At 44.3% G+C, this 71,014-nt stretch overlaps 3 protein-coding genes across 6 annotated transcripts in view; 1 reads left to right on the top strand and 2 right to left on the bottom strand.

The window, feature by feature from the left end:
* ARMC5 (armadillo repeat containing 5) overlaps positions 1 to 8,339 on the bottom strand; it is a 12,660-nt gene extending 4,321 nt beyond the window's left edge. Inside the window, exon 1 of one of the 2 annotated variants that reach the window (XM_072836611.1) lies at positions 1,185 to 8,339. In XM_072836611.1, coding sequence (XP_072692712.1) covers positions 1,185 to 1,665 — 481 coding nt within the window. In that variant the 5' untranslated portion in view covers positions 1,666 to 8,339. Of the gene's footprint in view, positions 1 to 404; positions 1,140 to 1,184 lie in introns of those variants that run through there. The other variant, XM_072836612.1, reaches the window with a different exon arrangement.
* Positions 8,340 to 17,455: 9,116 nt separating this feature from the next.
* On the bottom strand, positions 17,456 to 46,700 carry LOC140638754 (integrin alpha-D-like). Of its 3 annotated transcripts, XM_072836609.1 has the most exons (30): positions 46,567 to 46,700; positions 45,361 to 45,466; positions 42,967 to 43,070; positions 42,751 to 42,821; positions 42,501 to 42,615; positions 41,195 to 41,325; positions 40,404 to 40,549; positions 37,887 to 38,040; positions 37,640 to 37,790; positions 37,370 to 37,443; positions 36,001 to 36,130; positions 35,751 to 35,893; positions 35,423 to 35,563; positions 35,120 to 35,329; positions 33,032 to 33,162; positions 32,759 to 32,916; positions 32,059 to 32,213; positions 31,667 to 31,798; positions 30,790 to 30,863; positions 30,420 to 30,561; positions 25,637 to 25,750; positions 25,446 to 25,525; positions 25,271 to 25,354; positions 23,634 to 23,712; positions 23,366 to 23,473; positions 23,183 to 23,260; positions 22,856 to 22,969; positions 22,612 to 22,713; positions 22,234 to 22,344; positions 21,484 to 21,759 (listed from the first exon to the last, which is right to left on the bottom strand). In XM_072836609.1, exons 1-30 carry the CDS (start codon positions 46,610 to 46,612, stop codon positions 21,646 to 21,648), a joined length of 3,498 nt encoding a protein of 1,165 aa, XP_072692710.1. In that variant the 5' UTR covers positions 46,613 to 46,700; the 3' UTR covers positions 21,484 to 21,645. The 3 variants fall into 3 exon arrangements, with proteins under 3 accessions (XP_072692709.1, XP_072692710.1, XP_072692708.1); XM_072836608.1 differs by lacking the exon at positions 21,484 to 21,759 and adding an exon at positions 17,456 to 18,312 and having other exon boundaries at positions 37,640 to 38,040; XM_072836607.1 differs by having other exon boundaries at positions 37,640 to 38,040.
* Positions 19,634 to 20,438, top strand: COX6A2 (cytochrome c oxidase subunit 6A2). The gene is made up of 3 exons (XM_072836610.1): positions 19,634 to 19,902; positions 20,057 to 20,193; positions 20,311 to 20,438. Exons 1-3 carry the CDS (start codon positions 19,830 to 19,832, stop codon positions 20,392 to 20,394), a joined length of 294 nt encoding a protein of 97 aa, XP_072692711.1. The 5' UTR covers positions 19,634 to 19,829; the 3' UTR covers positions 20,395 to 20,438.
* Positions 46,701 to 71,014: the final 24,314 nt, after the last annotated feature.

The raw sequence follows: 71,014 nt of genomic DNA, 5'->3' as shown, positions 1-71,014 counted from the left end.
GAATGGATTATAGGGAAAAAGAATAAGGCGGCGGGGGTGGGGGGGTTGGGGGGGTTGGGGGGGTGTTGGCCAGCAAGGAGGCTGGCCCAATTGTTAAGGTGAGAAAGGACAGTGGCTTAAACCAAGTCAGGTACCAGCACAGACCAACACGCGGGCACCCGTTCCTGGGCACATGACGAAACAAGTAATAAACGGCGACGGATTCAGGAGATATTTAAAATATAGAACAGTAACTGAATGATGAGGGTCATATGCTAATAACAAAACCTGTTATTTATTAAGGACTTATTAACGTGCCTCGTGTCAAACATGTTACGGTCCAGGCGCACCTTATTAACAGGTTTAAAATATGCTAAAGTCTCCTTTTATCCAAAATAAGACTTTGTCAAAACTGGCATACTTACTTTCCTAACTGGCGGGCCGTGTGTAAACTGTGTTCCCAACTTTGCCACTAAGAGGCGCCAAGAAAAAAAAAAAGCTTGTTTTCTTTTGTTAGGATTTGTTATTGCGCTAGTTTTTGACAACCCAGAGTACCCAGTCTATGCTTAGAATATCTGCGTTCGGGACGCCTGGGTGGCTCAGTGGTTGAGCGTCTGCCTTCGACTCGGGGCGTGATCCTGGAGTCCCGGGATCGAGTCCCACATCGGGCTCCCTGCGTGGAGCCTGCTTCTCCCTCTGCCTGTGTCTCTGCCTCTCTCTCATGAATAAATAAAATCTTAAAAAAAAAAAAGAAGAAGAATATCTGCGTTCTATAGTTGCATCTCATTTTCTCCCTACTTCAATTTTGCGAGGTCGCTATTATTATTATTATTATTATTCCATCTTACAATGAGGGATCCTAGCTTTGGAGGGTCTGGCTCGGTGCAGAGAACGACCACACCTTCTGACCCAAGTTCATCAGAGGGTATAGGGGCCACTCCGAGGTGGAAGAGTACGAATCACCCAGAAGTCCTCAGCCAACCCTGTGGCCTCCACCAGCCCAGATTCGAGGGAACAGCCAGTGCGCAGGGAACGGCTGTGGTTGGCTGCTCTGGTCAGGCCCGGGGGTAACCTCCAAGCGAGGCTCGAGAGGCAGAGGCGCGGCGCCGCCAGAACACCAGCACAAAGAACCCCGGGCCCCGCCCACGCCCGGAGAGGAGACTGGAGCGCTGAACCCGTCTAGGAAAAGAGGGCGGAGCACTTACCCAAAGGGAGAATGCCTCCGAGTCTGCGCACTTCAGCCCGGCACGCCCCTTCCGTACAGCAGTTGGCTAGGATGCTCAGCGCCAAGTCCAGGGTCTTGCGCAGGCGCGCTGGCGGCGAGGGCGACGACGAGGAGGACGCAGCGGAGGGGGCAGGGCCCGGCGAGGGGGCGGGGCCAGCAGAAGCCGCTGACTCGACGGACGAGGGGGCGGAGCCGGGGCCAGCCTGGGACGGGGCGGGGCCCGCTGCAGCCGCTCGCCGTAGCAGCGCGAGAAGGGGGCGGAGCCCGCCGCGCGCCCGGAAGCGCTCGATTCCCCCTGCTGCCTTGACGTGGCGCGTGCGGAGGGCTAAGAGCGCACGGCCCAAGGGTGTCTCGTTGGTAGCTGTGTCCTTTCCCCCACCTAGACCCTCCCCGGCCGCCGCCGTGAGCTGCGCGAGGCAGAACGAGAGCGAGTCCGTGAGGGTCGGTTTCGCAGCCGCCATCTTGGCTCAGGCCTAAGGCTCCGCCCCCCTCCTCGCCGCTCCTCCAAGGGAACGGAACTGGAAGAGAGGGGCGGGGCCGGGCACCTCCCCTCTGACGCTTTTTAAGCGGCGCCGCCGCAGTGATTTTGCAAGTTGGAAGTTGTAGTTCTCGGTCCCGGTGCTCTGCACAGTCGCAGGACGCACGTAGACAGTAGTGGTTACCTAATCCCTGTGCGCACCCCAGCGGCGCGTTCGGTGCATGCTGGGATATGTAGTCTGCGCCTTGCTTAGCACGCCGGGCTTAGGACCGAGGGGAAGCTCTCAGGGGGCTCGCCGTGGGCTGGTCCCTTTGGAGAACCCAGACATCCGACCTCGGAGTCTCAGTACCGTGCTGCTCCAGGTGCCGCGGCCACTCCGCCCCCACCCCCTCCACCCCGCGTGTCCACGACAGCGATCACCTTTTCCTTCCAGCTCGCTTCGCCGCCCCACAGCGATGGCCCGGGCGCCGAATTCCGCGCTGACGGATTCAGGATCGTGAGCCAGGCCCCAAAGTGTCAAATTCCTGACAGCGGCCGCAGATGCGGAGCTCTTGCTCAGTCAGGTGAAGGAGAGGGTTAAACCTACCGAGACCGTTCGCTGCCACTTCCTAGAGCGGCACGGGCTGGTGGACATTTCCGTTTCCGGTGCTGGCTCTGGGTCCGGAGTGTCTCCCGTCCTGGCTCCGCTTGTGAGCTGAGCGGCTGCTGTTTAGGAGACGGTGGTGGTGGTGGTGGTGGTGGTTTTCACTGCAATGCAGTCAACGTGGCCAGAAGTGGCAAAGGAGAACTCGGACGGCGCGGAGCGGCAGGGGAAGCGGACATCCCGGGGAGCCCCGAGGTCCGCCCATCCCAGCGGGCCCTCCCTGGCGGCGACAGCCGGCCTCCTGGGGAATGCTGCTGGGTCTGAAATACCGATGTAGGTCAGGCTGTGGCCCAGGGAAGAGGCCTCTGGCAGGACCGTCTTGCAGTCCCCAAAGCCTTCGAGTGCCGGGAGTGTGGACTGACGGCATCCTGCCGCCCTGACCTCCTTCACCACCAAATCAGCCGCGCAGGTGACAATCAATCCCTATTGTTCTGGGTGTGGCAAGAGCTTCCAGCGAGGCTCACAACTAGTTAAGCGCCACCATGTACACACGGATGAGAAACCATACCCCTGCCCTGGCCTGAGTGTGGCGGCTGCTTCAGCCTCAGTTCCAACTTGTGCAACACCCTGGTTTCCCACTCAAGCCTCCAGTTTCACAAGCTCCCAGAGTGCAGGGAGGCCTCGGGCCGCGGCTCCAACCTGATTAAGCACCAGCGGAAGCCCTATAGCTGCTGAGTGTGGTAAGACTTTCAGTGTTCGCTCCATTCTAATCCAGCACCAGCAGGCACACAGGGGCGAGAAGCCCTACCGCTGGAGGGACTGTGTGGCAAGAGCTTCAGCCTTAGCTCCAGTCTGTTGCAGAACCAGCGCTCACACAGGGATGTGAAGCCCTTACTGCTGTGCCCAATCTGGTGACAGCTCTGGGTGCAGCTTTTATCTGTTCAAGCACCAGCATTCACACACTGGGGAGAAGCCCTATAATTACTGTAAATGTGTCAAGAACTTCAACAGCTCGTACAGCCTGGCACCAGCATATGCATAGCGAAGAACAACCCCAAACACGGCCATGGCTTTAGTGAGCATACCCAATTCATTGAGCACCAGTGTATTCACTTGGGCGGACAACCCTATGCCCATTCAGAATGTGACAAAACCTTCTACCACAGCTCCAAGCTCCTTAAACACCAATGCATGCCCACAGGCGAGATACCCTGTAAGTGTCCCAGTTGCAGCAAGAGTTTTGTAGGCAGTTGAGATCTGCTGCAGCACCAACATACTCACACAGGCCAGAAGCCTTAACATTTGCCCTGAGTGTGGCAAGAGCTTCAGGCAGAGTGCTCATCTACCAGGTGGCCCACAGTGGTAAGAAGCCCTGTGTCTCCCTCCAGTGTGCGGCAAGGTATTTGCCAGCAGCTCCAACCTAGGCCAGCACCAACAGATGTTCCAGGGTGGCAGCCCCTGCCAATATCCCTAGCTTCAGTTTCAGCCCAAACTTCAGTTCTGACTTTGGTCCAGTCCTCAAGAAGCCTGAGCATCTCTAAGCAAATCTCTTTTCTGCTCCTCTAGGGCTGTTGATTGGTGGACTGAAATCAGGGAAACCCAGGCTGGAAGAATTAGGACAGTAGAGCCTTCAAAGAGCCTTCCCCAAAAAGAAGGCTTAAGTATGTTTTTTGAGGACCCAGAGACAGAATGTCAGCTGGAGGGAGAGTTTTTAGATGGTAGGAGCTACCTGGCCCAGCTGATTCCAGATGTAGGGACACCTTTGGCAGCTGCCGATCAGATCCCTTCATGGGCCTAAGGAATGATGGGATTAATCATTTCAAGAGCAACAATTCCCTCACCCCAGAGGCATGGGACCAGATATCAGGCACCCCTGTGAAAGAGAACCATCTACAGGGGTGTAAGCTAGGGCTGGTAGGGCCCACAACCAAAGGACCAGGAGACCTGTCTGATAAGTTCATGCTTTGTGACATTTCTAGGCAGGGGCAAAAGGCCCAGGGTTTGTCATGTGCCCCTTCCCTTGCAGGTTCCTCAGAATACTTTGTCAGATTCCTCAACAGGAAAAGTGGTGAAGATTCACTTGTGTATCTCATAAAGTTCACATTGAGGACTTAAGGCTCTTTTGCCAGAACATTGGAAAGAGCTGCCTAAATAAATGTACTTCTATTGGTAAAACTTATAGAAGCCAGAGGGAAGCTTCCCAAAGCACTATATAATCTGTGCCCAGAGCAGAGTCCAAGCTATGAGAGGTTTCTCTTTCCTTTCTGTAGCTGTCTGTGTTCCTGGGAGAGGCACAGTCTTTTTGAGGTTGGAGGAGGTTTAATGCCCACCCCTGTGGGGCCGTCCCTCCACTATTAGCCCCATGCCTATAGCACCCTATCCCCAAATTTTGCCTTCTTTTATCAGACTTGCATCTAGAATTAGGCAGAATAGGAGTAAAGGAAAGGAATGTGAAGCAACCCCTCTCTCAGCCTCTAGGAGAATGTCCAGGTCTATCTCTTCCTAGTTATGTGACCTTAGACAGGTCTGCCTCTTCTGATCTTCAGTTTCTCCAATTGTAATACAGGAATAATGATGGCTACCTCACAACATTGTGTTGAGGATTCCATGGGATCATGTACATGATACACCTGAGTCAAAGGGATGACTCTAAACCTCAGTTCTATCTCCTTCAAGTCTAGAGCCTTTTCACTGGTGGTATCAGTCAAGAAGCATCATGCCAGCTTGTGTTCTAGCTCCTCCATAGAGGACTCACTTATTTCACTAGCATAATACCCTCTTGTTCCATCCATGTTTTGGCAAATGGCAAGATTTCATTCTTTTTGATGGCTAAGTAATGTCTCTCTGTGTGTGTACGTACCACATCTTTTTTATCCATTCATCTATCCATGAACATTTGAGTTCTATCCATATTTTGGCTATTGTAGATAGTGCTGCTATAAACATTAGGGTGCATGTGCCCCTTGGCATCACTATGTTTATATCCTTTGGATAAATACCCAGTAGTGCAACTGCTGGGTCATAGGGTAGTTCTATTTTCAATTTTTTGAGGAACCTCCATACTGTTCTCTAAAGTGGCGAACCAGTTTGCATTCCCACCCACAATGTAAGAGAGCTCCCCTTTCTCTGTATTCTCACCAATATCTGTTGCAGAGACATAGGCAGAGGGAGAAGCAAGCTCCCTGTGGGGAGCCTGATGCAGAACTCGATCCCAGGACCCCAGGATCATGACCTGAGCCAAATACAGACGCTCAACCACTGAGCCACCCAGGTGCCCCTGGTTTTCTTTTTCAACATTACTTTGGCTATTCAGGGTCTTACCTGGTTCTATACAAATTTTAGAATTGTTTGTTCTAGCTCCATGAAAAATGCTGGTGCTAATTTGATAGGGATTGAATTGAATGTGTAGATTGCTCTGGGAAGTATAGACATTTTAACAGTATTTGTTCTTTCAATCTATGAGCATGGAACATTTTTCTTTGTGTCTTCCACAATTTCTTTCCACAATTCTTTCATAAGTGTTCTATAGTTTCCAATGTACAGAACTTTTATCTCTTTGGTTATTCCTAGGTATCTTATGGTTTTTGGTCCATTTTTGTAACCTAATCTTGGAAGTGACATCCCATCATTTCTGCCACATTCTACTTGCTAAAAGGTAGTCACTAAATCCAGTCTACATTGAAGGGGAGAGAACTATATAAAGGCATGACTACTAGGAGGTGGGAATCATTGAGGCCACCCTGAAAGTTGTCTCCCATACTCCTAGTTGAACTGTCATTGACCACACTCATGCCTTGTAAAATGTTTCTGTCTGTCACATGTAAACCCCTCTCGCAATCTCATCCTAATTTCAGGGTGGGGCAACCTAGGATGGTGGTAGCATTTTTCTGGGAAACCCCAAATGAATTGTGAGGAAGGCCTTGGCAAGGGTGAGGACATGGAGGTGTAGAAGAAGTCAGAAAGAGATGAGGGCAGAGCACAGAGAACTGCTTCCAGCACCTGCCTTCTCACATCTATTGGCACTGCTTCTCTGAACCAGCTGGTGCTCACATTTTCCAAGTAGTTGGGCACAAGTCCTAGATTCTCACATAAAAGCACATATGAAAATTATCCGCAACCTGGAGATTTTGAGCTTTGTCAGCACCCTGGGAAGATTATCTGGGGGCAGGGAGAGTAAGAATATAACTATTTCTTCTCCTACAGATAATTTTTCTATTGCTTCAATATTTCCCCCGCAAAAATAAAAACAAAACAATCCTGAAGCTTGGAATTGGATCACTTGGCCCTTTCACTTCGTTATCTACTCCCAGTTCAAAATGCTTGCATCTCTTAGTGGCCAGCATCCTCTTGGATCTGAATTAGATCAAAACATTCAATCTTTGTAAAGTCAGAAGCTCTTTGGACACCAAGAAGTTTCCTGAAGATTTCTCTTCCAGCCTATCCATGCCAGCTTCTTTGTGCCATTTTTTTTTCTTTATGCCATTCTTTACTCACTCCCCCAATCACTTCCTCTCTCTGGGCTTCAGTTTCATCCTCTGCAAAATGAGCAGATAGAATGAAATTGTCTTCAAGTCCTGCAATGAGTTAATGATTCTACTATGTGTAGGGTGCATGCTGTGAGCAAGGGTTCATACTTGGCTTTCCTACACTTTGGGTGTCATTTGATACCCAGAACCTATTCTTACCTCCTAATGAGCCTGTCTGGACTAAAAATTACATTTCTTAGATTTCTTTGCACATTAGGTTCTTCCACTTAGATGTCCATGCATGAGATTTAGAAGGTAGAAGTGAAACAGGAGCCACTTTCTTATTGCAATTGGCCATTTTCTGATGACTAGTAAGGTAGAGAAGACATGGAGGTCTTCTGTAGTAGTATTAAGTATCCAAACTCCAGGCTTTTGGTTGTTAAAAGGCAGGTTAAAGGCAATGAAGCAGCCTCCTAATTCCTGATTTGCAACTATGTGACCTTGGTTACAGATGTGTAGTTTTTCAACTTAGTAGTTCCAAGTGCAACCTCCTGATTGCTCATTTTCCTGGTTGTAACAGAAGCTCCTCTAGTGAGTCAATTTGGTAGTGTTAACAGAACCAGCCTTCTCAGTCCAGCCTAGCCAACAAGTTTGTAATCAACTAGTTCATAGCTCAAAATACCTATGGTAGAATTGCCCTAATACTGTCACGTATAAGATATGCTAACTTATTTAAATTTCAGTGGACTTGGGCAGCCCGGTGGCTCAGCGGTTTAGCGCCGCCTTCAGCCCAGGGTGTGATCCTGGAGACCTGGGATCGAGTCCCACGTCGGGCTCCCGGCATGGAGCCTGTCTCTCCCTCTGCCTGTGTCTCTGCCTCTCTCTCTCTCTCTCTCATAAGTAAATAAAATCGTTAAAAAAAAATTCAGTGGACTCACCTGTACAATGGGAAAGATAATGCCTACTGTGAATAGTGAGATAATGTATATAAAGTATCCAGCACATGTAGGGTCTCAGTGATGATATCTCTCACCATTATTATAATTCTAGGGAATATCAAGAGTTAAAAGATGAAATACAAACTGACCCTTCCCTCTAGAGGTGAAAACTCACTAGAGAGGTAAGAATTTGGCATGAAATAATAAAGGCAATGAATGATGAGGGACAAAAGAGTAGGACAGAATGTCAGGGCTTTAGAGGAATTCAAAAGAAGGAACTACCTCAACTGCCTCCCAATGGCCACCCTATTGATCTTTTCCCATGTGTTAGACATTCCTTAAAACCTCCTCACACAATGGGTACAATTGTCCTCCTTTCACAGGTTAAGAAACTAAGACTCAGACAGAAAGGGAAGGTGACTCACTCAGGGTCACCTGCCTAGAAAATGTTAAAGCTGGGATTTCAACCAGGATCATTTGCCTCCAGAAGTGGATTGAATGGTGACACCCCCATCCCCAAAATATGTCCATGTTTTAATTCCTGGAACTTGTGAATGTTGCCTTATTTGAAAAAAGGGTCTTTGCATATATAATTAAATTAATAATATTAAGATGAAATCATCCTGGATTACCCAGTGGGTCCTATATTTAATGGTAATTACACTTAAAAAATAAAGAAGAGATGACAGAGGAGAAGGACATGTGACGACAGAGGCAGAAATGGGAATGATGTGGCCACAAACTGACGAAGCCAATGAATAGCACAGCTACCAGAACACAGAAAAGCTAAGGAAGGATCCTCACCCACAGGCTCCAGAGGGAGTACAGCCCTGCCAATACCTTGATTTCAGATTTCAAACCTTCAGAACTACAAGAGAATAAATTTCTCTTGTTTTAAACCACCCACCATATAGTAATACCCAATAGATAGTGATATATGCAGCCCTAGGAAACTAATATACCTTTCAAAGCCGAGTTTCCTGCTAAGCTAAGACCTCCTTGGTTCTCGCATCTTCCCTGTTTTCTTTTTAAGATTTTATTTATTTATTCATGAGAGACATAGAGAGAGGCAGAGACACTGGTAGAGGGAGAAGCAGGATCCATGCAGGGAGCCCAACGTAGGACTCGATCCTGGGACCCCAGGGTCACACCCTGAGCTGAAGGCAGACACTCAACCGCTGAGCCACCCAGGTGTCCCTCCTGCCTTCCCTGTTACGCCCCTCAGCTGTACCTTCAATCACCTCCCTGGAGGATGAAGAGACAGAATAAGGAGTGGGATAGAAGCACTGCCTTCCAGCAAATCTGACATCTTTTCTTTTCTGAAAAGGGAGAGATTGTGTAGGCAGTGGTGAGAGACCGTTATTGTCAACATTTCACAAAGCCAAACAGAAGTCCTACTTCTCCTTCTACATACCCAATAAGTGTGGTTTGGCCTGAAGTAACCACCGTCACCCCACTGACTTAACTCTTACTAAAAGCAAAGAAACTTAGCCAGGCTACTCCCTCAACTGGCCAAAGGTTCTCCTCCCTGGAGAAGCAGGCATCACAGAATCACAGGATTTCAGAGACATAAGGAGCCTCGAGTTTTGGGAAGTTTCACACATTGGTGACTACTATTACTATGGCTACTGTATTGGTAATCAAGATGCTGGCCAGTTTGGTTCCTGATGAAATCTCTCTTCCTGGCTAGAGAGAGAGAGAGAGAGAAGGGAAGAGAAGAGAGAAGAGAAGAGAAGAGGAAGAAGAAGAAGAAGAGGGAGGAGGAGGAAAAAAGGGGAGGAGGAGGAAGAGGGAGGGGGAAAAGGCAGAGGTGAGGAGGATGGGAGAGATAGAGAAGGGAAAAGAGGAAAGGGGGAGGAAAGGAAGAGGGAAATGTGGAGAAAGGGAGAGAGAGAGAGAAAGAGAGAGGGAGGGAGAGATGAAGAGAAAGCGAGCTCTGGTGTCTCTCTTTGTGTAAGGACACCAGACCTGTCAGATTAAAGTCCCACCCTATGACATTATTTAGCCTTTATCACTCCCTTGCCATCCCCATCTCCAAATATAGTCACATTAGGAATTAAAATTTTGACATATAAGTTTTTTGGGGAAATATCCATAAGACCTCCTATCATTCCAGCCTTAGGCAACCACTAATATATTTCCTATCTCTATAGATGACCTATTCTGAACATTTCATATAAATGGACTCATATAATGTGTGGGCCTTTATGACTGGCTTCTTTCACTTACCATAATGGTTTCAAGATCCATCCAAGTCATAGGCTGTATCAGTACTTTGTTACTTTTTATTGGGATTTTTTTAAGATTTTATTTATTTATTCATGATAGACAGTCAGAGAGAGGCAGAGACACAGGCAGAGGGAGAAGCAGGCTCCATGCAGGGAGCCCGATGCGGGACTTGATCCCGGGACTCCAGGATCGTGCCCTGGGCCAAAGGCAGGTGCCAAACCACTGAGCCACCAAGGGATCCCGGTTATTGGGAATTTTTATTCCAGTTTATGGATATACCACATTTTCTGTATCCATTCATCAGTTGCTGGCCATTTGGGTTGTTTCCACTTTGGGACTATTATAAATAATGCTTCTATGAACACCCATGGACAAGACTTGAGGGAATATTCTTTTATTTTTCTTGGATGTATATTTAGGAGTGGCATTACTGGATCATTTCACTCTATGTTCAACCATTTGAAGACTTGCCAAACTGTTTTCTAACGCAGATGTGTCATTTTACATTCCTACCAGCATTGCATGGGGGTTACAATCTTTCCATATCCTTGCAATATTTGTTAATTATTTGTCTTTTAAATTATGGTTATCCTAATGGGTATAAAGTGATACCCCATTGTGTTTTTTTTTAAAAGATTTTATTTATTTTTTTAAAGCTTTTATTCATTTATTCATGAGAGACACAGAGAGAGAGCGAGAGGCAGAGACACAGGCAGAGGGAGAAGCAGGCCCCATGCAGGGAGCCCGATGCGGGACTCGATCCCGGAACTCCAGGATCAGGCCCTAGGCCGAAGGCAGGCACTAAACTGCTGAGCCACCCAGGGATCCCCTAAGATTTTATTTATTTATTCATGAGAGACAGAGAGAGAGAGAGAAAGGCAGAGACACAGGCAGAGGGAGAAGCAGGCTCCATGCAGGGAGTCCGACATGGGACTCCATCCTGGGACTGCAGGATCACACCCTGGGCCGAAGGCAGGCGCTAAACTGCTGAGCCACCTAGGGATCCCCCCATTGTGGTTTTGATTTGCATTTCCCTCATGGCTACTGATGTTGAGCATCATGTGCTTATTGGCCAATTGTATATCATCTTTGAAGAACTATCTATTTAGGTCATTTCTAAATTGAGTTATTTGTATTTTTATTATTGAGCTGCCATAGTTATTTATGTATTCTAGGTACAAGTTCTTTATCAGATATTTGGCTGAAACATATCTCCCATTCGGTGGGTTGTGTTTCACTTTTTCAAAAATGCCCCTTGAAACACAAAAGGTGTTCATTTTGATGGCATGCAGTTTATACTTTTTCTTTTGCTGATTACGATTTGGTGTCATATATATAAGAAAACATTGCCTAATCCAAAGTTATGAAGACTCTAAGAGTTTTAAGAGAGAGTTTTCTCTCTTTTTCTCTCTTTATTGTTTTAGTTTACATCTATGTCTCTGATCATTTTGAGTTAATTTTCGTATATGGTTGTGAGGTAGGGCTTCAAATTCATTCTCTTACATGTAGAGATCAAGTATTTGTGTAATGTACTATATAGTCCAACTTGGGGGGGCGCTGTAAATGGTGTATTAAATTAAGAATATGCAGTTTATGACCCCCTGGATGAAGAAGCAAAAGGCACCCACAAGGGGTCAGTAGGTAGCTCCCTCAGTATCCAAGGCCCTACTTTGGGAAATTGAAAACTCCTGGTGTCATTTTGTTTTTTTTGTTTTTTTTGTTTTTTTTTGTTTTTTTTTTTTCTTTAAGGATCCTGGTGTCATTTTGATTGAAGGCATAGCTTCAGGGAAGAAAGAAAATAAAGTCACAAGATTTATCACTTACAAATCCCAGACATGGAAGAGCAATGAGCTTGAGGAAGGGCAGCCCTCTGTCCCAGGTCATGACCACAGGAGAAAGAGAGCAGGGTAGTACCTACCTAAGCAACCACCAAAGGTGGTTTGGGCAGAAGTCACTAATTTTCAAGGGCTCAATTCCAAGTGGTTATCTTAAAAGATACCCTGGGAAAAACAAAATGGGAACTTGAGGCAGGAAGCTCAGCTCTTAATATAAATGTCCAGACTCTGTGAACAGGGTTATTATACAGTAAAATGCCTACACAGCAACTCAAAATAGCTGTTTTCTGATTATACACTTCTGACTTGCCAAGCAGCAGTCAAAGCTGACTCTGGAATCCACAGAGAGTCTTCAAAGAACATGAGTGCTGGTAGTTAGAAATCAGGTGTGTACAGAAGTTGGTAAGAGTAAGAGCTTTCAAGAAGGGGACCAACAGCCTTGGCTAACTCCATGCAGAGCATATATATATATGCATCCATATATATATGGATTTCTAAAAAACATACTGTGATTTTGCCTGATTTTGAGTCTTTGGGGTTTTTTTATGAGTCTTTTTGAAATAGAACTGGACTCTATTATTCTGTCTCATTTCTTCTGTGCTACAACGTTTGCAAAGTAGTTACACATGGTTGTAATCATCCATTTTTGTTGTTCTATAGTATTTCACTGTTTGAAATGCCATTAATTTATATATCCTTTTAATTGCTGATGAACATTGATTGTTTTTAATTCTTGGCTATTAGGAACAATGCTTCTAGGACCACTTTGTAGCCATATACAGGTATGTGAGTTTCTAGTGAACTTTCTTTTGTGAGAATTACTGTGAGAACTACTGCTTTTCAGCACTACCAGGACTCTTCTTAATCATGCAGTTGGACTTTCCCTAATTCTACAAAGGGCAACTGCAGGGAAAGGAGGAGCATGAATGGCCCAAGGTCACTCAGGCAGCTGGTGGCAGAACTCAGACCATTATCAGGGTCCTTTGCAGATGTAGCCCATGTCTGTGCCCCCCAAAACTGAGGGAATTTGGCAGGTGGCACCAGGATACGATGAGTAAGGCACTGACTTATGGTATAAAATGTAAGGAAGCATGATACTTGGAAACCAAGATGAATACTTCCCTTTTTTTTTTTTTTAAATCAGGAAACTACAGCCTGTGGAGCCACCTGTTTTTGTAACTAAAGTTTTTTTTTGGAACCAGGGCCATGGTCAGGAAGAGCTAAGTGAGGCAAGGCTGTGAAAGTATAAGGATTGAATTTCATCTTCATTTAAAATTTTGGTATTTTCTTCACGGTGGTGGATTTTTTTGTATTCATTTTGATTTTTTTTTTTTGAGATATTGCACTCAAAATGTTATTTATTTTGATTACCAAATTCTTGGGCACCCCCTTAAATCCTGTGCCAGAAGCCAGAACCTCACTCTCCTCACCCTACTCCCAGCTCAGCCACCCAACGCCCCTCTTCTTTTTTAAAAATTTTAATCCTATATATATATATATATTTTTTTTTATTGGAGTTCAATTTCCCAACATATAGCATAACAACCAGTGCTCATACCACCAAGTGCCCCCTTCATTGCCCATCACCCAGTCACCCCAACCCTCCCGCCCACCTCCCCTTCCACCACCCCTTGTTCATTTCCCAGAGTTAGGGGTCTCCGACTTCTCTATCCTAAACTTTCTCAGGCGCTTTCCAGCCCAGCCGTCACCACTGCTTTCTGTCCCTAGGGGGCGCTGTCGTCCCGGCTCCTGCAGGTCGTCCCCTCTTCATCCCCAGGTGAGGCGCCAGGCCCGGGGACCCGGGGACCCGGGGTGCGCGGTGGGCGCGTGCGCGCGTCGCCGGGCCCCGGGCAGGTGCGCGCAGGTGCGATCCCAGGCGCCGCAGCCCAGCCTCGCGCGGCTAGTGGGGTGCTGAAGCCTCTCGCTGGGGGATGGTCCCCGTACCCCCAACCCCGGCTCTTTGTGGTGTTCTCACTGCCCAGACCGTTCCGCCCGGTTCTTGGGAACGCCAGGGGACGCGTCGGGCAGTTATTTTAGGAAGTGAGAAGCGCGCAGGGCGGGCCGGATCGCAGCGCCCCTGGCCAAAGCTGGGTAAGGATGCCCGGGACCCCCGGCATCCCCGCCTCCATGGTTGGGGCGGTCGCGGGGGCTCCGGCGAGAGGGGCGCGGGGGCAGGGACACTGCTCTCACTGTGGCCGAGGCCCCTTCGGGGCGACTGCATTTCCTGGCAGGCTTCTCCGAGGGCGCTCCCGCCGAGCCGCGGCGTTTTCTCGGGGTCTGGGGTCGGGAGAGTGGGGGTGACCGGCCCCGCTTGGCTGCACCCACAGGTGTCATGCAGGAGACGCGCGGGGCGGGACCTCCCTAGGTAATAGCTACTGGAGGGTGGGAGCCCGAGCCTGCTGCTCTTACCTGGAGCAGAGGGCAGTTCTGGGCATTCGCCTCCGCCGAGCCCCCTGGATAGGTCGCTCCACGAACCTCCGCAAGCACGTGTGTGTCACCGGGGCTGGCAGGGCGGGAGCACGAGCATCTCCATTGCCCTTTTTAGCCTTGTGTCCTCCACTCTCTTCCTGGAATCTGCTCACCCCATTAGCTAACTCATTTCCCAACCGCTCACTAACACCTGCGGCACCACAGCCCCTCCTGGCCTTGGAATCCAGAGCTCCTACTACTCCCATGGCCTCCCCTCAGTTCTGCCTTTAACCAGCCCCCCCCACCACCTACCCCAAAACACTCACCCAGGCTGTCTGATCTACCTTTCTCTGTAAAGTTCTTACACCGCTGTCGCTAAAAGTCTGTATAGCTCCAGCCTAGAGACGCTCACTTAGCCTTAGCCAGTTTGGTAAAGTTAAATTATATTATCACTTGGCATCCAGTCCACTATTGAGAGCTCCACACATCTAAGTTCAGGGCCTTGACCTTAGTTTATTAATACCCTAGACCCATTACTGAAAAGCAAGGGCTATAGTGAAAGAGAGGTAACCTGTAAAGGTCACTGAGGATAAAATGAGATATCCCTTTAGTTCAGAGGTCCTCAGTTTTGGCTGTATACTCTATGATTACACCTGAGTGCAGCCCGGCACAAGAATTTTTAGAAATTGGATAATTTTAATGTACAGCCAGCATAGAGAGCCACTGCTTCAACCCTGAGGGCAGGTAGGTGGGGCCTGGGGTGGCCAGAAGCACTGGACCAGGCACCTCCAGCTGGGAAAAGCATCAACTCTTTATCCTAGTGTGCTACACAAATTGTTAACATTTTCCATGCGTCCCCTGTGAAAACAGGAAGCACTGCCCTATATTAAGAAACATGCCTGACAGCTTTGTGTAAGGTAATTGGAAATAAGGCAAAGCAAGCCCAAAAGGCCAAATAGGAAACAATGCAGTAATCTCTGGATGAGGTAAAGAAAGCCTGGGCTAGATTAGTGACAGGGAATATAGGAGGAGACAGTTGTGACAGTCACAGAAACAGTGACAGACTATGGTGGTTACCTAGATGGAAGTTTTTGGCAGGCTGTGGCACTTTTAAGTCATAAGGGCTGATTGCACTAACATATATTAGCTGACTCCCAAAAGAGAATCGCCAGAACTATTGTAGTCTTTCTAGAACCCTCGAGACCATGAGTAGGCTGGGGTCATTGTGGCTGGCTCAGTGTCAGGCACTAGCAAATTGAACTGCAACCATTCATAGAGTTAGAAGAGCTCCTGCTTTATGGTGGCTGGAGGCCCTTTCTGGTATCGGGCAGTAGCTGCACTCCTGGGGATGATTCCTCACAAGAGATTTAACAGGGAAAAAATAAGCTCTGTGCATGGCATGAAAATGCTTATTATAGCATTATCTATAAAATGATATATTTAATAATAAAGGAAATGAATAAAACAAAAGAATTTTTTTAAATTTTTATTTATGATAGTCACACACAGAGAGAGAGAGAGAGAGGCAGAGACATAGGCAGAGGGAGAAGCAGGCTCCATGCGCCGGGAGCCCGACGTGGGATTCGATCCTGGGTCTCCAGGATCGCGCCCTGGGCCAAAGGCAGGCAACAGACCGCTGCGCCACCCAGGGATCCCAAAACAAAAGAATTTAATTTAAATAGCTAGCATTCAGGGGCACCTGGGTGGCTCAGTCCGTTAAGCCTCTGGCTCTTGATTTCAGCTCAAGTCTTGATCTCAGTAACCTGGGATCCAGGCCCAGGTCAGGCCCTGTGCTCAGTGGGGAGTCTGCTTGAGGATTTATCTCCCTCTCTCTCTGCCCCTCCTCTATTCAAGTGCACACACACTCTCAAATAAATACATGTCTAAAAATAAATAGTGTAAGAATATCATAATGAAGATATGAATAAACCAGAAAACATTCATAAGTGAAAAAAGAATCTTCTTTTTAGAAAGAGAATTAGATTCATCTTTTGCTTGGAGTAACTTCCCCTTGCTCAGTAGCTAAACAGTGATTATATAGAGTATTTAAATATGTAGGCATGTCGGCAAAGCCTGAAGAAACTTGCAAATGTGAACGGATTTTTCTTAGAGAAGGTCAGATTATGGAGAAAAGGGAATTTCTTTCTCAAAATTGTCCCAGTGAAAGGCATGGTAGCATGGAAATTTGGAGAAAGCTCTCAAGCCAGATTATTTGGGTCCTGGTTCTGCCACTTAGTAAATGGATGGCCTTTGGCAAGATTAAGACTTTTCAGTGGCTCGGTTTCTTCATCTATAAGATGGGGTAATAGTCCTTTTGTTAGAGAGTTGTTGGGAGATTTAATCTATATGTGGGAACTTTTTTAAAAAAGATTTATTTATTTATTCATTCATTCATTCATGAGAGACACAGAGAGAGAGAGAGAGAGGTAGAGACACAGGCAAAGGGAGAATCAGGCTCCATGCTGGGAGCCCGACATGAGACTCGATCCCGGATCCTGGGATCATGCCCTGAGCCAAAGGCACACTCAACTGCTGAGCCACTCAGGCGTCCGTATGTGGAAACTTTTAGAATAGCACCTGGCATATAGTAAGTATTCTATAAGTGCTAGCTATTTAAAGTTATTTATAATAAAATCTTTAACGAATTGGCAATCAGACTCCTGTCCACGCTCTACACCTCAGAAAAACCTTAGCATATTTGGACTGACAGCTTTATTGAAGTTACGGATAATAAAATGCACCCATTTTAAGTGTAGTCTGATCTTTCATTAATGTATACACTAATGTAACCATCACAATCAAGATACAGAAAGTTCTATCACCCCTTCCAGTCAGCCTCTCCCTACCCCACTTAGTTCCAGATAACTGTTGGTCTGTTTTCTGCTCCTATAAATTAGTTTTGCCTGTTGTAGAATTTCATATAAATGGGATCACACAGGGACGCTTGGGTGGCTCAGCGATTGAGTGCCTGCCTTCGGCACAGAGCATGATCCTGGAGTCCCGGGATCGAGTCTCGAATCAGCATCCTTGCGTGAAACTTGCTTCTCTCTCTGCCTGTGTCTCTGCCTCTCTCTGTGTATGTCTCTCATGAATAAATAAATAAAATCTTTAAAAAAATGGAATCATACAATATGTACTCTTATGTCTGGCTTCTCTGGTCTGACATAATTCGAGATTCATCTATTTTGCTGAGAAGAATTCCATTATATGGGTACCCCACAATTTGTTTATTCCTTCATCTGTCGACAGGGATTTGGATGGTTTCCATTTTTTACCTTTATAAATAAAGCTGCTGTGCAGATTTGTAATAAAGCCTCTGTGTGGACATGCTTTCATTTTTCTTGGGTAAATACCTCAGAGTAGAATTGCTGGCTCATACAGTAAGTATGCATTTAATTTACTGTTAACAAACTGTCGAACTGTTTCCCAAAGTGGCTGGACCACTCACATTTCACCAGCAATGTAGGAGGGTTCCAATTATTCCACATCCTTGGCAACACTTGGTATTGTCAGTCCGTTATTTTAGGCATTCTCATGGGTATGTAAGGATACTCATCACGGTTTTGAATTTGTATTTCCCTGGTGATTGATGGATTGATGGATAGCACATCAATGGGGTTTACTTAACAACTGGTAAGTTTGTTCTCCTCCTTGCCTAAAGCAAAGAAAAACCTAAACCTCTAGAAACTAGAAGCTTTGGAAGCAGCCCAATAAATAAATTGCATGAGAGAGACCTTATGAAACAATGATTGAAGGATACAAAGATTGAAGGAGGTGCTCTACACTGCCTCTACGCAGATCAGCTAGGAAAGCGTAGACTACCTAAATACAAGACTGAGTACTGGGCAGGTGCGCCACATGGGGGCAACAGTAGCAGAGGATAGTAGCATCTCTCAGGGCATTCACCAAGTACCAACAAGAAAAATTCTTCATGGAAACTTCCAAGCTGAGACAGGGATGGGAATCCCCAGGCAATTGTTTGGCAATAACCAGCAAAACTCTGAGTGGAGGGAGGAGAGCCTAGAATGTTTTCAAGTAAAAACATCCTTGGTCATTTGCTTTCTCCAAAAGCCATAATCATAAGCTGAGGGGACTGTATGTGGAGGATGATGCCAAGTAACTTGAACTGGAATAAGACCCATCTTCTCAGCAGCAAGTCCAAACTCCCAACTGGGAAAAAGCAATCATAGGAAGAATTCCATTATAGCTCAATGAGGGCTCAAGAATTTAGAAGCACCAATAACATTTGACTGTTCAATAAAGTTACTTAAAATAAAGCCTCAGAAAGTTAAGTAGAAGCTAGTGTTCAGTTTCAAACAGGAGGAATAGATATGGAGCCCCTTCCTGAAAATGCACCTTTCTCATTTTTCTTTTATTTATTCAGATTAAGTACAAAAATTTATTTTTCTTTTATGTATTAAATTCATATTAGGTACATCAGTCCTGATCAAAGCTGGAGACATCCTGTTGGATTATAGTTCTGCAAAGGCATGTATATAGGGCTAACTAATGTAACATGGTAACTAATGTCAATAAAAACATATTTTTAGAACAACTACTTCATGCCAGGTTCTTGCTAGTGCTGAGAACAGAACAGTAAACCGGGCAGAAATTAACCCCGCCCTATCCTGTAGCTTTCTAGTGACCTGCTTTGATACAGGGCTTATGCAGGCCTGCGTAGGCTTTCTTCTTTTTCCTTTAAGTACTCAGATTTTTTCAGATTGGAATAACATATTTAGCAGTAGACACTTGCCAAGTCTGTGGCTACCCAGTATCTCTGATATCGGTACTCTTCTTGTATTTGGGGATTTTTCCTGCCTCCTTAAGACAGAAGGCCAGGTTTTCTTGAAGCTAGAGCATAGGCTATGACCTAGCTATTGTCAACTGGGACCCACTGGTTCTCTGATTCAGAAGACATCAACTCAAGAATGCAAACTTCATGAAGAATCCACTTTCCAGAGGATGTTAGAGTAGAAGAATCTGGCTTTCCAGAACACCATGGGTGAGGTTTTGGGCATTCAGAGTCCAGCACTGCAAATTGTGGTGCTATCTCACTGGAGCTAGCTCACAGAACAGCTTGTTTCTGGCTGTACAGATTGTTGGCCTCTCTGGCTACACCAGGGACACTGTGAGCTACCTAAGGGTTTCAATTGCTTATCTTTTTAAAACCAGTTAGAGTGAGTTCTGTTCTTTGCAAAGAACGATGACTAATTCATATTCTGAGCTACTGTTTCATGCCAGACATTAAACTGGCATGTCCCTATGTTACTTTACTTAAATTTCATAAACTTCATTTAAGGTACAAATTATTACACATTTTACCAATGAAAAAACTGAGATTCAAAGGGATACTTAATTTATTCTACAAATATTTATTAAAGACCTGTATGCCAGCCACTGGGAATAGAGTATTGAAGGAAATATCCCTGCAACTATAAAAAGAATGACATATTGTTTTTTAAGTGTCCTGTACCAAAATAACAGGTACCAAATGGCAGCTGTCTGGAGAGAAGGAGGACCTCATGCCAGTAAGGCCTCGTTTTAAATATAGAAACCCCCTAAAAATAGCCACCCATGTTACAGACTCAACAGGTGATTGGCCCAAAAAGAGGGGAGGGGAATTTAGGCCTTGGTGAAGGAGAGTGAAAGGACAGCACACTGTTTTCCAGCTTCTCTCACCCACTACAATGGCTCTGCCTCTGAGGTCCTTGAGTCGGGGCTTGGCAAGTTCAGCAAAGGGAGACCACGGAGGGGCAGGAGGTGAGTGGCATACCTGTACCCCTCTCCCGCCTCTGTGGCCTTCCAAAGTCCTGAGGACACCCTCACTGACCAACCCTCCCACTCTGATCTTCAGAGGCCCTGGCTTCCCCACTTCTCTCTCATCTCTGCTTCCCCCTTTCTCCCCCTTCTGCAGCCAGCACCTGGCGCCTCCTGACCTTCGTCCTGGCACTCCCGAGTGTGGCCCTCTGCACCCTCAACTCCTGGCTGCACGCAGGCCACCACGAACGCCCCAAGTTTATCCCCTACCACCACCTCCGTATCCGCACCAAGGTACGCTGGCCTGAGGCCTCTACCTGCAGGATGGGAGCAAGGGTCAGGTAGGCAAAGGGTGCCAGAGGGTCCCCAGGCCTGGACTGCACTGACAATCTGCTCTCCCTCTTTTCACAGCCCTACTCCTGGGGAGATGGCAACCGCACTCTATTCCACAATCCCCGTGTCAACCCTCTGCCCACTGGCTACGAACAGCCCTGAGGTCCAGGCAGATGCTCCCAGGCAATAAAGGTGTGGAAACTGTGTGTCTGCTGGCTCCCTGGGGACCGCAGGTTGGGAATGGGGTTGGGGGGCATCTGAGGAGCTCTCCTGGGCACAGGTGCACAGTACAGCCTGTGCTCCACTTGCTCTTCCCAAGGTCCTGATTTGGGAGGTGCTCCAGGGAGCATCCTTGAGGACTACATAGGAGATTCCCTCCCCACTCCTTTTCTCTCACCTATTAGTAATTAGGGCTCTAGATTGTAAAGGTCTTTCACATAACCCTGAATCCTCACAGTAACTCTGGGAGCAATATAATTTTGGATCCCCTTCTCTAGAGGAGGAATTGAGATTCTCAAAGATTAAATGGCTTAAATGAGGCCCCTCCTTAGAGAGCCCCTGGAAACTCAGAGCTACAGACCCTGAAATACCACTTTTTGCCTGACATGCACTGACAGTATCTGTGAATTCTGGCTTTCTGGAGACAACCTTGATTTCTAATAGAGGGCCTACAGCCCTATGTGTGAGGCTTCATGACCTAATTGTGGATTTAGAATATTTCAGCCATCCTCTATGACCACTCTTAATGGGTCTTCTGTTGATTTGGGATATCAGATGCTCCTTTTTGGAAGCCTGACTCTCCCAGTCTTTGGGGACCTCATTCAATGGGGATATTGGTTCAAACAAGTTCAGGGCATTTCACACCCCTGTTCATTTGCCATTACCAAGGAGCCTAAAGCCTGTGCTGAAACCCATGAGCAACACACACATACACTTCTTCCTTTGGCTTCTCTCCTGATACTACTCATAGCACCATCAAGAAAAGATGATCTTTTCATCTGATCAGGCCTCAGTCTCCTAAAAAAGTGAAAGGATGTTTTCTAGGCCCACAAGCAAGTTCTCCTAACTCTTCCTAGAACAGGACTCAGGTACCTGAATTAAAGCCCTTTCATACAAGAATAATGTGTTATAAACATTCTCATTTAATGTGGCAATTCTTTGTGTGTGTGTGTGTGTGTGTGTGAAAATTCATGCTTGCATCATGTTTCCTCCTGTAAAAAATGAGTCATTACTGAAGAACTGACAAATATGTTGAAATATAAAAACCTTTCAATGCCTTGAGAAGTTGGCTTAGCACCTAGTAAGTTGTTCAGACCAGTCCAGATCTATACAGAAATTATTCCCATGGAAGTAGATTTGTAGGCAAAGGCAAGACCAGTCCATGGGGGTAGGGACAAATAGAAAAGTAAATTATTAGGACAAGGGCAAATTGGGGGCATCACAGTTAACATCCTCCCCACTGCATGTGGCAGTGTCTTCCGGTTTGTTATCCAGCATTTCTTTGTACTGACGTTTGAAGAAGCCAAGCTGTGAAGGGAAGTAAATCAGAAGAGCTGGGTAAGAGGGCAGGGAAGAAAGTTGGGAGTAGGAAGAAGCTGAGAGAGAATAAGAGAAGGGAAATAAGCTGACTTGTATTTATGTTCCAGAACACTTCATTGAAAAACAGCAATCGTGTATTATCTACTGTATGCAAGCACAACAGTTATGCATAAAAGTTATAGTAGAAAACCGAAAATAAATACTAGGCCTACACATACATCCTGGCTTCATATATGTCTCACTTCAGCTACTCTGAAGCATTATTATCATTTCCAAATGAGGAAACAATCTCAGAGAAGTTGAGCAACTTTCTTGATATTAAAGAATAAGTAGGACAGAGTCAAAATATGCGAACTGGTCTGCTTGAATCCATTGTCTGATTTCTCCCCACTATACCATCCGGTCTCTGGAAGGGTTTGGGTTAGAGCCTGGTGGTATTGAGAGTGGGCTGAAAACACTTACTTTGTACAGAATTGCTGTGATGAGGGCCAACAGCAGCAGTCCTCCCACAGAGCTTCCGGCAATAATGGGGATGGGGTTGTAGACCTCATACTTCTCCAGCACCGTCTCCATCTGGAGTGGAGGTGACCTCATCAGAAAGTATCAGAATTCTTGCTGTCCCAGACTCTTCCTAGGTTCCTCAACCTTAAACTCCATCCCCTCCTTCCCTTTCTTCAAGGTGTGAGATACGATAATACCCATGGGCTTGGGAACAACTCTCCTGCTGATGGACGTTCATCCTTCCTCCATCTGGGCTTCTGAACCTCCCACACAGCACCACAGATTTAGCATTAGGAACCCTCTTATCAGCCTGGCTGCTGCCTACCACATAGTCACTACCTGAGCTCTCAAGAATGCCTCTTGTCCTGGAAGCTGAGAATACACAGATCTGTTGAACGTGATTTCAGCCACACTCACGACCAATACCTTCTTCTGCAATGTCTGCAATACACACAGACATAGCTGCAGAAGTAGATCTGGGAAAGGGCTCAGAGATCAAATAAACTCTTGGCTTAAGGATGGGCACAGATGTATCTGTACCACTCAAATCCAAGAGAGGGACTCTGCTGTTGGGCCTACACACCTGGCTGACCCAGCCAAAGTTGAGGTTGCCCTTCAGGGTGAACTCAAGTTCCTCCTGGATGCCAAAGGAGGGGAGGTCACAGTGGATCTTCAGGCAGTCAGCAATGGAGCAGTTCTGGGGACAGGAGGGGAAGGAAGTTGAGGCAAGAAACACAGGAGAAAATGAAGTCTGTCAGGTTTGGGGTGAGGAAGAGATGAACAATTATAAAACATAGATAGATGATAGATAGATAGATAGATAGATAGATAGATAGATAGATAGATAGATCTCCATCCTAGCAAGTGCATTGCCCTGTATCCCCCAATGGAAATCCAGGGTCTTTCTCACCAATACAAGACTCCCTGGGATCTGGGTCAGGAAGTCAGGATCCTGAGGAGGTTCCCTCTCCGACACACAAGTGAGACTCTAGTGAGAGAGAAATGACCACAGAATGATCAAACACTTCACTGATGAGAGGGTGTGAGGCACTGTAGGGTCAGACTCTGGAGAGTTAGGTAGGCAAGCAGGCACCTGTGAGTGGTCCAGCAAAGCCACATGCCACACAGCCACACCATTCAACAGGATAGGAACCCAGACATTAATGCTGATGGCCACATCTCGCTGACTCAGATTATTCACCTGCAGACAATGGAAAGGGAACATTATCCTGGTCCCTGGAGCAGCCCCAATCCTACTTCTCTCCTGAACCTAACCCTTGGCTCCTCTTCCTTTCTCCCACCAGCTCCCCACATTAGCAGCACCATGGGAGGGAAGATATGCGTGCTCCCTGGCCTCTCACACGATACCGATGCTCAGCTTCTTTCTTGCTCTTCTCATCAGAAGTTGAAAAGTTGAAGTACTTGGTAGAGTCTTCCTGCCTAGAGAGAGAGAGGGCTTATTGGTGAGCAGTAGCCCTGTAGCCACCCTTACCTGTGCCCCAGTCTGCTGCCAAGGGCTCTGCTGGGCCCCGCAAAAGATGACGACCAGTGAAATAATTATGATCCCCACAGGCTCCTCTCCTGTGGCATTTGCCCCAGTCACCCAGAACTGCTAGCTTGTCCTTTGATACTTTGGGCTCTTTCATATCCTCATCACTCTGTTCAAGTTCTTTCCTTGCTTGGAACATCCTTACCACTCCCCTTCTGGAAATTTTTACCTAAAGGCCCAACTTAAACATTACCTCTCATAACATTTAAACACTTTCCCATGGGAAAAAAGGTGTTCACATGGCTTTCTCCTCTACTAGGTATATGGTTGGCCTCAGGTAATGCTTGCAGAGGCTGCTACCAGAACAAATATGCCTAGGGCAGCTTGAGGGAATCATGGTTGGATCACTCAGGAAAAAATGCAGTGATGGTCCCTCTGTGATGCAATGAAGAAAATAGATGTGGCTAGTCTGAGGAAGTTAACTAAATGAGGAAGGGTGGTGCCTGAACACAAACCCCTGGTAGACATAAATGTTCCAGGCTGCAGTGGCTTTTCCTCAATCCATGCATCCATCCATTCATCCATCTATCCAACCATTAATGTATCCATCCCCAGTTTCCTTCAGTATACATTTACCCTATGCCTGGCTGCGTGCTTGGCTCTGCAGATTCAACAGTTAACAAGCCATAGTCCCTGCCTTCCCAGAGTTAACATCTAAGGTCTCAGTGGAATCAAGCAAACCAGGAGGGTTACTACACATATCACCAGCATCTAGTGTACAAAAGCAAGGCCAGCCATACAGAAACTCTACAGGCTCCCACAGTTTCCAACAGATGTGACTGTCAGTGACATCACACTGTCATCAGCAGAAACAACAGTAGCAAATTCTTTCCTATGACAATATTATGAGCTTCTGACCAACTCTCTAAACCTTTGGAGGTTAGCCAAGTATGTGAGGCTCCTTGCCCTGCTTGCAAGCTGGCCTGCCCCTGCTCCTCCACCCACCTTCAGACCTGAGAACAACAGCCTTGCACTTGACTTTCCTGGGGCCTGCCACAACCTTGGACTCTTAGAGACTTTCTCAGCAGTTTGTCACATCTCTGGTCTCCCCTTAGTTTTGTGAAAACCGTACCTTTTCTTTGCTCTGTGTGGTGACAAACCACATTCCCCACTTCAGAGCTCTCATAAAACCCTTGATCTTAATCTAGTTAGTTTTGTGTGAGCATGCTCATGTTTCGCACAAGAACAGAATTGGCCTAATAATAGAGTAAACCTGCACCTTGGAGAAGAGAGGGAGGAGAGCACGGGGAAACAAAGTGTATGTGTCCTAATTCATCAGAGGAGAAGCAAGAAACATATGGTATATGTTATTGTGCCATAAATATATGGCTGGTCACAAGTATTCTCATGAGAGGAATTAGAGGGCTTAGTCTAGATACCTAACCCTTAAAGAGCAGCCTGAGCTGCAAGAGGAGGTACTAGGCGTAGAGAAAGGTTAAAGGTCCACACCTGCTGATCACCATGTAGACAGCATATTTCACTGGGAGCTCCAGCTGAGAGGTGGTCTTGCTGGTTGAAGGCTTATTATTCTCACTGGAGACAGAGAGAGGGGAGCTCATTGGGAAGGAATCCAGGAGAGAAATCTCTGCCTGAGGCATGAGATGAGGGATACACATGGACTCACCTGCTTGCATTAGCCCTCAGGAGCAACTTGTTGCCCAGAGTGGCCTTGTAGGAAACATCAAATGTGACTATGAAGATGCCCTGAGGGAAGGAGAAGGAAAGAATGGAGATCAGGCAGGTCATGGGGGAGTAAGGGAGGAAGTGGGTCAGGACAAGGGAGGAGAGTGAGGAGGATTTGGGGGAAGCACTCACCTTAGTGCCCTCATGGAAGATGGGATGGTTGATGCTACAGCTGCTGCTCCTCAGGCCCTCATTCCCAGTGGGCACAGCCTCACATGCCAAGCGCAGTGGGCGCTGATGGGGTTGCTTCCCGAGGAGGAAAACGAATGAAAACCCATTACCGACATGCATATATGGGCTGATGTATAACAGTGGTGGCATTGTAGAGCAGTGGGAGAAAGGACAGACGTTTCAATAAATGGTGCTAGGAAAAGTGGCCCGTGCAAATAAGGTCAAGCAAACAGAAAAACAAAAACAAAACATTAGATTTCCACCTCGCTCCATACTTTATTTTTGTAAAGCTTTTTTTTAAAAAAAATATTTATTTATTTATGATAGTCACAGAGAGAGAGAGAGAGAGAGAGAGAGGCAGAGACACAGGCAGAGGGAGAAGCAGGCTCCATGCACCGGGAACCTGACGTGGGACTCGATCCTGGGTCTCCAGGATCGCGCCCCGGGCGAAAGGCAGGTGCTAAACCGCTGCGCCACCAGGGATCCCCTTGCTCCATACTTTAAATTAAATTCCAACTGGATTAAAGATTTCATGTGAAAAGGAAACTTACTGAGTTTTTAAGGTAATAAAGGGGGATGTCTTCATAAACTTGGAATAGGGGAGTATTTTTTAGACAAGATCAGAACATAAAAAAACTAAACCTAAAGGAAAAGTTTTGGTGAAAATCCAGCACAATCAAATTAACACATTTGGTTTATTAAAAGACACTATGAAGAGACTGAAAAGATAAGCTATAGGGCGGGAAAATATATCTGAACACATATAACTGGGAAAGTACTGGTAACCAGAATATTAAAGAACTCTTGCAATTAAGAAAAGTATGTGGGTGGCAGGATAGAGTAATTGAGAGATGGGCATTAAGGAGGGCACTTGATGGAATGAGTACTGGTGTTATAGGCAACCAGTGAATCACTAAATTCTACTCCTGAATCTAATAATACAGTTTATGTTAACTAACTCGATTTTAAATAAAAAATCAAAGCAAGTAAAACTATGGACAACTCAATAGAAGGATAAGGAAAAGATTGCACAGGTACTTCCTAGTAGAGGAAATCAATATGACCAGGAAACAGATGAAAAGGTGCTCAACTTCATTAGGGAAATGCAAATTAAGGAGCCCCTGGTTGGCTCAGTCAATTAAGGGTCTGCCTTCAGCTCAGGTCATGATCCAAGGGTTCCGGGATCAAGCCCCTGGTGGAGCTCTCTGCTCAGTGTGTATGTGTGGGCGTGGGCGCATGAGAGAGAGAGAGAGAGAGAGAGAGCAAGTGTGCATGCTTTTCTCTCACCCTCCTCACTATGCCTCCCCCCTTCAGAATCCCTCTAGCTATCTCTCTCTGTCAAATAAATAAATAAAATCTAAAAAGAAAGAAAGAAATGCAAATTAAACTGTAAGGAAATATCACCAGATGAGCAAATATTTAAAAGTCTGACAATGGGGATGCCTGCGTGGCTCAGAGGTGTGCCTCTGAATTCACTCAGGGTGTGATCCTGGGGTCTTGGGATAGAGTCCTGCATCCTGCCCCTTAAGAGGAGCCTGCTCCTCCCTCTGCCAGTGTCTCTGCCTCTCTCTCTCTCTCTCTCAGAAATTAGTGGAATATTTACCAAAAAAATCTTAAAAAGTAAAACAATAAAAATAAATAAAAGTGTGGCAATGCCAAGCAGTACAGAAGATGGAAACCCACGGGAACTCTAATACACTGCTGATGGAAGCACAATAGGTACAAATGTTTTGTCTCTACTGATTATATTTGAAGATATACAGACCCAAGATCAAGCAATTCCATACATGGCAAATACCTCCCAAATATTATCTATAGGTGCACCGAGATACATGCTCAAGAAGAGTAATGGCCAAAGTCAGGGAACAACTCAAATGATCAAAAATTGTAGAATGGATACAGATGTCTACTCATACCATTCTTGCTTAACATAGTACTGAAGGTCCTAGCCTGGGCAATCGAACAACAAAAAAGAAATAAAAGGCATCGAAGTCATAAGAAAGAAGTCAAACTTCCACTCTTTGAAGAGGACATGATACTCTAGGAAACCTGAATGACTCCTACAAAAAATGCCTGGAACTGATACACGAATTCAGTAAAGTCACAGAATATAAATTCAATATACAGAAATCTGTTGCATTTCTATACAGCAATCATGAAGCAGCAGAAAGAGAAACTGAGAAATTGAACCCATTTACAATTCCACAAAATTCCATAAGATACCTAGGAATACACATAACCAAAGAGGTAAGAGATCTGTACTCTGCAAAAAATACAACACTTATGAAAAAAATTGAAGAGGACACAAAGAAATAAAAAACCATTCCATGCTCATGCACTGGATTAACAGTGTTGTTAAAATGTCATTACCACCCAAAGTAGTCTATACATTCAATGCAATCCCTATCCAAATACCACCAGCTTTCTTCACAGAGCTGCAAGAAACAATCCTAAAATGTGTATGGAACCAGCAAAGACCCTGGATAGCCAAAGCAATCTTGAGACAGACATGCAAAGCTGGAGGCATCACATTTGGGACCTCAAGCTATATTACAAAGCTGTAGCCATCAAGACAGCATGGTACTGGCACAAAAATGGATACGTGGATCAGTGAAATGGAATACAAAGCTCAGAAATGGACCCACAAGTCTACGGTCAACTGATCTTCAACAGAGCAGAAAAGAATAACCAATGGAACAAAGATAGTCTCTTCAACAAATGGTGAGGGGAAACTGGACAGTCACATGCAGAAGAATGAAACCGAACCACTTTCATACACCATACACAAAAATACATTCAAAATGGAATAAAGACCTAAATGTGAGACAGGAAACCATCAAAACCCTGGAGGAGAACACAAGCAGCAATCCCTATGACCTTGGCCGTGGCAACTTCTTACTAGACACGTCTCTGGGGGCAAGGAGACAACAGCAAAAATGAACTTTTGGGACTGCATCAAGATGAAGAGTTTCTTTTTTTTTAATTTTTTTTTATTTATTTATGATAGTCACAGAGAGAGAAAGAGAGAGAGGCAGAGACATAGGCAGAGGGAGAAGCAGGCTCCATGCACCGGGAGCCCGACGTGGGATTCGATCCTGGGTCTCCAGGATCGCGCCCTGGGCCAAAGGCAGGTGCCAAACCGCTGCGCCACCCAGGGATCCCAAGATGAAGAGTTTCCACACACTGAAGGAAACAATCAACAAGATAAAAAGATACCCAACAAAATGGGAGAGGATATCTCCCAATGCCATATCTGATAGGGAGTTAGTAACCAGGGTCTATGAAGGACTTATCCAACTCAACAACCAAAAAATTAATAATCCAGTTAAGAAATGGGCAGAAGACATGAACAGACATTTTCCCAAAGGAGACATGAAGATGGCTAACAGACACGTGAAACGATGTTCATCATCACTCCTCCTCAAGGAAATACAAATGAAAACTACATTGAGGGATCACCTCACACCTGTCAGAATGGCTAGAATTAACAACACAAGAAGCAGCACATGCTGACAATGATGCACAGATAGGGGAATCCTCTTATATGGTTGGTGGGAATGCAAACTGGTGCAGCCACTCCTGAGAACACTATGGAGATTCCTTGAAACGTTAAAAAAAGAACAACCCTATGATCCAGCAATTGCACTACTAGGTATTTACATAAAGGGCCAAAAATACCGATTCAAAGAGATATATGCACCCCGATGTTTATAGCAGCATTGAATTCAAAAGCCTAACTATGGAAAGAGCCCCAATGTCCATTGAGTAATCAATGGATAAAGAAGATGTGCTATGAATATACAATGGAATATTACTCTGCCTTCAAAAAGAATGAGATCTTGGCATTTGCAACAACATGGATGGAACTAGAGGGTATTATGCTAAGCGAATATACAGTAATCAGAGAAAGATGAACACCACGTAATTTCATTCCTATATGGAAATAAGGTACAAAACAGGTGAACACAAGGGAAGGGAGAGAAAAGAGAGGGAGGCAAACCATAGAAGTTTCAACTATAGAGAACAAACGAAGGTTGCCCCAGGGGAGGTAGGATGACAATGGACCAAATGAGTGGTGGATATTAAGGAGAGTCTTGTAATGAGCACTGGGTGTTTTATGAAGTGATTAATCACATCCTGAAAGCAATATTACACTATATCTTAACTCACTAGTATTTAAATAAAACCTTTTTAAAAATTCTGGAATGGGTAAATAAATTGTGGTATTGTCATAAAAAGGGATTCTACATACAACAGAAATATTCTATAGCCACAAGCAACAACATGGATGAATTTCACAAACTTGTTGAAGAAAGGAATAAATATACAAAAGAACAGATGTTTCCATAAATTTCAAATATTCACAAAACTCCACCGTTTTTCTAAGGATGTACTCATGCGTGGTAAAACCATAAAATATACAAGGAAATGATTACAACAAACTCAGGATAATGATTACCTTGGGGAGAGAGTGAGGTTATTTGAGGAAAGGCACAGGAGGATTTCTGGGGGGTGATAGCAGTGCATTATTTCTTGACCTGGATACTATTTGCTTAATATTATTCATTAAACTATACATCTGCTATACACACCTCTCTCTCTCTATCTTCTACTCCAGAATTGTGTGTGTGTGTGTATATGTGTGTGTGTGTTTGTATTTCATCGTAGAAGAATTCAAAGGAACCCACTATAACTCAGGGGAAGGAAGAGGTCCCAGCCACTAGAGCCCAAGGCAGCTATTTACCTGGGTTCCTAACACTCTTCGATAGGACAGCCCCGCTGGGTAGTAGAAGTGGATCACAGTCCTGTAGGAATCCTCACCCTCATTCCACAGAGTCACTGTCACATTGAGCTCCAAGGAGCTCCCTACCATCAGGGTCTGCAGGCTGGAGGAGGAAGGACAAAAGTGAAAAAGAGACTCCACTGGAAATGGATTGGACCTGGATCAGTGGTTGGGGCAGGACTGTGGGAACTCCTGAAATGATAACATACCAACCAAAATGTAAGTTCTCTGTTAGAAGGAGAAGCAAAGGGAACTAGAAGCACTTCTCATCCCAAGTTGATGGGAGACCCAAAAGCTGCAGGGTCTAGAAGTGAGAGGACATAGAGCTCACCTTGAGGAGCTGAGATTGACACTCAGGTCCCCTTCACAGAAGTGATCTTGTCCACAGTTCTTTTCAAAGGGGAGCTGCAGCAAAACAGTAGAGCCTCTTCCCATCCGTGTCTTTTTCTTTCTCCATTCCCGCTCATCCTGAGTGCTCATTATTGAATATTACTGAGCACCAACCCCACACACAACACTGTGCTAGACACTGACCAGAAGTGGAGCATTAGGGTGCAGTTAGAATAGAAAAGAATAAGCTCCTTGGCTTCAAGGAACATAAAGTTGCGGAGTTAAGTCCAACTCACACTGGAACAGTTATTCAACAAACATTATTAAGCGTCAATGAGGGACAGGTTCTGGGTTGGGTTGGGGGTTGGGAAAAGTGCAAACTACAGATGAATTAGACACAGTTCTTGTACTCACAGAACCCACAGTTTCAGGAGAGCCACAAAAGTAGATGCCAGGCATGTAATAATTAGTATCACCATGATGTAATAGGAAGCCAGAGAAGAAGTGACAGATGCTGAATGTGATTTTCAAAAGAGAGGGAGATAAGACTGGGGCTTTGAGGACTACAGAGGAACTTTGAGCGGAGTGAAGGAAATGTTTTCCAAGTTGAAGACACAACATGGACAAAGGCACAAAGGTGGGAATGAGAAAAGCTGGGAAGGATTTGGAGAATGAGAATCAGAGAGTTTTTGTGGAGGTAAAGTGGTGACCAGCTGGGATGTGTGTAAGGGTCCAAGCTCGGCAGGGCTTTGGTGACTGGGTGGAGGCATCACGGACTTGAAGTGGTTGATGGGAAGCTGAGAACCACAACAGGTCCTTAAGCACACTGAGACACAGTGAAGTCAGTACATCCCTGGGGACTTCACTGGAAGACTCACAGAGGCAGTGAAGAGGTCCTGTGAGCCCACAGCCAGCACAGGGCGAAGGTTCTGAGCTGAGGGGATGGGCTCCCCAACCAAGGAGAAGTTGAGGCGTAGGATGATGGGACTCACCACGTCCTCCACACAGTCCTGAGGGAAAATGAGCTTTCAAGAACCTCAAGATCCTTCCTACTTTCCACCACTGGCCCTTCTCCTCATCTGCATCCATTTCCTGCTGTCTGGACGGCATTCTGTCCAAGCTGTGGGGCCAGGCTCTTTGGCCGCAACTTTCCTCTCTCCAGCCCCCAGTCTCGTCCCCCTTCTCACCTCACACACCAGGGAGCAGAGATGCCAGAAGCTCACCTTGGGCTCCTTCTCCCCCTCCCTTTCCCAGATCCCAAAGCCCTTACTGGTAAAAGCAGCTTAATGGTTTCACAGTAATCTCCCGTCCCCAGGGTTTTTCTTCGAGTCAAAGTCCAGTTCTTGGTCTCATCAAAAATGGCACGAGAAATCAGACGGCCTGGGTCTAATGCCAGATCATACCTGACAGAGCTTTGCACATCACCTGAAGCACAACAGGGGAACAGAAGATGAAAAGCCCAAGAGAACCTCGGATGTTCTGTTTTTGTTTATCATGTAACAATTATTTGCTGAGCACTTCCTATGGGCCAGAGCTGTGTTGGGTGCTCGGATAGATGTGGAAAGGAAGATAGAGAAATATGGTCCTGAAGGTGTTAAACAGGCAAGTGAGGACGCTAGATCTCTGCTTTAGGATCAATCCCTCTAGTTTCTCTGTGGAGAAAGGGTGGGAGGGTGCAAGAACAGACATGGAAACAGCTCAAAGTACAGGTAGGATAGAGAAGTGGTGGCCTCAAGGCAGCAAGTGGCTAGGGCTGGTGGAGAGAAGTGGGCAGACTCCAGATGTATCCTACAGATAGAGCGACTGGACTGGGTATGGGGAGCGGGGGAGAGAAGGGACCCAGGTTCCCAATGCCAGCAGCTGCATGGATGTAGAGGTGGCATCTGCATTCCTAGGCCCACTCTCTCCTGAGGATAGGGGTGGGGTTCTCTCAGGGAGTAAGGGGCTGTGTCCCATGGGAAGAGACTCACCTAGCTGGTCCAGTGAGCTTTTCTGGATAGTGAAACAGACTGTGGCATTCCCAGCTTCCAGGGCGGAGGGCACCTCTTCCCAGCACTGGTGCACAGCCTTTGCCACCTCCGAGGGCGAGAATCTCATGGTCACTCCCACATTCAACACCGGCTGACTCCTGAGGGTGCATGCAGGGGCTGAGGCCCCAACTCTGAACTCAGTAGCAGAAGGGAGGGGGCAGCTTGCTGAATTGGACACACAGTGGGCAAGGGTGGGATGTGGGGAGTTGTCACCTGAGCAGCAGCACCTGTCCCTGGGCCCCCACAGCCAGGTCCACCAGTCCATCGTGGGTGAGGTCCTGACCCCCACTCAGCGACTGCCCAAAGTACTGGAGTGTAGGGGAGAGCTGGGAGCCTGCAATCCGCTGGCCAGAGAGGGAAAGGAGAAATGGAAGTCAAGGGGAGGTCATTTGCCAGGTTTGACAAGAAAGATTTTGAAGGAGACTGCAGCCATGGCAGATCTGACCAGAAATATTGAAAAGGACAGATGAGAGGGTAGGAATGAAATTCGACAAAGGAGGAAAGACTATCCACTGGAAGAAAGACAGTCTTTTCAATAAATGGTGCTGGGAAAATTGGACATCCACATGCAGAAGAATGAAACTAGACCACTCTCTTACACCAGACACAAAGATAAACTCAAAATGGATGAAAGATCTAAACGTGAGACAAAAATCCATCAAAATCCTAGAGAAGAACACAGGCAACACCCTTTTTGAACTTGGCCACAGCAACTTCTTGCAAGATATGTCCATGAAGGCAAGGGAAACAAAAGCAAAAATGAACTATTTGGACTTCAATGCAAAGGATACAGTCAACAAAACTAAAAGACAACCTACAGAATGGGAGAAGATATTTGCAAATGACGTATCAGATAAAGGGCTAGTTTCCAAGATCTATAAAGAACTTACTCAACTCAACACCAAAGAAACAAACAATCCAATCATGAAATGGGCAAAAGACACAAAGAGAAATGTCAGAGAAGAAGATATAGACATGGCCAACAAGCACATGAGAAAATGCTCTGCATCACTTGCCATCAGGGAAATACAAATCAAAACCACAATGAGATCCCACCTCACACCAGTGAGAAGGGGGAACATTAACAAGGCCAGGAAACCACAAATGTTGGAGAGGATGTGGAGAAAAGGGAACCCTCTTACACCTCTTGGTGGGAATGTGAACTGGTGCAGCCACTCTGGAAAACTGTGTGGAGGTTCCTCAAAGAGTAAAAATAGACCTGCCCAATGACCCAGCAATTGCATTGCTGGGGATTTACCCCAAAGATACAGATGCAATGAAACGCCGGGACACCTGCACCCCGATGTTTCTAGCAGCAATGGCCACAATAGCCAAACTGTGGAAGGAGCCTTGGTGTCCATCGAAAGATGAATGGATAAAGAAGATGTGGTCTATGTATACAATGGAATATTACTCAGCCATTAGATACGACAAATACCCACCATTTGTTTCGACGTGGATGGAACTGGAGGGTATTATGCTGAGTGAAATAAGTCAATCAGAGAAGGACAAACATTATATGGTCTCACATTTGGGGAATATAAAAAATAGTGAAAGGGAATAAAGGGGAAAGGAGAAAAAATAAGTGGGAAATATCAGAAAGGGAGACAGAACACGAAAGACTCCTAGCTCTGGGAAACGAACTAGGGATGGTGGAAGGGGAGGACGGTGGGGGGTGAGGAAGACTGGGTGGCGGGCATTGAGGGGGGCACTAGACAGGATGAGCACTGGGTGTTATTTGTAGGTTGGCAAATTGAACACCAATAAAAATAAGTTTATTATAAAAAATAAAAATAATAAAGTGGATTAACATCAATCAATCAATCAATCAATAAAATTGAAAAAAAAAGTGTCACCATAGAAATATAATAGTTCATTTACTCATCATTTGTATGTTCCCTCATAAACATCCGATGAACAGAAGGCTTAGCGCTCCACTCAGCCGGCTTTACAAGAACCTATGGAGTTTTTCATCTACTGTTTCATAGGAGGAAACTAAGACTCACAGAGGCTAAATCAGTCACCTGTCTAAGGCCACAGAGCTGACGTGGCTGGCCAGGCATTTGACCCAGGGCCTGCAATCCCTTAACCACTAAGCTGCCCACAACAGAATGAAGTCTGTTTGGAGCCAAAGGAGAAAGGAAAGATAATTGGCACTGGGTGGGCCCGGTGACACTCAGGGCACTAAACCCCCAAAAGGAGCATGGCTACTGCTAAGGTCAGTGACAAGGCACAGCACCAGGCAAATCTGACACCTGCAAAAGGAGGTAGAACTGAAGAGGCTGCAGGTAGTGGCCTCACCTGGCTGTGGGAGGGGCTGATGCCCAGTCCTGAGGTTCCATGAAATAGGTAGACAGCACCTCGGTTCTCCTGCTCTCCTGGCGCTCCGATGGCCACATCTGTCAGCTTGTCCCCATTCACATCGCCCAGCAGTGTCAGGGCTGCCCCAAAACGGCCCCAGGGGTGGCCTTGCTCCCCACGGAGAATGACCTCACACTGCCACTTTGCCCTCTGCAGAACAAAACCAGTGTCAGGTCCCAACCGAGGTCATCCCTCTACCCCACACCCAAGGCCCCACTCAGCCCAGGCTCATCAGACACTCACCCCCGGGGGCAAGGGGCACACAGACACCTGGCCCCCCTGGGTCGGCTTGTAGAAATGGGGAGCCCCGATGAGGACGAGGTCAGTGTTGCCATCTCTATCCACATCCACTGTGCAGAGGGAGGCCCCAAAGTAGGAGCCAATCTGCAGGGCAGAGCCTGAAGTCACCTTGCCTGCTCCTGCCACAGGTACACCCTCTGGGACAGGTCCCACTTCCCTCCAGCCACCAGGGCCTTCCTCGATGGGCCCCCAAGGCCCTTCATCTCCTTCCTCTGGGCCCTTAGAGACGCTGCCACCCTCATGTTCTGCTCTGGTTTCCTCGACACCCAACCTGGGTCCCTGAGACTTCAGCCTTCGGCCTCCATTGCTCGGATGCCTGAGTGAAGATGACAACCTTCCCGGTGTGCTGATGGCGGGGGGCCCCCAGGATCAGGCTCTGTACTCCCTTCCAAAAGGCCAGCTCTGTGGAGTAACCTGAGGAGGGCAGGCCTCAGCACAAAGGCTTCCTGCCCACCCCCTGAGCTCCTGCCCCACAGGCAGCCCATCTCCCACCTGTGCCCCCAACCATGGCCTGTTCTCACCCAGGTAAGAGTCCCTCATGTCCACATTCTCTTGAGACATGTTGATGAAAGTGGGGCTCGTCTTTGGGGGGTACAGGAAGGCACCTCCAGACCAGCTGAAGCTCCCCACAGCCCCCAGAACTGGTCCATCCTGGGAGGAAAGGATTCCAGGGCTGAGCAGGCCTGAGCCAAAAGAAGCCAATGCCTATTCCAAAGCAAGGCCTGCCACAGACTCTGCTCATTATTTCCAATTCTCTTTCTCCCTCCTTAGTGCTCTTCAGCAGCTTCAGTGTCCCGCACTCCTAATGTCTCTCAGTCCATCCCCAGTGCCATTGTTCCTACAAGTCCCATCTCTCCTCACCCACCTCCCTTTCTGCCCTCCCAGTTTGCTCTTCTCTACTCCATCCTTAGTGTCCCAGGTTAGGTTTCCTCTGAACCAAACGTATAGCCACCACCCTGCTGACAAACCTGATGACTCCTAGTCACCAAGCCCCTGAAGTGACATCCAAGGCCATACCCTGTCAAGCCTGTGGAGTTACTTGATGTTTTAAACACATGAAGCAATTGACGTCGACACCTCTCTCTTCTCTCTTTATGGGACTCAGCTCCTCCCTTGGGAAGAGTCAAGCTCAACCTCACCTCCTCTGGGAGGTCTTCTTTGGCTCCCACAGGGAGTGATAGGCGTTTCCTCCTCAGCATACTTTATTGCTGTTTTAAAGCTTTTGATTACTGATAATTGAACATATACCAAAGTAGGAAAAACAACCTATTAAGTACCCATAGCTTCAAAATAAATTCATGAGCAATTTTGTTTCATTTCTGTTTCCCCCCTAAAACACTTTGAAACAAACCCCTCTGGTTAGTTTCAACACACATCTACTTTCACACAAGTCACACTATATTGCCATTTCTTTCACCTGCATGATCAGCCTTTCCCATCTTTCCACCTCCATCACTCACTCTGTTCCAGCTGTGCTGGCCCATCTATCTCTCTAGTACAGTAACCTTGTTCATACCTCAGGACCTTTGCACTTGCTTTGTTCTCTACCTGGGGCAATCTCTTCCAGATTTTTGCAGGGTAACCTTTTCTCATCTTTACGCCTCAGTTGTCACTCCTCAGGTCTCCTCTGATCACCTCTCCTGACACCTAGCAACATCTGAAGATTTTTGTTGTCTCCTCCCACTGGATATGTGCCTATGAGAACAAGAACCTTGACTATCCGTTCTCTGCTGTGCTCCTAGTACCTCCATTCACTGCCTATATGTGTCTCTCCAAACAGACAGTGACCTTGAAGACAGAATCCGTTATCTTCTTTACTTTTGGTTCCCAGCTCCCAGCACAGGGCTGGCTCAGGATTGGTGCCCGGTGTCAGGTATGTGCTCCACCTACCATTGTGAGTACTGAACTGAAGCCTTCTTGTGACATCTCATGTTGGAAAGAGCTACTTGTCGTCGACTGGGTTCCTGTAGGGAAACAGGTCACTCGGGCGGTGGGGGCCAGGAGACCACAAGGACTCAGAGCAGGAGAAGAATGAATCTGAAGCTCAGGTCTGGGGCACAATTTTGGGTGAGCTGTGACTAGGGATGGACCCACAGAATTGCGAGGACAACGGGGTCTGGAACCTTTCAATTCCAAGACCCAAGCGCACCCTGCCTTTACCTTCGAGTGCAAAGATCTTCTCCTGCAGCTGCTCCTGGATGCTGCTGAGTGCTGCAAAGTTGTCCACCCTGAACACATGGTCCTGAGCCGGCTCTGAGCCAATGTTGTCCAGCTCCTGCTTGGCACTGGGTTTCCAGAAAGCATCTCCCACCTGTGGCAGAGAGGCCACTGAGGAGGAGCCCGCCAGCCTTTCTTCCCTGGTGAGGTGCAGCCTGAGTCCGAGGGAGACATGAGGAAGAGGACATACCCCAATGGCATAGCGGATGATGCCAGCTCTCTCTGCCTGGGGGATGACGTCGCTGTACTCCAGGGGGTCTTTGTATTTCTGCCCATCTGTGATGACAATGAGGATCTTCTTGGCACTTTTACGGGCCCCATTCTTACTATGAAACAGTTCCTCCCTGTAAGGGATGAAAAGGAGATGATTCTCTGGAGATGAAATTGATTCTAGAAAGGAATAAATAGCTCTAGAAACTCATCTGGAGACACTGGGGAGCTCTGGTACTTTCAGACTCTGTAAGCCATGTTAGGAAATCGCCTCAGCCCTTTTTGAGCGTCACACAATTATTAGTAAGACCAATAATAAAGGAATTCATATTCCTTGTTCTAAATTTCCTCCACCATGGTACCACATTTCCAGTAGGTAGTATGTTTCAGAGTAGGAGCTTGGAATCTGGAAGACATGGACAATTACTTTACCTTTTTGGGCCTCTGCTTCTTTCTGGGAAGGTGAGAATAATAATTGTACTATAGCTATTTTTCAAAAGCGGCCCCCAGTGTGCCACATTTGGTTCCTTTCCCATATTGAACCTGACCTGTGTCCTGTTTTCAGCAGTATTATGAAATGTAAGTGACACCATGCCAGTTATGAACCTAAGAAGCCTTGGTATCTCTTGAACTTTGGGGATCCCTGAGCCACTATGAAGGAAGTCCATAGTTCGAGAATTCTGAAACTTCTATAGCTATGGATAGAAAGATTCTATACCATCTTAGCTGAGCCCAGCCTTCTAATCATTCCTGCCTGGGCAGGAGCCATGTGAATGAATCTCTCATGTTCCAGCTTCTAGCCACAGCCACATGGAAGATCTCAAATGAAAACAGATGATCCCAAAATCATTAAAAAAATAATAAAATAGTTGTTGCTTAAGCCACTAAATGTGGGAGTGGTTTATTAGGCAACAAAAGATAAGTCAGAAAAATCATATCAGGTTATTCTGAGGATAAAATGAGGCCAAGCTTTTAAAACAATGAATGGCCTACAGGTAGGATTAATTATATAGTAGCTGTTAAAAATGATTTTTTTAAAACTATGTGCTAATGTAGTTCTACAGATGCAAAATAAATACACACATGCGCGCGCACGTTTATCACATATAATATTGGAAACAACCTAAAAGTCCAAGATCAAGGAAAGGATTTAGCAAATCAGTATCCAGCTACTTAATGAGAAGTTTTCAAAGGACTACATTAAAAGCTGTAGAGAAACATGGCATAGGTCTATGTAGCAGATGAAAAAAAAAGGCAGGATGAAACAAGTTTCTGCCCACATTGTGACTCTATGAAATATGTCGGAATAAAGGATAAAAATGATCCTGTGCTCTGTGGATAGGATTTGTTTATTCAATTCTATTTTTTAAAAATACTGTGAAGTGGTTGATAGAGGGACTCCAAAAATATTTTTTCCAAAATGTCCTGTTTTATTGATATTTTATCTTTTCATTTTCAACGAAACTTCTAAAAATAAGAAGAAAGAAACCACAGTCAGTGGTAGAGAGTCCCTGAGATGGGCTTGGCCCTGGGGAGTAGGGAACCTGCTGTCTTTGGTGACGGGAGCAGGATGGATGTTGATGAGAACCACACCACCACCCACCACTGACAGGAGCTCCGAGGGCTAGGAAGGGATGCCACTCCTGTGTGACTTTCAACTCAAGAGACAGAGGCATTCCTCTTGATTGTCCAGTCCCATGAGGTCAGTGTTCAAAGCAGAAAAGCCATCCAGAAATAGAGAGGGTACATCTGGCAGGAGCATCCCTTGTTCAGCACTTCTCCAGCACCACCCCCAAGGAGGCAGCCAGGAGGTTGGAGATCCCAGACTCCCAGCCCAGTCCTTTCCCATGAGAGACACATCTTCTGTTCTGGCCACACCAATTACTCATTTCTTGAGTAACTGAGTGCCAAGCACTTCTTGGCCTAGCACCCAAGGCTGGACAAGCACATGGTAAGCACCCACTTAATGCACAAAGCTCACATGGAGGAGGAACGTGTGGGTAGAGTGGGTGGGGAGAGAGGCACAAAGAAGACGCTTTGTGGGTGCACGCTTCTCTGGATAAAATGCCAAACACTTAGCTAACACTTCTTGTGCAGAAGAATTGCATGAATGTTATCTCCTTTCATCTTTACAACCTAGTTGTAAGTTTATCCTCATTTGAGAGTTTGTTGAGACACAGAAACAGTCAGTACCTCCTAGGATTCCCCAGGTCACCGGCGGGGAGCCAGAATGAGAACTCAGATGTGTCTGAACCAAAGCCCAAGTCTCTGGCTGCCCAGGTAGACACATGCTCCAGCCATCCAAGGCCAGGCAAAGAGGAAACACTGCAGAATGTACCTATATTGGGGGAACACTCCAAGGATGTCCCCACCTACAGCTCCCTTATTTCCCTTTTGAGCCCCTTTCCCCAGAGTTCCCAACCCTGGAGAAGGACTGTGCACACCAGCATGAGGAAGTGGTGTGGCATACCCACATGAGGCAGAAGGCGGAACTTACACCACTTTCCGGATGCCCGTGGCTGTATATGTCAGGCCGTCCAGTTGGACAATGGGATCCACCAGGCTCAGAGGGTTCCAGCTGCTCTGGAATTGTGTGAAGGTGAAGTGGATCTTCAGGAGGTGGGAGTACTGTATCAGTGAGAACTGCAAAGGACAAAAGAAAGGCCCTGGGGCTCAGGAGTTATTCTTTAGTAAACTTTTTATCTTGGAATAACTTTGGATTTACAAACCATTTCCCATGTGTTTTTGAGGCTAAAAGCCAGGAGAAATTTGGCCCCAAAAGAACACTAGAAAATCAAAACCAAACAATGTTTCTTTCATAGTTTGCAAGGAATAACCTTGCCAACCTCACTATTCTTAACCTTGGATTTTTAGAAAATTTCATAACAACTTGTGGGCTGTATTTCCTCACTTTTCAAGAATTTCTACACACATATACACTAATTACTGAGAAATAAAATAATAAGATAAATCATGAGTTACATGGAAAACATAATAAAGAAATCATTATTTGGCCAAGACACCTTCAGTCTAATTTCACAGCAAAACTTTTTTTTCAAAGCTTATATATAGTAAAAAACTGTATTTCCTAGGCCATGTGTGGACATGTTAATTACCATGAGGGAATTTCCTCATATCAGAGCTCAAATCAGCCCTGCACTAGGACACTTAGCCTCACCATGGCACAGGCCCACTGAACCAACCCCCAGCAATACCTCCTAAGTTGGCCTTCCCCAAGGCAACTGCCACCCGCACCCCACTCCTAGGCCTAAGGGACCCAGTCTTCACCAGGGTGTTGGTGCCCTCAAACTGTCCCATCACAGCTCTCACAAAGTCCTTCATCTGCTTAAAGTCACTTTGCTCAATACTGCCAGAACCATCAATCAGGAAGACAATGTCCATCTCTTGACTTGGACACTCTGTAGAGAAGGAAGAAGGAAACACAGATACATATGTGAGTCTCAGCTGTCTCCCAGGGCCCAGAAACCCTTCCTGCTCCACAGAGTTAAGGGGCCGTTCTTGACCTAGGAAACTATTCCCACCCAGTTTCCACATCCTCCACAGAGGAGGCCCAAATCCATTACCCACACTTTAAGATATAAAACAACAAGCAAAAAAACAGAGAGACAGACAGACAGACAGATGAAGAAAGAAAGAGACTCATGACCAAAGGGAACAAACTGAAGGTACCCAGAAGGGCGGTAGGCAGGGGGATGGGTTAAATAGTGATGAGGACTAAGGAGTCCACCTTTGATAACCATTAGCTGATGTATGGAATTGTTGAATCCCTATATTGTACACCTGAAACTAATATAATACTGTATGGTAACTATACTGGAATTGAAATTAAAACTTAATTTAAAAAGAGTTCTAAACTCAAAAAAAATCTGATGCCCAAGCCCCTCCCCCTTTGGCAGAGTCCCTATTCCTCCCTCCTTTCACAAGGCCTAGAAAGGGTAAAAGAAGTAAAGGACAGAGGCCATACGGACTCCTTAGTCAGTTACTCAACAAACATTTATTGAATACACACCAGGAATGTCATAGAGCACAAGGGGAAGGCAATTTAGCAATGTGATTCAGGTGTGCATTCTGAGCATGCTGGGCTAAAATCCTAGCTCAGTCATCTATTCAGGCAAGTTATGGAACTTTGCTGGCTTCAGTTTCCCCCATCTGTAAAATGGGAATAATAATAGTGCCTAACACATGGGATAGGGTAAAAAGTGTTAATATGTACATAAAATGCTTAAATAGGCCCTGGCTCCCCATAAAGGTTGGCTATTAGGACCATGGCTCCAGGCACAAGAACACACTTACAGCAGATGCTAAGGTTGCTACCAAAACCCACCCCTCTCAGGACACAGGTCCCTATTATCAGCTACAGGGAGTAGCTGAGGATGGCTCCCAGCTGAGAACTCAGGAGATGCCTTGACCAAATTTACAACTCCTGCTCCTGGGGGCAACCTGCATCCAGCCATGCTCCAAGCTCCTCTGGCTTGGCTGAGGCCCCTGTTCTGATCCATCGAGGTCCACCTTCTTTGTCTACCCACTCTTCGGTGCCAGCGTGTGCTCACATAGAATCGCTGTCTCTACCTACCTGGTAGGGCAGCAGGTACTGTCCAAATGGTCTGCAGATGGGAGTCCAACAGGAGGCAAAAGCCTTCTGCATACATATTCTCCCCACAGGCTCTGTGCATGGTTGGGCCACAGGCCTAAGGGCAGAGACCTATGTGAGCAAAGAGGCCCCCAGAACTCTCCATACTCATCTCCTCCAGCCCCATCCTCCCCTGACCCCTGGCCCTACCCTCGCCCTTCCCTTGTGACCCTCTTATGACTCGGAAACTCACCAGCAGCCAGGGGCGACTGGCGGCGGCTGACAGGGACAGACCCAGGGACATGTTCACAGCATCTGGGGGTGCTGAGAGGGCAGGTACACATGATCACACTCATGGCCATGCCCTCATTTGGGGGAGAGAGTCAGAGTTCCCAGAAACCAAGGCAATAGGAAGGAAACCGCGGTATAGGAAGATTGAGGGCCGCAAGTCTTGGGTGGAGTCACTCACTGTGCAGGGGTATGGGTTGACATAGGCCAGTGGCAGCCACACAGTCATACAACCTTCCTGTTTGGTTGACCGCCACCACCTCCAGGGGGGCTCCCACCACGAGTCTGAAGGCACAAGCATGACATATAGTTGCAGGAGGGGTAAGGGCACAGGACGCTTCAGGTGAGGAAGTATCGCTATGTACAGGGAAGTGAGACTTTGAGAGGGAAGCTCTCCGCATTTGCCACTCATGAGGCTATTCAACTATGAGGGTCTGAGTTTACCCCACGTGTGCTGAAGGAGCATGCTGAACTTTTTGTTTGTGTGCGTGTACACGTAAATAAATGTGTACTTATATACACAGATGGTTTGAGTGTTGTTGTTGTTTTGCATTCGCCAAAAATAAAACTATTCAAAGCAAAAACAGCATTTCCCAGCCATAGGTAAGTGCATTTTGTTTCTGGGGTGCGTTATCCTGAGCCACCCAAGAAATAGATCACCTCAGGTTAGATGGAAAAATCTTCTAAAGCCATGAGTTATCAAGACAGATAGATGATTCTGTAATTGATTGGACAATTTAAATATAAATAATTTAAGTTGGACGATCTAAAGCAGCAGTATCAGAATCCATATGAATATCTATAGTCCTATTAGTGCAATAATTTTTGCAGAATTCTTTGAAAGGAGGGAATTTTTTAATTTTGAAAAAGAAGTATATATCAATAATCTCTCCATTCACATGAGAAAACTACACAAATATTGCTGTATTTTAACTAATTAGCCAAGCAAGCCTTGTTAAGTTAGCATTTAAAGGTTCCTTTAGAAAGCTATCCCTTTATGGAAAGCTGAAATTCCTGCGTGTCTGAGACTTGCTGATGAAGACCAAATGAGACAGAGACGTAGCAGATGTAGCAGTTTGGAAATAGTGGCATAAATGATGAACAAACTCATGATCTTAACCATTGATCTGAAGGTTTTTCTTTATCTCCTCCATTCCTTCTTACACACGGGCTTATCTTTTCAGTATTTGGGTTATGATTCAACAGAAACCAGGAAAAACACTAACTGTGTAGCAATCAGAATGTCATCCAATATATATTATTTACTTTATTGTAAATATTGGTGAACAGTGGTCAATCAATAGTTATATGCATATATATAGTTATCAATAGGGCCTGAACACAAACTGATGGTGATGGAAGTGGGGCAGTGACTATCTTTGGATTCTGTGTCCACAGGAAGGGCCCAAAGGGAACCCAGGGGAGGGAGCTGAAGATGTTCCACACCCTGATCTAGGCTGCGGTCACTTGGCTGTACACATAGGAAAAATTCATCAGTTGGACCATTCAAGTTTGTGCACTTCAGTCTACGAGCTCTGTATTCTCAAACAGACAAAGACGAAACCCTGGCACCTGGCATTTTTCCCAGCCAGCCAGCTGGGTGAGGAGGGGGGATGGATGTGCCTGTAGAACTCAGTGACCTCATGATGCTACCTGGTGGTCAATGGAAACTTCCAGCTTCCAACGGAGCACTCCCAGGCTCATTGCCAATGCCACCTCCTGTGTGAAGCCCTCCTGGAATTCCCTCCTGGGTTTGATCCCTCCCTTCCTATGCCTCCCAGACTTTAGTTACGCTTGTATCACATGGTCACTTCAACATCTTGGGTCCCTGTCACTGGGACCTGAGAATGCGAGCTCCTGGAGGCAGAGTGAGGTACCTAATTTGTACCTTCACTCATTTTATTCCACCCAGAGTAAAATAAAAATGCAGGGCCTCTTGTTCATGGGGGAAAAAGGTGTTTTGGGGTTTGGGGGGTGTTTTTTGTTTTGTTTTGTTTTTTGGCAATCCTCCTCTCTGTCTGTCCTGCTATTTCCTGTTTGCTCTTTGGTGTTGCTTTCCCTCAAGCATAGGGATACTCACGGAGCCAGGGCAAACCCTCATAGGACTGGGCGACCCTGCACCTAAGCCGAGTCTGACCTTGCTCAGCTCACGCCAGGGGTTGAGGGCAGCAGCTGAGAAACATTCCCTGGAAGGTCGGGCTGCACGTGAGCCAAGGCTCCAAAGCCCTACACATCTCCACTGTCCCATCGGTCTTTACTTACAAAGCACAAAGGCTAAGATTAAGTTATTAATAATTTCAAGAGGAAGACTACAAAACACTGTAGTCTGGTCACATGTACTGGCCACAGAAAAACAGATTTGAGACCTCCCACCTGACGCAGGGTCTTGTCCAGAGCATGTGGCCTTTCCTGGGATTGTGAATTAGTAGTAGTGGGGTCAGAGGCCTCAGAGGAGTGATGGGCAGTCTTCTTGCCCATGCTGCCCTTCCTCCAGGATACCTCCTGAGCATACCGCGATCAGCCATTCCCCTGCAGGTTGAAGGGGATAGAGGTCGGGGAAGTGGGCCTGGCCTACCTAGATCCGCCAAGCTGGGCCACGCTCTGTCCAAAGCCAGCTCCATCCTCTTGAAAGACCATGGGCTCCTCCACATCCAAGTTGAATCCATGATAAGAAGTCAGGACTGAGGAATACGGAGAGGGAGGTGAGACGGGGTTGCGGGACAGTCAGAAAAGCTCCATCTCCTCTGGGCCCCTGACTTCTTGGGATCTTGATGCCCACCCCAGTCCAGCTCATCTGCCTAGGAGAAAGGTGTTCTCTTTTTCTTTGTTTCCTGATTTGCCGTCTGTGTGGTTCCCGTCTCCCTCCTCCCTCAGAAATGATCAACCCATGAGACAAAGAGCGACAATCCAGAGAAATGCCCCCTCAAGGACATTTCAAAGGATATCCACAATCTGAAATTAGGCCTGTCACCTCCTGGTCTGTTAGATCAGGCATGTCCCATAAAGATAAAGTGTCCATAAATTTATATTCTCAACTGAGACCTTCTGAGAATGAAGGGGGTACCAGGAATAACTACACCAGGGTCTTTGGGAGTGACCCAGACAGACCAGAGAAAAGGGGTGACCCTTCAGGCAGGGAGCCCCATGCAGGACTCGATCCCAGGTCCAGGATCACACCCAGAGGCAAAGGTAGACGCTCAACCACTGAACCACCCAGGCATCCCTGGACATCCCATTTCTTAAGAGAAGCTGGCAATCTGGATTTTTGTATGGACTCTGATTTTCAGCTGACATGCAAGTGATTTCAAATGACACATGAATATGGTCCTGATACAGTTATCTATTTCTGGACTATTCTCTTGGCAGCTGCTAGGACAGCGTTCCTGAAATCAGGACATGTGGGATGTGGAGGACAGGGAGGTGATATGCAACATTTCCCCTCCCTGGTGACTCTGTGGCCTTCCCCCTGGGCTCTGGGGCAGACTCTTATCCCCCGTACCACACACAGCAGGGCCATCACAGGTGGAATTATGGAGAAGGAGCTTATCCTCCATCCCGGCATAACCTACCAGTCCATCCTCTCTCATCTTTGCTCAGGTTTTCCCCTCCCCTGATTCCAGACAATTCTTCCTTCCACACAAGACTCTGGACACCAGGCCCCTACCCCACCCTGTTCTCAGCTCCTCCAGATAGCTATATGAGCTAACCACCAGCCTCAGACTGTCCTACCAGATAGAGATGTCCCCCTCGGCTTTTCCCAGTTCTGAGGGCCCCCACTCACCACCCAGGAGGAGCATAATTCTAAAAGCCATCACTGAGCACCACATTGAAGGAGAAGTCAAGAGCTGAGCAGCAGAGCACTGAAGGGCACTCAGTGTCCTGGGGGAGAGTTAATATACTGACTCAGGACCTTGGAGTGACAGAAGGAGGGGCACAGTCAGGAAGTCCTTGGTTAATAATAGAACAGACAGGGGCAGGAGGTCAAAGACACTCTTAGGGAAAGTACCCCATACTCTCTCACCACCAGCATCTCTATAGATATGGCTTCCTTTTCCAGGGCCACCCTCGCCAGCCCTTGAGATCCTGTTGGTACCCAATGCGACCTAGGACTCCTCTAAATCCTCAGAAACTGGGCTGCATGTAAGTGGAAGGGATGAAACAGATGGCTGCAGCGTGCGTGGATGTGAGCCTGGAGAGAGACAGACCTCCACCTCAGACCTCAGAGAGCAATCTTGAGGGGGAGCATGAGTGAGGGTGTAGTTTAAAAAGCAGACTCCATCAAGAGGAAAATGGATAATCAAATGGGTAAACGGGCTTAGTAGTCAGCCATACAATGGGCTGACTAGTCAACAATCAAAGAGAACAGACTACAGATATACATAACAAGATGGGTGAATCTCAACCTCGCCATAAGTAAAAGAGGTCAGACAGCAGGGTGCATGTTTGATTCCTTTCATACAAATAGACAAAGCTAATCTATGAAGATAGAAATGGAATTGTGATTGCCTCAGATAAGGTGGGGAAGGACTTCTAACATTTGTGAAATTTGCCATTCAACCCTTCGTATTTTAATATTAATAATTTAATGTTTTAATATTTGATAAATGGGAGAATAGTAGATAATAGATGGTTGTTACCTATTCTCTGTAAATTTCTGTGTGTTTTGAATATTCTACAATTAAACATACATGAATGTTTCTCAAACACCTGAAAAAGGCAAAAATGTAAAGGCCCAGGAATAGAGATAGAAGGGTATAAGGCATGATAAAATTCCTAACTATGGCATATTATTTTAAGTATTTATATATATAATATATGTATATGACAGTTATTAAAACACTTAAAATATAAGTTACATGTCAAGGATAGACAACATAAAGTAGTTTTCTAAACAAAAATTTTAGCTCAAATTTCTTGAGCTGATATTTAGTGAACAGAAAAAGTTAATTAGATGCTGAGAAGGGCATTGATGCAGGGAATGGTGCCAAGGATTATGATGGTTGGCTTTCAGGCTGACTTACCTACTTCCTGCAAAGAATGTCAAAGCCAGGTTTGGTTTGTGCTAGGTGTCTGCAGCAAAGAGTACTCTCTCATCAGTCTGTGGATCTGTGAACTTATCCCTTGTGTTTAGAACCACAAAGTAATTTTTGGTAATTCTCCTTAATACAAAATGTAAAGATCTCTTCACTTCCTCCATGTCACCACACTTCAGTTTTAGACACAAACTTGAATGAATTAACATTTCACACATAATCTTTAATTTTGGACTTCCCTTCCCAAGCAAAGCTTGAGGCTAACATTTTGCTGATTTCATCAACTGTAAAGATTCCTAACGTTGCCTCAATTGTATTATTGCTTGTCTCAGCAAAAGTTTGTTTTCCACTCATTTTTTAAAAATAATAAGAGCAAATTGCAAAAAGATATTCAAATACTTATGAATACCACACACCGTCATAAAAGTATCTTTCTCTTAGGTCTGGTGCTGAAGGTCCCAAGGCTCTGACTCCTCCAACAGCTGCTGTAGGTAATATTCCTCAACTCTAGGTATCTTCAGGGCACCTAATGCGGGTTCCACATTTAGTAGAACCACCAACTATCAGTAAAATTTAAAACTGTTTTTCATATAGTAATTTATAATAAGAAATACATGCTTGGCCTGTTTCTGTCACAGAGCTCCTAGAATTCTTGGAATTCCCAAGTGATGAGAACAACAAAGATGTCTCGTGTAACAAGGTGACTTTTGGAAAGCACCTAAGAATTGAAACTGGTTGCCAGTAGAGCCAACCATGTGATAAGATGTTTGGAAGTTTCAGTCCCATCCCTGCCCCCAACTTCCTGGGAAGGGAAAGGAGTCAGAGATTGAGTTCAATCACTAACAGGCAATCATTTGATCAAATCAATCATGCCCATGTAATGAAGCCTTCATAAAAATCCAAAAGGACAGAATTCTGAAGTTTCCAGGTAGGTGAACATGTAGATATTCGGACAGAACGGCATGATTGGAGAGTGCATGAAAGTTTCATGCCCTTTCCCCAGCCTTACCTTATTTATGTATCTCTTCCATCTGGCTGTCCCTGAGTTATATCTTTTTATAATAAATCAGTAATATGGGAAGTAAAATGTTTTCCTGAGTTCTGTGAGCTCAATCAAATTAGTCAAACCCAAGGAGGGGGTTGTTTGGGACCTCTAATCTATAGCCAGTGGGTCAAAGGAAAAATATTGTATATTGTTTTTTTTTTAATTTATTTTTTATTGGTGTTCAATTTACTAACATACAGAATAACCCCCAGTGCCCGTCACTCATTCACTCCCACCCCCCGCCCTCCTCCCCTTCTACCACCCCTAGTTCGTTTCCCAGAGTTAGCAGTCTTTACGTTCTGTCTCCCTTTCTGATATTTCCCACACATTTCTTCTCCCTTCCCTTCTATTCCCTTTCACTATTATTTATATTCCCCAAATGAATGAGAACATATAATGTTTGTCCTTCTCCGACTGACTTACTTCACTCAGCATAATACCCTCCAGTTCCATCCACGTTGAAGCAAATGGTGGGTATTTGTCATTTCTAATGGCTGAGGAATATTCCATTGTATACATAAACCACATCTTCTTTATCCATTCATCTTTCATTGGACACCGAGGCTCCTTCCACAGTTTGGCTATCGTGGCCATTGCTGCTATAAACATCGGGGTGCAGGTGTCCCGGCGTTTCATTGCATTTGTATCTTTGGGGTAAATCCCCAACAGTGCAATTGCTGGGTCGTAGGGCAGGTCTATTTTTAACTCTTTGAGGAACCTCCACACAGTTTTCCAGAGTGGCTGCACCAGTTCACATTCCCACCAACAGTGTATGAGGGTTCCCTTTTCTCCACATCCTCTCCAACATTTGTTGTTTCCTGCCTTGTTAATTTTCCCCATTCTCGCTGGTGTGAGGTGGTATCTCATTGTGGTTTTGATTTGTATTTCCCTGATGGCAAGTGATGCAGAGCATTTTCTCATATGCATGTTGGCCATGTCTATGTCTTCCTCTGTGAGATTTCTGTTCATGTCTTTTGCCCATTTCATGATTGGATTGTTTGTTTCTTTGGTGTTGAGTTGAGTAAGTTCTTTATAGATCTTGGAAACTAGCCCTTTATCTGATATGTCATTTGCAAATATCTTCTCCCATTCTGTAGGTTGTCTTTTAGTTTTGTTGACTGTATCCTTTGCTGTGCAAAAGCTTCTTATCTTGATGAAGTCCCAATAGTTCATTTTTGCTTTTGTTTCTTTTGCCTTCGTGGATGTATCTTGCAAGAAGTTACTATGGCCGAGTTCAAAAAGGGTGTTGCCTGTGTTCTTCTCTAGGATTTTGATGGAATCTTGTCTCACATTTAGATCTTTCATCCATTTTGATTTTATCTTTGTGTATGGTGCAAGAGAGTGGTCTAGTTTCATTCTTCTGCATGTGGATGTCCAATTTTCCCAGCACCATTTATTGAAGAGACTGTCTTTCTTCCAATGGATAGTCTTTCCTCCTTTATTGAATATTAGTTGCCCATAAAGTTCAGGGTCCACTTCTGGATTCTCTATTCTGTTCCACTGATCTATGTGTCTGTTTTTGTGCCAGTACCACACTGTCTTGATGACCACAGCTTTGTAGTACAACCTGAAATCTGGCATTGTGATGCCCCCAGATATGGTTTTCTTTTTTAAAATTCCCCTGGCTATTCGGGGTCTTTTCTGATTCCACACAAATCTTAAAATAATTGGTTCTAACTCTCTGAAGAAAGTGCATGGTATTTTGATAGGGATTGCATTAAACATGTATATTGCCCTGGGTAACATTGACATTTTCACAATATTAATTCTGCCAATCCATGAGCATGGAATATTTTTCCATCTCTTTGTGTCTTCCTCAATTTCTTTCAGAAGTGTTCTATAGTTTTGAGGGTATAGATCCTTTACATCTTTGGTTAGGTTTATTCCTAGGTATCTTATGCTTTTGGGTGCAATTGTAAATGGGATTGACTCCTTAATTTCTCTTTCTTCAGTCTCATTGTTAGTGTATAGAAATGCCACTGATTTCTGGGCATTGATTTTGTATCCTGCCACGCTACCGAATTGCTGTATGAGTTCTAGCAATCTTGGGGTGGAGACTTTTGGGTTTTCTACGTAGAGTATCATGTCATCGGCGAAGAGGAGAGAGTTTGACTTCTTCTTTGCCAATTTGAATGCCTTTAATGTCTTTTTGTTGTCTGATTGCTGAGGCTAGGACTTCCAGTACTATGTTGAACAGCAGTGGTGAGAGTGGACAGCCCTGTCTTGTTCCTGATCTTAGGGGAAAGGCTCCCAGTGCTTCCCCATTGAGAATGATATTTGCTGTGGGCTTTTCATAGATGGCTTTTATGATGTCGAGGAATGTTCCCTCTATCCCTACACTCTGAAGAGTTTTGATCTGGAATGGATGCTGTATTTTGTCAAATGCTTTCTCTGCATCCAATGAGAGGATCATATGGTTCTTGGTTTTTCTCTTGCTGATATGATGAATCACATTGATTGTTTTACGGGTGTTGAACCAGCCTTGTGTCCCAGGGATAAATCCTACTTGGTCATGGTGAATAATTTTCTTAATGTACTGTTGGATCCTATTGGCCAGTATCTTGTTGAGAATTTTTGCATCCATGTTCATCAGGGATATTGGTCTGTAATTCTCCTTTTTGGTGGGGTCTTTGTCTGGTTTTGGAATTAAGGTGATGCTGGCCTCATAGAATGAATTTGGAAGTACTCCATCTCTTTCTATCTTTCCAAACAGCTTTAGAAGAATAGGTATGGTTTCTTCTTTAAACGTTTGATAAAATTCCCCTGGGAAGCCATCTGGTCCTGGACTCTTGTGTCTTGGGAGGTTTTTGATGACTGCTTCAATTTCCTCCCTGGTTATTGGCCTGTTCAGGTTTTCTATTTCTTCCTGTTCCAGTTTTGGTAGTTTGTGGCTTTCCAGGAATGCGTCCATTTCTTCTAGATTGCCTAATTTATTGGCGTATAGCTGTTCATAATATGTTTTTAAAATCGTTTGTATTTCCTTGGTGTTGGTAGTGATCTCTCCTTTCTCATTCATGATTTTATTAATTTGAGTCTTCTCTCTGTTCTCTTTAATAAGGCTGGCTAATGGTTTATCTATCTTATTAATTCTTTCAAAGAACCAACTCCTGGTTTTGTTGATCTGTTCCACAGTTCTTCTGGTCTCGATTTCGTTGAGTTCTGCTCGAATCTTTATTAACTCCCTTCTTCTCCTGGGTGTAGGATCTATTTGCTGTTTTTTCTCTAGCTCCTTTATGTGTAAGGTTAGCTTTTGTATTTGAGTTCTTTCCAGTTTTTGAATGGATGCTTGTATTGCGATGTATTTCCCCCTTACGACTGCTTTTGCTGCATCCCATAGATTTTGAAAGGTTGTATCTTCATTCTCATTAGTTTCCATGAATCTTTTAAATTCTTCCTTAATTTCCTGGTTGACCCTTTCATCTTTTAGCAGGATGGTCCTTAACCTCCACGTGTTTGAGGTCCTTCGAAACTTCTTGTTGTGATTTAGTTCTAATTTCAAGGCATTATGGTCTGAGAATATGCAGGGGACAATCCCAGTCTTTTGGTATCGGTTCAGACCCGATTTGTGACCCAATATGTGGTCTATTCTGGAGAAAGTTCCATGTGCGCTTGAGAAGAATGTGTATTCAGTTGAGTTTGGATGTAAAGTTCTGTAGATATCTGTGAAATCCACCTGGTCCAGTGTATCATTTAAAGCTCTCGTTTCTTTGGAGATGTTGTGCTTAGAAGACCTATCGAGTATAGAAAGAGCTAGATTGAAGTCACCAAGTATAAGTGTATTATTATCTAAGTATTTCTTCCCTTTGGTTAATAATTGATTTATTGTATATTGTTTTTTTTTTTAATTTTTATTTATTTATGATAGTCACAGAGAGAGAGAGAGGCACAGAGACACAGGCAGAGGGAGAAGCAGGCTCCATGCACCGGGAGCCCGACGTGGGATTCGATCCCGGGTCTTCAGGATCGCGCCCTGGGCCAAAGGCAGGCGCCAAACCGCTGCGCCACCCAGGGATCCCTATTGTATATTGTTTTGATATGATTTCAAAACCTTTTGTTGATAACAAAGACAAAATTAAGTTATTTTTAGAAGTAAAATTGGTATGGTATAAAAGTAAAGGAAAGAAACAAAGGAGTTGTATCAGGGTGTCATTATCTCATCTCTTCTCACTGATAACTCAGTAGCTCAGCTGCTGAGGGGACCTGCTGGAGGCATATCAGTAAAAATATATAAAGTAGCGACTAGATGGGACGAGCACTGGGTGTTATACTATATGTTGGCAAATCCAACTTCAATTATATATATATATATTTACATTTATATTTATATTTATAAAGAAGTGACTATGGAAGGGGACATTTAGACTACAAACACCAAGGGTTTGTGAGGACTGTGCAAGAATGTTTAGTCTAAGCAAGGCTACAATTTGCTGATCCAAATAGCTCTGGGGCAGCCCAGGTGGCTCAGCGGTTTAGCACCGCCTTCAGCCCAGGGCCTGATTCTGGAGATCTGGGATTGGGATAGAGTCCCACGTCAGGCTCCCTGCATGGAGACTGCTTTTCCCTCTGCCTGTGTCTCTGCCTCTTTCTCTCTCTGTGTCTCTCATGAATAAATAAATAAAATATTTAAAGAAAAATAAATAGCCTTCTGAAGACCTTGGGGAAGTTAGTTCCTGCCATGGTAAAACCAGTAGTGGTGAAAGCCATGCAGCTACCCTGTGAAGATCATCTTGCGCACCAACACTGGCACCATCATTCCCTATCAAAATGCTGTAGCAACAGGGGAATTTTATTTCTGCAATGGCAGCTAGACATTAGTTCTTAGTTGGCTACACTGTCTCTGCTGAGTTTCAACTCTATAAAGATACATCTCAACTAACTTTGGATTTGATTCCTTTCATCTTGCCTTGCCTAGAACACTAGTGTGATTTATCCATCATTGGTTTGGAGTATGTTTTTTCTTTATTGGCTTATTAAGAGGCATTGTTCTGCATGCTGTTGACTTGTGAAAGTCCCACTGTTAAACAAATTGCTAGCAAAGACCATCCTTAGTCTGAGGATTAATTTTCCCCCAAACAAAAACAATTGCCATAGTTGGTACTCAACCTGAACTAACAATAATTAAAAGTGGCCAGTGCTATGGGTTAGATCATACTCCATGTCAAAATTGAAATACATATTGACAAATTATGTTAAATTTATAATTGATTAAAACCTGGTAAAGCACCTTTTGCTTCAACGTGGATGGAACTGGAGGGTATTGTGCTGAGTGAAATAAGTCATTCGGAGAAGGACAAACATTATATGGTCTCATTCATTTGGGGAATATAAATAATAGTGAAAGGGAATAGAAGGGAAGGGAGAAAAAATGGGTAGGAAATATCAGAAAGGGAGACAGAACATGAAGACTCCTAACTCTGGGAAACGAACTAGGGGTATTTTGTATGTTGGCAAATTGAACACCAATAAAAAATAAATTTATTATTAAAAAAATTAAAACCTGGTAAAGCTCATTATTGGTCTGGTAAACTATATTTAATACACTATTTGCCATCTATGGCATTCTACTGAAATTATAAACAGCTATTTTAACCCATGAGACAAAATTTATAGAACTATTATAGTTTGGATGCTAACATCAGCCACAATAATTATCTTAATACTGCTTTACCATATTATAAATATTTTGGAATGCCCTATTAAACACCTTTAAAATAAAACTTTGAATGCTGTTGTGAAAGGCAGGAGGACAATAGTAAACATCCCTCACTCATTAACCTTACCCAAATCACTCAAGAGGTGGTTCAGGGGTAGATTGCACTATGTATTAATTTCTGAGGATCCTTGGAGATGTACTGAGACTTAATCCAGAAAAAAAAGAAACATCAGATGTTGGCCTGATTTCCCACCCCAGTGAGTTAGGTCCTATATTTAAAAGAGAAAATAAGGAAGACATCTTAATGTTCTTCTTAGGAGCATTAAGTAACATAGATCTCAGTAGGTAGAACAGAAAAGTGTTAGCACAAAAAGTGATTTCCAGAGCAGAAAGAAACCCGGACCTTTTTGCTCTTAAAAGCACCAATCCATACTCTGAAGACGAGAATTATTTTAACCATTTTGACCCCGGTAACTCTAACTTAGTAGAAGCGAGGCCCATGAAAACAGACAATGCTACAGCAAATGATACTATGGAACCAGAGTCACTGAAGAGAGAGTTTATACTAGATAAGAACTGACAAAAATTAGGATGGAATCCCAACAAACTGATTGAGACACAGAAACCCAGAGGCTGTTAGATTTATGGTTCAAATGAGAACACAATCTGATCCTCACAGGAGCAGAGGTTGTGCAACTCAGACCTCTTACCCCTAATGCTCAATTTAATCAACATCTTAAGCATTTGAGGAAAATAATACTAACTTACAAAGATTTTTGTTTGACTAGGTAGCAGCAGCCTAGCGAATAAGAGGACCTATATCTAATGTCATCCCTCAAAACATCTCACTGGAAAATAACGGGGGAAGCTACTAATATAATTTAAAAAATTAGGACTATTGGCTATGATTTGAGAGGGAACAGACACTCTCCTATTTGCTACATGTGGAAGCAACAGAAGAAATTAAGAAGTCCACCCTAACAACTGTCCCCACAAGACAGAACAGCACTATTTACAGAATTTGTAGTCACCCAGAGACACAGGAGAGCTGACTGATTTTATAAGAATAGCTGATGAACTAAGTCAGGATAAATGCTACCTATAACTTTGAGAAAGTGAGAGAAGATGGCAGACTAGGAAGATCCTGAACTCACTTTCTCCCACAGACACAGTGAGGCAACAAACTACATGTAATGCAACTCACCATGAAAGCGACCTGAAGACTGGTAGAACAGATCTTCTACATCTAAAAACATAGAGAAGGCCACCCCAAGAACTGTAGGAGGGGCAGGGACATGGTTAGGAACCGTGCCCCCAGCACAGTGACCCAAAAGTGGGAAGAATGTCACAGGCATGGAGGACAGAGGGGATCAAGACCCACACAAGGCACCCCTGGGGACTTGCACTGGGCAGAAGAGCCTCCATAATGTCTGGCTTTGAAAATGATCAAGGCTGAGCATCTGGGTGGTTCAGTGGTTAAGCGTCTGCCTTCGGCTCAGGTCATTATCCTGGGGTCCTGGGATCGAGTCCCACATCGGGCTCCCTACAGAGAGCCTGCTTCTCCCTCTGCCTGTGTCTCTGCCTCTCTCTGTGTGTCTCTCAGGAGTAAAAAAAAAAAAAAAGAAAATGATCAGGGCTTACCTCTGATAGCTTTGAAAATCAGCAAGGCTTAAACAATATATCTGACAAAATCTATAAAGAACTTATCAAACTCAACACCCCAAAATAAAATAATCCAGTTAAGAAATGGACAGAAGGCATGAATAGATACTTTTCCAAAGAACACAGCCAAGTGGCTAACAGACAATTGAAAAGATGCTCAATATCATTCATCATCAAGGAAATACAAACCAAAACCATGATGAGACACCATCACACACCTGTAAGAATGGCTAAAATTAGCAGCACAAGAAACAACAGGTGTTGGTGAAGATGTGGAGAAAAGATGTCCTCTTGCACTGTTGGTAGGAATGCAGGCACTCTGGAGAACAGTTTGGAGGTTCCTCAAAAAGTTAAAAATAGAACTACCCTATGATCCAGTAATTGCACTACTAGGTATTTACCCAGAAGATACAAAGATACAGATTTGAAGGGGTACATGCACCCCAATGTTTATTGCAGCATTATCAACAACAGCATAACTATGGAGAAAGCCCAAATGTCATCAACTGATGAATGGATAAAAAAGATGTAATATACATTTGTAGTGGAATATTATGCAGCCATCAGAAAGAATGAAATCTTGCCATTTGCAACAATATAGATGGAGCCAGAGTGTATTATGCTAAGCAAAGTAAGTCAGTCAGAGAAAGACAAATACCATATGATCTCACTAATATGTGGAATTTAGGACAGAAAACTGATGGACATATGGAAAGGGGGAAAAGAGAAAAAAGGAAAGAAGGAAACAAGCCATAAGTGACTCTTAATGATAGAGAACAATCTGAGGGTTGGTGCAGGGATGTGTGTGGGGGATGGGCTAGATGAGTGATGGGTACTAAAGAGCACTTATCATGAGGACTGGGCGTTGCATGTAACTGGTGAATCATTGAATTCTGCTCCAGAAACCAATATTGCACTGTATGTTAACTAACAAAATTTAAATAAATAAAATAAATAAACTTCAGCATGTGTTTCAGCAAGAAAAAAGAAAGACAGCAAGATTTAACTCTGAAACAAGCAGAGAGCTAAGGAAACTAAGTCTCTGCTCATAAAGGGCCAGCACACTATATCACTTGGTCAGAGCCTCAGACAGAAGCATCTATATGAAAAGCACCTGGTTATTAATGAAGGAGATTTACTGACTAATTTTAGGATGTATGCTGGAGGGACACATCTCCGTAGGAGCTTTCTCCTAAAACAGAAGTGCTGGAAGACAGCATTTTTTTTGTCTTCTTTCAACCTAGCTGCCCAGATGCTTGCAAAACCCAGTTCTCACACCCTCCATCTACTTTGCTAGCACTGCTTCCCCACCTTAGCATTCCCCTGTGGACCTGCCTCACTCAGCCCATCTACCCTGGCAGGCATTTTTCCAAAGCTGCTCCCACACCCCCATACTTGACAGGCAACATTGTTCAGGGCCAGACTCCTAAAGTGACTGCCACACTCAGCAGACAGTGTCTTCCAGAGTGGCTCCTGCTCCAAGGGGTGGGGAAGCTAGCCCCAGCCACTAGTACACATGCAGAAACTATAGCCAGGCCTCTTGGTCAGCAGCACCAGATGCAGCCTGACCACCAGTGCACCCACAGCAGTCATGGCCAGTCCTTGCTGACAACTGGACTAAGGGTCAGCCTCACCCACCAGCATGTCTGCAATAGTCATCACCCAACCACAAGAGAAGCGCACAAGCGACTGACATGGGGGACACCCCTGAAACATCTGGTTCTAGTGACCAGATGATTGTGCTGCTGGGCACCGCAGGCTGTTAAATTCATAAGGCCTCTACTTTCAAGACTAGGAGACAAAGCTGATGTACCTAATACATAGAAAGAAACACAGAGGGTTAGACAAAAGGAGGAGACATATGTTCCAAATTAAAGAACAAAATAAAACCCCAGAAAAAGAGTTAAATTGAACACTGATAAGCAATCTACCTGATAAAGAGTCTGAAGTAATAAAGATACTCACCAAACTTGAGAGAAGAGTAGATAAATTCAGTGAGAACTTCAACAAATAGAAGATACAAATAACAAGTCAGAGCTGAAGAATACAGTAACTGAAATGAAAAATACACTAGAAGGAATCACTACAATTTGAAGAGGCAGAAAAATAGACTAGCAATCTGGAAAAGAGGGTAGTGGAAAGCACTGAACCTGAACAGCAAAACAATTTTTTAAATTTTTTTATAAATTTATTTTTTATTGGTGTTCAATTTGTCAACATATAGAATAACACCCAGTGCTCATCCTGTCAAGTGTCCACTATTTTTTATATTCCCCAAATGAATGAGACCATATAATGTTTGTCCTTCTCTGATTGACTTAGTTCACTCAGCATAAATGAGAATAGCTTAAAGGACTCTACAGCAGCATTGAGTACACTAACTTAGCATTTTAGGGGTCCCAGAACTAGAAGAGGGAGAGAAAGGAGCAAAAAACTATTTTAAGAAGTAACAGCTAAAAACTTTCCTAACCTGGGGAAGGAAACAGACAACCAGATCCAGGAATCACAGATAACTCCGAACAAAATCAATGCAAAGAGGTCCACAACAAGACACAGCCCAGTGAATATAAATAATAGTGAAAGGGAATATAAGGGAAGGGAGAAGAAATGTGTGGGAGGAAATATCAGAAAGGGAGACAGAACATAAAGACTCCTAACTCTGGGAAATGAACTAGGGGTGGTAGAAGGAGAGTGGGGGTGAATGGGTGACGGGCACTGAGCGGGGCACTTGATGGGATGAGCATTGGGTGTTATTCTGTATGTTGGCAAATTGAACACCAATAAAAAATAAATTTATTATAAAAAATAAAATAAAATAAAACTGGAGACATTAAATTAAAAAAAAAAGACACAGCCCAGTGTCCATCAATGGATGCATGGATAAAGAAGATAAAGAATACCAGAATATTATTCAACCATAAATAAGGATGAAATATTGCCATTTGCTATGACATGGATGAAGCCAGAGAGTATAATGCTAAGTGAAATAAGTTAGAAAAAGACAAATATCATATGATTTCACTGGTATGTGGAATTTAAGAGACAAAAAAAGGATACTATATAATAATAATGGGGACAATTCCACAAGAAGATATGACAATTGTAAATATTTATGAACCCAACACGGGAGCACCCAAATACATAAAACAGGTAATAACAAGCATAAAGGAACTAGTCAGCAGTAATACTATAATAGTAGGAGACTTTCAAACCCTACTTACATCATTGGACACCTCCTCCAAAGAGAAAATCAATGAGGAAACAGTGCCTTTGAATGACACACTGGGCAAAATGGATTTAACAGATACATTCAGAACATTCCACCCTACTGGAAGTCCTAGCCACAGCAATCAGACAACAAAAAGAAATAAAAGGCATCAAGATGACAAGGAAGAAGTCAAACGTGCACTATTTGTAGATGACATGATATTCTATATAGAATCCTAAAGATTCCACAAAAAAACCTGCTAGAACTAATAAGTGAATTCAGTAAAGTCGCAGGATACAACATACAGAAATCTGTTGCATTTCTATATACTAATACTGAAACAACAGAAAGAGAAATTAAGAAAACAATTCCATTTACAATTGCACCCAAAAAAATAAGATACCTAGGAATAAACCTACCTAAAGGGGTAAAAGACCTGTACTCTAAAAACTATAAAACACTGATGAGAGAAACGGAAATGGAAAGACATTCCATACTCCTGTTTGGAAAGAACAAATATTATTAAAATGTTTATATTCCCAAAGCAATCTACGCATTTAGTGCAATTCCTATCAAAACAAGGACAATATTTTTCACAAAACTAGAACTAACAATGCTAAAATTTGTATGGAACCGCAAAAGAGCCTAAATAGCCTAAGCAATCTTGAAAAAGAAAAACAAAGCTGGAGGCATCACAATTCTGGACGTCAGGTTGTAGTCCAAAGCTGTACTAATCAAGACAGTATGATATTTGCACACAAATACACATATTGATCAATGGAACAGAATAGAAACTCCAGGAAAGAATATCCAACGGATAAAACACCGTCTTCAACAAATGGTGTTGGGAAAACTGGACAGCAACATGCAAAAGCATGAAATGGGACAACTTTCTTAAATTATACACAAAAGTAAATTCAGAATGGATGAAAGACCTAAATGTGAGTCCTGAAGCCCTAAGAAACCTAGAAGAGAACACAGGCAATAACCTCTTTGACACTGGCCATAGCAACTTCTTTCTAGATATGTGTCCTGATGCAAGGGAAACAAAAGCAAAAATAAACCACTGAGACTACATCAAAATAAAAGGCTTCTGCCCAGTGAAGGAAACAATCAACAAAACAAAAGGCAACCTACAGAATGGGAGAAAATATTTGCAAATGACATCCTTGATAGAGGATTTATATCACAAATATATAAAGCATGTCTAAAACTCAACACCCAAACCCCCAAATAATCCAACTAAAAATGGGCAGAACACATGAACAGACATTTCGACAAAGATGACATCCAGAAAACCAACAGACATATAAAAAAATGTACATCACCACTTTACCATCAGGGAAATGCAAATCAATGAGATATCACCTCACACCTGTCAGAACAGCTAAAATTAACAACTCAAGAAACAATAGGTGTTAGTGAGGATATGGAAAAAAAGAAACGCTCATGAACTGTTGGTGGGAATGCCAACTGGTGCAGCTGCTGTGGAAAACAGTATGCAGTTTCCTCAAGAGGTTAAAAATAGAACTACCCTATGATCCAACAATCACACTACTGGATATTTACCCCAAAAATACAAAAACACTAATTCAAAGGGATATATGCACCCCTATGTTTATAGTAGCATTATATACAATTGCCAAGATATGAAAGCAGCCCAAGTGTCCACCAACTGCTGAATGGACAAAGATGTGCGTGTATATACATATGTGTGTGTGCGTGTAATGGAATATTATTCATCCATAAAAAAGAATAAAATCTTGCCATTTGCAATGACATGGATGGAGCTAGAGAGTACAGTGCTAAGTGAAATAATTCAGTCAGAGAAAGGTAAATATTATATGATCCCATTCATACGTGGAATTTAAAAAACAAAACAAAAAAGCAAAGGAAAAAAAAGAGAGACGCAAATCAAGAAACAGATGCTTAATTATACAGAACAAACTGATGGTGACCAGAGGGAGAGGATTTGGAGGATGGGTTAAATAGATAATGGAGAACTCTATGGTCAATTCATCTTTGACAAAGCAGGAAAGAATACCCACTGGAAAAAAGACAGTCTCTTCAGTAAATGGTGTTGGGAAAATTGGACAGCCACATGCAAGAGAATGAAACTAGACCATTCTCTTACACCATACACAAAGATAAACTCAAAATGGATGAAAGATCTAAATGTGAGACAAGAATCCATCAAAACCCTAAAGGAGAACACAGGCAATAACCTTTTGGAACTTGGCCACAGCAACTTCTTGCAAGACACATCTGTGAAGGCAAGGGAAACAAAAGCAAAAATGAACTATTGGGATATCATTAAGATAAAAACCTTCTGCACAGCGAAGGAAACAGTCAACAAAACTAAAAGATAACCTACAGAATGGGAGAAGATATTTGCAAATGACGTATCAGATAAAGGGCTAGTTTCCAAGATCTATAAAGAACTTATCAGACTCAATACCCAAAAAACAAACAATCCAGTCATGAAATGGGCAGAAGACATGAACAGACATTTCTCCAAGACCTACACATCACCAACAAGCACAGGAGAAAATGCTCCACACCACTGCCATCAGGGAAAAACAAATCAAAACCACAATGAGATACCACTTCACATTGGTGAGAATGGCTAAAATTAACAAGACAGGAAACAACAAATGTTGGTGAGGATTGGAGAAAGGGAAACCCCCTTACACTACTGGTGGGAATGAGAACTGGTGCAGCCACTCTGGAAAACTGTGTGGAGGTTTCTCAAAGAGTTAAAAATAGAGCTACCCTATGACCCAGCAATTGCACTGCTGGTGGTTTAACCCAAAGATACAGATGCAGAGAAACGGCAGGACACCTGCACCCCAATGTTTATAGCAGCAATGGCCACAATAGCCAAATTGTGGCAGGAGCCTTGTGGTCCATCAAAAGATGAATGGATAAAGGAGATGTGGTATATGTATACAATGGAATATTACTCAGCCATTAGAAACCACAAATACCTACCATTTGCTTCGATGTGGATGGAACTGGAGGGTATTATGCTGAGTGAAATAAGTCAATCTGAGAATGACAAACATTATATGGTCTCATTCATTTGGGGAATATAGAAAATACTGAAAGGGAATAAAGTGGGGGGGGGAATGAGTGGGAAATATCAGAAAGGGAGACAGAACATGAAGACTCCTAACACTGGGAAACGAACTAGGGGTGGTGGAAGGGGAGGTGGGTGGGGGGTGGGGGAGACTGGGTGACGGGCACTGAGGTGGGCACTTGACGGGATGAGCACTGGGTGTTCTTCTATATGTTGGCAAATTGAACACCAATAAAAAATAAATTTATAAAAAAATAAAAATTAAAAAAAATCACCATGGGATTGAAATTATTTTTGTGTGTGTGTGGATTTTATTTTTTTATTTTATTTTATTTTTATTTTTTTATAATAAATTTATTTTTTTAATGGTGTTCAATTTGCCAACATACAGAATAACACCCAGTGCTCATCCCGTCAAGTGCCCCCCTCAGTGCCCGTCACCCATTCACCCCCCACCCCCCGCCCTCCACCCCTTCCACCACCCCCAGTTCGTTTCCCAGAGTTAGGAGTCTTCATGTTCTGTCTCCCTTTCTGATATTTCCCACACATTTCTTCTCCCTTCCCTTATATTCTCTTTCACTATTGTTTATATTCCCCAAATGAATGAGAACATACACTATTTGTCCTTCTCCGATTGACTGACTTCACTCAGCATAATACCCTCCAGTTCCAGCCACATTGAAGCAAATGGTGGGTATTTGTCATTTCTAATGGCTGAGTAATATTCCATTGTATACATAAACCACATCTCCTTTATCCATTCATCTTTCAATGGACACCGAGGCTCCTTCCACAGTTTGGCTATTGTGGACATTGCTGCTAGAAACATCGGGGTGCAGGTGTCCCGGCGTTTCATTGCATCTGTATCTTTGGGGTAAATCCCCAGCAATGCAATTGCTGGGTCGTAGGGCAGGTCTATTTTTAACTCTTTGAGGAACCTCCACACAGTTTTCCAGAGTGGCTGCACCAGTTCACATTCCCACCAACAGTGTAAGAGGGTTCCCTTTTCTCCGCATCCTCTCCAACATTTGTGGTTTCCTGCCTTGTTAATGTTCCCCATTCTCACCAGTGTGAGGTGGTATCTCATTGTGGTTTTGATTTGTATTTCCCTGATGGCAAGTGATGCAGAGCATTTTCTCATGTGCATATTGGCCATGTCTATGTCTTCCTCTGTGAGATTTCTGTTCATGTCTTTTGCCCATTTCGTGATTGGAATGTTTGTTTCTTTGGTGTTGAGTTTAAGAAGTTCTTTATAGATCTTGGAAACTAGCCCTTTATCTGATACGTCATTTGCAAATATCTTCTCCCATTCTGTAGGTTGTCTTTTAGTTTTGCTGACTGTATCCTTTGCTGTGCAAAAGCTTCTTAGCTTGATGAAGTCCCAATAGTTCATTTTTGCTTTTGTTTCTTTTCCCTTCATGGATGTATCTTGCAAGAAGTTACTGTGGCTGAGTTCAAAAAGGGTGTTGCCTGTGTTCTCCTCTAGGATTTTGATGAAATCTTGTCTCACAGATCTTTCACCCATTTTGAGTTTATCTTTGTGTCTGGTGCAAGAAAGTGGTCTAGTTTCATTCTTCTGCATGTGGATGTCCAATTTTCCCAGCACCATTTATTGAAGAGACTGTCTTTCTTCCAATGGATAGTCTTTCCTCCTTTATCGAATATTAGTTGACCATAAAGTTCAGGGTCCACTTCTGGGTTCTCTATTCTGTTCCATTGATCTATGTGTCTGTTTTTGTGCCAGTACCACACTGTCTTGATGACCACAGCTTTGTAGCACAACCTGAAATCTGGCATTGTGATGCCCCCAGATATGGTTTTCTTTTTTAATATGCCCCTGGCTATTCGGGGTCTTTTCTGATTCCATACAAATCTTAAAATAATTGGTTCTAACTCTCTGAAGAAAGTCCATGGTATTTTGATAGGGATTGCATTAAACGTGGAAATTGCCCTGGGTAACATTGACATTTTCACAATATTAATTCTGCCAATCCATGAGCATGGAATATTTTTTCCATCTCTTTGTGTCTTCCTCAATTTCTTTCAGAAGTGTTCTATAGTTTTTAGGGTATAGATCCTTTACCTCTTTGGTTAGGTTTATTCCTAGGTATCTTATGCTTTTGGGTGCAATTGTAAATGGGATTGACTCCTTAATTTCTCTTTCTTCAGTCTCATTGTTAGTGTATAGAAACGCCACTGATTTCTGGGCATTGATTTTGTATCCTGCCACACTACCAAATTGCTGTATGAGTTCTAGCAATCTTGGGGTGGAGCCTTTTGGGTTTTCTATGTAGAGTATCATTTCATCGGCGAAGAGGGAGAGTTTGACTTCTTTTTTGCCAATTTGAATGCCTTTAATGTCTTTTTGTTGTCTGATTGCTGAGGCTAGGACTTCCAGTACTATGTTGAATAGCAGTGGTGAGAGTGAACATCCCTGTCTTGTTCCTGATCTTAGGGGAAAGGCTCCCAGTGCTTCCCCATTGAGAATGATATTTGCTGTGGGCTTTTCGTAGATGGCTTTTAAGATGCTGAGGAATGTTCCCTCTATCCCTACACTCTGAAGAGTTTTGATCAGGAATGGATGCTGTATTTTGTCAAATGCTTTCTCTGCATCCAATGAGAGGATCATATGGTTCTTGGTTTTTCTCTTGCTGATATGATGAATCACATTGATTGTTTTACGAGTGTTGAACCAGCCTTATGTCCCAGGGATAAATCCTACTTGGCCATGGTGAATAATTTTCTGAATGTATTGTTGGATCCTATTGGCTAGTATCTTGCTGAGAATTTTTGCATCCATGTTCATCAGGGATATTGGTCTGTAATTCTCCTTTTTGGTTGGGTCTTTGTTTGGTTTTGGAATTAAGGTGATGCTGGCTTCATAGAATGAATTTGGAAGTACTCCATCTCTTTCTATCTTTCCAAACAGCTTTAGTAGAATAGATATGGTTTCTTCTTTAAACGTTTGATAGAATTCCCTTGGGAAGCCATCTGGTCCTGGACTTTTGTGTCTTGGGAGGTTTTTGATGACTGCTTCAATTTCCTCCCTGGTTATTGGCCTGTTCAGGTTTTCTATTTCTTCCTGTTCAAGTTTTGGTAATTTGTGGCTTTCCAGAAATGCGTCCATTTCTTCTAGATTGCCTAATTTATTGGCATATAGCTGTTCATAATATGTTTTTAAAATCGTTTGTATTTCCTAGGTGTTGGTAGTGATCTCTCCTTTCTCATTCATGATTTTATTAATTTGAGTCTTCTCTCTCTTCTTTTTAATAAGGCTGGTTAATGGTTTATCTATCTTATTAATTCTTTCAAAGAACCAACTCCTGGTTTTGTTGATCTGTTCCACAGTTCTTCTGGTCTCGATTTCGTTGAGTTCTGCTCGAATCTTTATTAACTCCCTTCTTCTCCTGGGTGTAGGATCTATTTGCTGTTTTTTCTCTAGCTCCTTTATGTGTAAGGTTAGCTTCTGTATTTGAGTTCTTTCCAGTTTTTGAATGGATGCTTGTATTGCGATGTATTTCCCCCTTACGTCTGCTTTTGCTGCATCCCAAAGATTTTGAACGGTTGTATCTTCATTCTCATTAGTTTCCATGAATCTTTTTAATTCTTCCTTAATTTCCTGGTTGACCCTTTCATCTTTTAGCAGGATGGTCCTTAACCTCCACGTGTTTGGGTCCTTCCAAATTTCTTGTTGTGATTTAGTTCTAATTTCAAAGCATTATGGTCTGAGAATATGCAGGGGACGATCCCAATCTTTTGGTATCGGTTCAGACCCTATTTGTGACCCAGTATGTGGTCTATTCTGGAGAAAGTTCCATGTGCACTTGAGAAGAATGTGTATTCAGTTGAGTTTGGATGTAAAGTTCTGTAGATATCTGTGAAATCCATCTGGTCCAGTGTATCATTTAAAGCTCTCGTTTCTTTGGAGATGTTGTGTTTAGAAGACCTATCGAGAGGGATCCCTGGGTGGCGCAGCAGTTTGGCGCCTGCCAGTGGCCCGGGCGCAATCCTGGAGACCCGGGATCGAGTCCCGTCGGGCTCCCTGCATGGAGCCTGCTTGTGTCTCTGCCTCTCTGTCTCTCTCTGTGTGACTATCATGAATAAATAAATAAAATCTTTAAAAAATAAAAAAAAAATAAAAAAGAAGACCTATCGAGTATAGAAAGCGCTAGATTGAAGTCACCAAGTATAAGTGTATTATTATCTAAGTATTTCTTCACTTTGGTTATTAATTGATATATTTGGCAGCTCCCACATTCAGGGCATATATATTGAGGATTGTTAAGTCCTCTTGTTGGATAGATCCTTTAAGTATGATATAGTGTCCCTCTTCATCTCTCACTACAGTCTTCGGGGTAAATTTTAGTTTATCTGATATAAGGATGGCTACCCCTGCTTTCTTTTGAGGACCATTTGAATGGCAAGTGGTTCTCCAACCTTTTATTTTCAGGCTGTAGGTGTCCTTCTGTCTAAAATGAGTCTCTGGGATCCCTGGGTGGCGCAGCGGTTTAGCGCCTGCCTTTGGCCCAGGGCCCGATCCTGGAGACCCGGGATCGAATCCTACGTCGGGCTCCCGGTGCATGGAGCCTGCTTCTCCTTCTGCCTGCGTCTCTGCCTCTGTCTCTCTCTGTGTGTGTGTGACTATCATAAATAAATAAAAATTAAAAAAATAAAATAAAATAAAATAAAATGAGTCTCTTGTAGACAGCACATAGATGGGTCTTGCTTTTTTATCCAGTCTGAAACCCTGCGCCTTTTGATGGGGTCATTAAGCCCGTTCAAGTTCAGAGTTACTATCGAAACATATGAGTTTAGTGTCATCATGATATCTATTCAGTCCTTGTTTTTGTGGATTGTTCCACTGGACTTCTTCTTAAAGGGGAATTTTAAGAGTTCCCCTTAAAATTTCTTGCAGAGCTGATTTGGAGGTCACATATTCTTTCAGTTCCTGCCTGTCTTGGAAGCTCTTTATCTCTCCTTCCATTTTGAATGAGAGCCTTGCTGGATAAAGTATTCTTGGTTGCATGTTCTTCTCATTTAGGACCCTGAATATATCCTGCCAGCCCTTCCTGGCCTGCCAGGTCTCTGTGGAGAGGTCTGCTGTTACCCTAATACTCCTCCCCATAAAAGTCAGGGATTTCTTGTCTCTTGGTGTTTTAAGGATCTTCTCTTTATCTTTGGAATTTGCAAGCTTAACTATTAAAAGTCGAGGTGTTGAACGGTTTTTATTGATTTTAGGGGGGGATCTCTCTATTTCCTGGATCTGAATGCCTGTTTCCCTTCCCAGATTAGGAAAGTTTTCAGCTATGATTTGTTCAAGTACATATTCTGGCCCTCTGGCCCTTTCGGCGCCCTTGGGAACCCCAATTAAACGTAGGTTTTTCTTCCTTAGGCTGTCGTTTATTTCCCTTAATTTATCTTCATGGACTTTTAATTGTCTCTTTTTTCCTCAGTTTCCCTCTTTGCCATCAACTTGTCTTCTTTGTCACTCACTTGTTCTTCCACCTTGTTAACCCTCGTTGTTAGGACTTCTAGTTTGGATTGCATCTCATTCAATTGATTTTTAATTTCTGCCTGATTAGATCTAAATTCTGCAGTCATGAAGTCTCTTGAGTCCTTTATGCTTTTTTCTAGAGCCACCATTAGCTGTATAATAGTGCTTCCGAATTGGCTTTCTGACATTGAATTGTAATCCAGATTTTGTAATTCTGTGGGAGAGAGGACTGTTTCTGATTCTTTGTTTTGAGGTGAGGTTTTCCTTCTAGTCATTTTCCTCAGTGCAGAGTGACCAAAAACAAGTTGTATTGAGAAAAGGAGAAAAAGAGAGGAGAGAAAGAAGGAAAGAAAAGAGAAAAAGAAAAAAGGAAGAAAAAAAAGAAAAAAGGAGTAGAAAAAGAGAAAGAAAAAGAAAGAAAGGTTAAAAAAAGGGTGGGGAAAGCAAACAGAAATCAAAAAGAAGAAGAAGAAGAAAAAAAAACCATGGGGGAGTATCTTCTGATTCTGTATACTTTAAGTCTCTTGACTTCCGCTGGAACTTTTCCGTCTAGCTGGTCTTCTGGGGGAGGGGCCTGTTGTACTGATTTTCGGGTGTTAGCACTTGGGCAAGCTGCTCTGCCCCCTGCCTGGTGCAGGGCTCAGTGGGGGTTGTTTACCCCGTGAGGCCCCAGGAGGAACAACCGCAGTGGCAGCGGCCAGCTCTGGAGCCCTGGAGTCAGCTCCCACAGGAACTCCGGAGCTCTCCATCTGCAGGACCTGGATGCTCCCGGGGCGGGGCCGCTGATCTGCTCAGCTCGGGGCAGCAGCGTCCTTGCTGTCCTGAGCCCTCCTGGCCTCTGCCTGTCCCGGAGGGAGGTCGGATCCTGGGCTGTGTCCCCGGAGCCCTGTGCTCCCGGGCCTGCGCTGTTGGATCCGCGCTCCCGGTGGCGCAGCCCCCTCTCCGCGGAGCCGCCGCCCGAGCCCCTCCGAGCTGCTCCAGGTCCCGCCGTGCGCGCTGCAGCCCTTTAGGGAGGCTGACGCACTCTCCCCGGGGCGCAGGTGTCTGTTAGTGTCCCAGGGAGCCTGAGGGCATCCCCGCCCTCCTGGGGTCCTGCTCCAACTCCCTGCGAGCGCCTTTCTGCCCGGGAAGGAGAAGCAGCTCCTGCTTCTCCGGGACGGGGCTCTCCTGTCCTGGGGACACTCGCCCCGGCCTTAGCCCGGCTCCTCGCGGGGCCCCTCCCCCTTGGATGCCTTTTGTTTCTTTATTTTTTTCCCCTGTCTTCCTACCTTGATAGAAGCACAAACTCTTCTCACTGTAGCATTGAAGCTGTTCTCTCTTTAAATCTCAGGCCGAATTCGTAGATTTTCAGGATGATTTGAAGGTTATCTAGGTAATTTGGTGGGGACAGGTGATTTGGGGACCCTACTCTTCCGCCATCTTGCCCCTCCTCCGGGATTGAAATTAGAAGTGAACCTGCAATAATTGGATGATAGACAAAATAAAAACAAAAATCATTAAAAACTTTTTTTTTAAACTTCCTCCCATAATTAATCAATAGACTATAAAGAAGTCCTTCAAGGCATCAAGCCCAATATAGAAGATCATGAGGCTCAGGGCCTAATTATCCCTTCCACTAGTCCCTGCAACACCCTTATTATACCCAGGAGAAAACTCAATGGCCAATGTTGGAGACTTATGCAAGACCTCTGAGCAATACATAACAAATAGCCAGTTATCCTTCAGAACCCTATTGTTCCTAACCTCCATGTGCTAACATCTATTCCCACTGAAAACAGAATTTTTCACTGCAATTGATTTATGCAGTGCATTTCTAGTAGTCCAGTTAATAGAAAAAACCAATAGTTTTTTGCTTTCACTTGGGAAAAATGGAAATACACCTGGACTGTCATGCCCTAGAACAATCGTTGCTACATTTGTAAATCTTTTTCTTAAGATATATTTTTTTATTAATGAGAGACACACAGAGAGAGGCAGAGACATAGGCAGAGGGAGAAGCAGGCTCCCTGCAGGGAGCCTGACGTGGGACTCCATCCTAGGATCCCAGGATCAAGACCTGAGTCAAAGGCAGACACTCAACCACTGAGCTAGGCACTCCTACTTTTATAAATCTGAAAAGCTGATTTAAATGATAAAAGTTTTCTGCAGGCTCTACTTTGTTACAGTATACAGATGATTTGCTTCTCTGCTCCCCCTCCTCAAACCTGTTCACAGAAAGACACCACCATCTGTTATCACTTTTGGCCTTAAAAGACACAAAGTCTCCAAAGAAAGATTACAATTTTCAGGCTCAGGTTCTATATTTAGGGAATTGGATCAAAATAAGGCCTGCATTTGGATCCAAAGGAAATGCCTCACAACTGCTTAATACTGATAGATTACCTTTTAAATCCCAATGAAAATATACAGATAACTCCTCTAACCAATGCAGATTTTTCATAGTTTACTGATGATTCTTATGTAAAAGATGAAAATGGTAAATATTATTCTGGGTGTGCTATATAGTAACTCTCTTTGAAGTCATTGCAGTGCCTTTACCTTTGGCTACTTTAGCCCAGCAGGCTCAATTATATACCCTTACTCAAGCTTATACTTTAACCAAGAGCAAAACCACAAACATTTATACTGATGGTCAGTATGCCTTTAGGGTAGCTCATGATTTTTTAATATTATAGAAACAATGGGGGTTTCCTTACCGCCCCCATGGGGATAAGATTAAAAATGGCTCCTACATCCAACATTTATTAGCTGTCATACTTTTGTAGGTGGATGTAGCTGTTATTATGGTTCTTAGGAATTCCGGACTCAACTCTATGGATGCCAAAGGAAACCTCCTCACTGATATATCCACCATAACTGCAACTTATAAGGAGATCCATAGCTAAAACTCTGCTGTGTTTGAAAAGGATATTCTCCCAAATAATAAATTTTGAGAAAATTGACTACAAGAAAGATGGGGAAACGTGACCACAGAAAAGGAGAAATAATGTTGGAAATTTAATAATTGTCAGCTTGACAAGGAGAGGACTCTAGTTTTGACCAAATAACAATTTGG

The sequence above is a fragment of the Canis lupus genome, chromosome 8 (assembly GCF_048164855.1).
Source record: "Canis lupus baileyi chromosome 8, mCanLup2.hap1, whole genome shotgun sequence".
In the NCBI taxonomy this organism is placed as follows: domain Eukaryota; kingdom Metazoa; phylum Chordata; class Mammalia; order Carnivora; family Canidae; genus Canis; species Canis lupus.
This window is presented reverse-complemented; position numbering and strand designations above follow the sequence as displayed.

Excerpts from the sequence above, each read along its gene's own strand:
- COX6A2 (XM_072836610.1), top strand. The coding sequence starts at position 19,830 with ATGGCTCTGCCTCTGAGGTCCTTGAGTCGGGGCTTGGCAAGTTCAGCA. Across the intron at positions 19,903-20,056 it reads AGACCACGGAGGGGCAGGAG|CCAGCACCTGGCGCCTCCTG; the intron begins GTGAGTGGCATA and ends CCCCTTCTGCAG. Across the intron at positions 20,194-20,310 it reads ACCTCCGTATCCGCACCAAG|CCCTACTCCTGGGGAGATGG; the intron begins GTACGCTGGCCT and ends CTCTTTTCACAG.
- LOC140638754 (XM_072836607.1), bottom strand. The coding sequence starts at position 46,612 with ATGTGGTGCTCAGTGATGGCTTTTAGAATTATGCTCCTCCTGGGTG. Across the intron at positions 40,550-41,194 it reads TTGAGGGCACCAACACCCTG|TTCTCACTGATACAGTACTC; the intron begins GTGAAGACTGGG and ends TGTCCTTTGCAG. Across the intron at positions 25,355-25,445 it reads CTGAGGGCTAATGCAAGCAG|TGAGAATAATAAGCCTTCAA; the intron begins GTGAGTCCATGT and ends CTCTGTCTCCAG.